Here is a 69,859-nt window from a genome sequence, read left to right as displayed (position 1 = left end):
GCCCAGACTACCTTCTCCTTCTTCAGAGGAATGTCCCTCCTTTAAGTCTTAGCTCAAATGCCCTTTAATTTGTTTTTATTTTAAAAATTATGGTAACATATACATAACACCAAATTTATCATTTTAACTACAGTTCAGCGGCACTAGTACATTCACAGTGCTGTGCTCCCGTCACCACCATCTACCTCCAAAACTTTTTCATCTTCCCAAATGCAAACTCTGCACCCATCATGCGATAACTCCCCAATTCCTCCCTCCCCCCAGCTCCCGGCATCCGCCTTTCTACTTTCTGTCTCTATGAATTTGACTGCTCTAGGTACTTCGTATAAGTAGAATCATACAGTATTCATCCCTTTGTGACTGGCTTATTTCACTTAGCACAACGTCCTTAAGGTTCAGCCATGTTGCAGCATGTGTCAGAATTTCCCTCATTTTAAAGGCTGAATAATATTCCATTATATGTCTGTACCACATTTCGTTCATCTGTTGATGGGTACTTGGGTGGCTTTCACATTTTGGCTATTATGAACAATGCTGCTACGCACATGGGATTTGAACAAATATCTGAGTTCCTTCTTTGAGTTCCTTTGTGAATTGCTGGATCATATGGTAATTCTATGTTTAATGTTTTGAGGAACGGCCTAACTGTTTTCCACAGTGGCTGTACCATTTTACATTCTGGCCAGTAATGCACAAAGCTTCCAATTTCTCTACATTCTCACCAATACTTGTTATTTTCTGTCTTTTTAAAAACTTTGAATTTTTTTTTCATCCAGACATAGATACACTGGATGTTTTTAATCACGGCAACCCTAGTGGGTGTGAAGCAGCATCTCTGTACATGTTTTGTTTGCACCTCCCCAGTTATTAGTGATGTTGAGCATCTTCATCTTTTTATGTGCTGATTGGTTTCTTTTTTAAAAATACTAATATTTATCTACCCCTCTCCCCATAATGCAGCATTAGCATTATCTGGAACTTGTTAGAAATGCAAATTCTCACCGCTTCTCGGCCTTTTGGCTAAGATCAAGTGTAGAAATGCAAATTCTCAGATCCTACTAAGGATCATCTGAATTGGAAACTGGGGCTGGGACCCAGGAATCTGGGTTTAACCAGCTGTCTGGGTGATCCTGACGCACAATCGACTTTGAGAACCACAGGTCCGGGCATTGTGCCAGGCCCATCGCAGCATTATTTCATTTATTACACTATTGTTATCCCTGTTTGGCGGATGAGAAGAATGGGCCCATGGAGGGTGGACTGTCTGATAGGCAGTGAGCTAGAGTCACTTGCCCAAAGTCACAGGGACTCTGAGCTCTGAGCTCCTGCCCGGCCTGCATGGTGCTTTCCTTGGGATATTATCAGGAGCCTGGATGGAGTCCCTGCATGGCCAGCAGGGGGAGCCCTTGACCCAGGACCCAGAGTCTAGGCTGGGCTTGCAGGGAATGTGGACGGCTCCGAAGCTGGGCAGGACTCTCAGGTCTCAGGGCTCAGGCCCCATCAATCCCGCACCACTTACCCTACCCTCATCTCTCTCACTTGGGCTCCCAGCCCCTGGCTGCAAAGAACCTGGGGCAGGGACTCAGGACAGCTTGACTGAAGTTTGCGAGGTCCCATTAACAAGTTGTGTGACCTTGGCGTGTTGCTGAACCACTCTGAGCCTCAATTCCCCCATCTCTAAAATGCCTTGAAGATCCACTGAGAGCTTGCTCTAGAAGGCCCTTCAAGTCAGGCATTTTGGCTTTCTGTAGGGTCGAGATGAATGATGCTCCATTTTGGGAAATGGAAAAGTAGACATTTACTGGCTGCTAAATGTGTGCAGGGCACTCCCAATGCCACATTTTATTTTATGCCAACATAGTGAGATAAGAAATATTATTCCCATTTTACAGATGAGGGAACCGAACTGCGTTTAGAGAAGAGGAGTTGCTCGAAGCTCACACAGTCAGAAAATGGGAGAGCTGAAGTTCAGACCCAGCTTCTCCCTCTCCTTCCAGGCAGCTATTCAAACAAAGAGTTAATGCCCCCAAGGGGGGACAGGGGAGCTGAGGAGGCAGAGGTGCCTGACTCCCTTCCTCCCTCCTTGGACTCTGAGGCCAGGCTGTCTGCCTCTGGCTCCACCACCTACTAGCTCTGCCTCTGCAGGCAGATCACTTACCTCCCTGAGGCTCAGTTTTTCTCATATGCACAATAGAGATAATGAACACTGGACTATTCAGGATTTTAAGAAAAGGAATTTTAAGAAAGCAAATGTCCTGGCTGACCATGTGGGAGATCCTGGGATGCAGCTGGTCTCAGGGATGGAAATGACGGGGGTAGCTCTCTCTATCAATTATTTACTCTGTTGGTCTCTGTGTTTCTCGGTTTCTCAGTCTGCCTCTTGATCTCTCTCAGCTCTGCTTCTCTCTGGGTGGTGGCCTCACTTTCTCTTACTGCAGATGGGCATCCTCGATGTGGTGGGTGAGGGCAGGAGGGCAAGGCCACAGGCAGCATTGGCCTTACATCTTTCCAGCTTAGCCACCCCAGGGAAGGAGAAAGATTCTTTACATTCAAATACAAATCCCAGGGAAAGAGTCTGATTGGCCAGGCTTGCTATTCCTGGGCCAATCACTGTGGCCAGTTGGAGATGAGACATTCCAATTGGCCAGGTCTAGGTTGCATGTCCACCCTGTGGTTGGGAGTGGGTTCTGTGATGGGCAACCTCATCAGAACCACCTGGAGTGGGGTCAGGTCACTCAATAATAGCTGACACATCACTTACCACATGCCAGTGCTCTTCGACTCTCCTTAAATGCACTTATTCATTGGATTCTCACAACCATAACCTCATTTTACAGGTGAGGGAACTGAGGCAGAGAGGCACACAGCTGGGGAGTGGTGGGGCTGGGATTTGAACCTAGTCTGGTTCCAGAGCTTGTGCTCTTTGTCCACTGAAAGGAAGGTTGTAGAGTTATTAGAGGCAGGAAAGAAGGGCTGTTTGGCAGACAAACACAAACCCTGGCCTCTATTATCCATGGGATTCTCTGACAACACAGGAGGCACCCATCCCTGGGCTTGGCACACAGTAGGCCTTGTGGGATGGACGTTCCTCTTCCCTTTCCTTGAAAAATCAGGGCAGACCAGTTTTATCCCTAAGGAACCAGCTTGGTTCTGCTCAGTTGTAAGGTCTTTGTGGATGTAGCCCCAGCCTGGGAAGCTCCAGGCAACCGCTGCTTGCCTAGGAATTGGAAGAGGCCATTCGGTCCATCATCCCCCACCACCCTGCACAGAGGGAGCCCCAGATGAGGGGCGTGGAGGCAGGGAGGAGGGTTGGAGTCTGTCCCTGTGCTCCTCCTGAGCACTGTGCTCCTTCTCTCTGTGTTATCCTGGGAGCTGGGCCTGGGGGCCTGTGGACTGTGAGCTTACCAGGGGCTGGGGTGGGCCTCTGCTGGGTACACAAACACCTATCCGCCATCCAGTGGCCAGTGAACAAGGTAAGCCCTCAGCAAAACTGGATATGTTTTCCAAAAACAAGACTGGCTCCTTGGAATGCTGCATTCCTCCTCCTGCTACAGCTGCTAATTTATGCTAATCAGATGCATGAAAACCCCAAGTCCCCAGTGGTCCCAGGGGACAGGGAGGATTTAGCTGTTTGAGTAGAAGGATGAAGTGAACCTGTGTTCCTGGTCCCTGCCCTTACCCAGGCCCCAGAGTGGCCCTAGCTTTCCTGGTCCCATGCCCTGCTAGGCCAGAGGGCCGGGGCCTTGTCCTTGGTACCAGGGACTCTGGGGAGGGTTAAGGGGTGGGGCTTTGGGGCCACTCTGCCACACACCAGGCAGGTTTCTGACAGGCATTAATGCACCGACCCCTCTCCCAAGCCTCTGCTGTAGGAGTCACTGTGGCCACGAGGAAACTGAGGCTTGGGATGATCAGGTGACTTGCTCAAGGTCGCTTGGACATGGAAACATTTGATGACAGGTCCGTTGTCGGGCAACCTGGGGCTGCGCTCCTGGATTGACCACTTCGTAGCTGTGTGACCTGGGCCAGTTGCTTCACCTCTGAGCCCCAGTCCCCTCATCTTAAAATGGGGAAGACACTAGTCTTCCTCATGGGATATTTGGGGCATTAAATGAGGTGCTGGCACCTGGTGGGGAGAGCTCAGCAGAGGTGACTATGACCGTCAGCCAGCTGTGGAGTGGAGCTGGGAGTCCAGCTTCATCTGCCCGAGTTCTTCCAACGGCCCCAGTCTTTTTCCTCCCTGATCCCAGACGTTTTGCCTCCGAACTCCTATCTCATGTTATATGACCCAGTGCAGAGCGGGGGTGGGGGAGTCCCTGGGGCTGCCTGGGCCCTCCCCAGGGCCCTCAGTGGGCAGCCTCAGGTCATGGAAAGGGCATGGGATGAAGGACCAGGGGCGTTTTGGCTCAAGCCCAGCTCTGCCTCTTTCCCACTGGGCGGCCTTTGTGTGGTGAGATGAGACTCTCGGGCCTACTGAGCATAGTGTAGCATCATCTTCCCCATGGCTTTCCCTTCGCCATGCTGTTCCTGCCACCAGAAGTGCCTTTCTTGCTCCCCGTTCCCAGGCACGCACGCATCTGCCAGGCCCACGCGCAGGGCCCCTGTGCTCTCAAGCCCCTTCTGCTGCTGCCGTCCCGCTGCCCCCTCCTTCCCTCGCGCCCTCCCTGCCTCCAGCTCTCTTCATCCATCACGCAGCTGCTCTCTTCAGTGTTAAGTAGCAGCCTCCCCCAGTTAGTTGTTACGTGGGATGGGGTGGCCTGGTGGTTGGGTATGCCGGCTGCCACCTGTCTGTGTCCTCACACAAGGAGGAGACGGCTGAGCCTCAGTCTCCCTAGATGTATGATGAGGGTGAGGCTGATGACAGTCTGGCCTCACAGAGGGGCTGTGGGAGGAGTTAAGTGAAAGCCGTGGCTAGCACATGGTCCAGTGCCCGCTGCCCGCAGGACTGAGCAGCCCCATGGCACTGGGCTGGGGGCTGGGCCCTTCCAGCATCGGGGTCCTGAGTCTGAGGATTTGGCACTGGATCATCCTCCGCTGGGCAGATAGTGACCTCAGGCTGCATGAGGGAGCCCAGAGATGGAGGTATGTCTCCCTTGGGCTTCTGGAACCATCTGAGCCACAGCGATCAGGTGATTCTGGGTGGGCCATCTGGGGGCCTGGACCTCGTAGCCGTGAAGAATTAATTTAAATTTTCCACGGAGGAATCTGCTCCCAGCCCTGGCCATGTGAGTTATTTTGGGATGCCCTGGCCGGTACTCTCTGCCCCTGTCTAAATAAATCAGCCTCAGTTAATGGGCCTGGAACCTCCCCCTTTCCTCGTTTATGGCCCTGTTGGGCTCCAAGGCTGGTCAGTGGCCGGAACCTGGCATGTGCTCTGGATTCCCCAACCCCAGGCTGGGTGGAGTGGGCACAGGATCGTAAAATGTCCCGAACTATTAATGGCAATGTGGTCTCTGGGCTAGGCTAGAGCATCCTGAACTGAGGAAAAATAAAAATAAAAATAAAATAAACATAAGCAATCCCAGTGCCGCCCGTCTGCGAAGCCTCCCCTGTGTGTGACAGAGCAGGCCATACAGTCTGAGACCAGGAGGAAAGCCATTTTCCTGTCAGCTGATCACAGGCACACGCAGCCCACGGGCCAGGGCAAAACAGCTCTGTAATTTTTCCACTGAGAAGTGCTTCGGCCCATACAAAGATGGCTATGGCTGAGTGTCCAGGGGTCCAAGGGTCCAGGGGTCCCTCCCTCTGTTTTTCCACTGCTTTGTCTCCCAACCAGAGGCTCATAGCCAGCTGTCAGCTCTCTCTGAGGTCTTCCTCAGAGACTGGTGTTCCTGGCTCACCTGGGAGGGCCAGAGAAGGTCCCACTGTCCCCTCAGAGCAGGCCTGGGTCCTTCTGAGTCTTCTGGTAAAGCATCCTCAGGACATGGCTTCTCAGGGCCGGGGGTGGCTGTCTGTCACATAGAACAGCTTTGGCGACTCACAGGACTAGAAGACCCATGTGCCTCCCCTCAGCCCCCACGGTGAAAAGGGGAAGCGACAAGGCTCAGAAAGGGGCAGACTTCCCTGCCTTTCTGTTAGGATGACAGCAGGGACAGCTGCTGCCATTTACTCAGTATCTACTATGTGCCAGGTGCAGTGCCAGGCTCTCTACACAATCTCACTGAAGGACCACACCAACCTTACTGGGTGGATTCTAGTCGGGGGTGTGCTGGTAAACAAGCTCTCTGACAAAAAAGAACCCAAAACACGACTATTGATTTGTTGTACTTGCTACACTCCATACTCCATTGAGGCCGACGAGGTCACCTGGTGCAGTCAGGAAGACACGTGTCTGGTCAACTCTCAAGGCTGTAGGAACCTGCTCCTGCAGCCTCTGGTTCTGTTCTTTCTCCTGTCTAGGGTGTGACTGGCAGTCTCAGGCTGCAAACTCAGGTGTGGGGGAAAGCAGCCTTCCTTCTGTGTCCTGAACTGACCTTATCTCTACTTTATGCCATCATCCTACTAAGTGATGGCGAGAGTGTCATGGTGTCATTCAGCGCCTGCCAGCCCTGCCCCTGGTGTCTAAGGTCTGGGGGTTTAAGTCACGCTGAAGCACTGGTGGGGAGAGGCACACTAGGCCCTGAGGGTTGTCATCTCTGGGCTTCCCAGGTATTGTCCCTGCTCTTGTCTGAGTCCTCCCTTGTTCCCGATCACAACGTCCCTTCAGATCCAGCAGCTCCCTGGGGCAATGTCGATGTGGTGTGCATCCCACTATGGGTACAGGGGAGGCATTTGCACCTGTCTGTCTGAGGTGAGTGCTCGCTGGCCCTTCTCAGGCACCTGGTCACCCACCAGGCAGCTCTTGCCCCTCGCTGGGTGGCTCTGGCTGCTGCGTCGGTCCCACAGGAAGGGCCAGTTCTGGGCCATACATGGTCTCTCCCCCTGTCTTGGGTCTCAGAGCTGTCTGGGAGAACTCTTACTTCCGGGGAGGTGGGGGCAGTGGATGTCAGGGACCCCAGCACCCCAGTACTCTCCCACATCTCCAGAATCTACTTGGACTCAAGGGTGGAGAAGATTTCTCTTGTTCATCACGTGAGCTTCCAAATTTTGTATGCTATGGCAGAGTCTGGATCTTGTCAACCTGACTGCTCTGTTATCTGTTATTCCACGTTATTCTTTATGACAGCAGCATGCCCAGCTGCCTGGATGTGGGGAATGGGGGCAGGCGGGTGGGGAGGGGAGGGAGAGCAAACAGGAAATTCTGGGGAAAGAGGCATTGGTGAATATTTCAACATATTATCCTGATAAAGAAAGCAAATGCACAGAGGTTAAGTGACCTGCCCCAGGTCATCCAGCTGGCCAGAGGCAAAGCCAGCTGAACCTAAGTCCCCCGACTCCCAGCCCCATAGAAAGCAACTAGCCAGAGCATCAGAGACCCAGTTCATTGTCCCCTTTGAACAGATGGGATGGAGGCCAAGAGAGAAGGGACTTATCTAAGTGGGTACAGCAAGTCAAGGCTGAGGAAGGACCAGCACTTAGGGCTTCCTTCCCGTCTAGTGCTGGCCCTGTGGGGCCAGTTGCTGTCCAGAATCCTGGGGACAGGGGAGCTGTTAGGGCCTGTGTGGCCTCAGGCAGGGCTTTGCCCTCTCTGGACGTGCTTTGAAAGGAGAAGGACATGAGGATGCAAGAAGAGCCTACTCCAAGGCAGCCTCCTTCTCCAAGCCTCTTGTTGGAGCATCTTGGTTCTGGCCTTAGATTCAAGAAGCCCCCCTCCCCTTTCTTATTTTTTCTTAACAATCTCAAACATACAGGAAAGTTGCAAGTACAGTAGGAACAACTATTTTTTCCCTGTCCATTTGAGAATAAGTTGCTGCCATAGTGCTTCATTTCCCTGAACACTAGTGCCTATTTCCCACCAACAAGGATGTTTCTGACACCAAAACAATGCAGTGTGGAAATCACAATGCCCAGCTGACACATCACTATGCCAATCAGTCCCCCTGTTGTCCAGGAATGTCCTTGCATGAGCTTCAGCCTGGAACTGTTCCTCATCACTTCTGAATTTTCATGTTATTTAAAAAAAAAAAAAATTAATTTTTTATTTTTGTCCACGAAAAAGTCTTAATACATTAAAAAAGACTAAGATCATAGAAAATTTGTTCTATGATCCCAATAGCAGAAAGAAATTTAGAAAATTTGCAAATGTGTAGAACTTAAACAACATTCTCCTAAATAAACAATGGCTAAAAAGAAGAATCACAGGGAAATGAGTACACTTTGAGATAAAAAATCAAAGCACAACCTATCAAAATGTATAGGATGCAGGGCTCATGCGGTGCTTAGAGGAAAATTTATACTTGTAAACACCTATATTAAAAATACAAAAAAATCCCAAATCAATAATGTAAACTTCTACCTTAAGAAAATAGAAAAAGTAGAGCAAACTAAACCGAAAACAAATATAATTAGGAATAACAAAGATTACAACAGAAATATATGAAATAGGGAATTAAAAAACAATAGAGAAAATCAACAAAACCAAAAGTTGATTCTTTAAAAAGATCAACAAAATTTGCAAACTTTTGTCTAGACTGACAAGAAGAGGGAAGACCAAAATTAATAAAATCAGGAATAAAGCAGGGACATTATCACATTGTCATTATGTTTTTTTTGTGGTGGTAAGATTTGGTTTCTTTTTCTTTCTCATTTGGGTTTTTGTTCTACCAGTGGGTTTTGTTCTTCCTTGTGTATTTGTGGTAGTGATTATCTTTATTTGGATTCCAGATGCAGGACTCCCTTGAGGATTTCTTGTAGGACTGGTCATGTGGTGATGAAATACCATAGTTTTTGTTTGTCTGGAAAATATACTATTTTTGCCTCATTTCTGAAGGATAGCCTTGCTGGATATAGTATTCTTGGCTGGCAGGTTTTTTCTTTTAGTATTTTGAATATATCATCCCATTTTCTTCTGGTCTGTAGAGTTTTTGTTGAGAAGTCTGCTGTTAGTCCGATAGGGGCTCCCTTATAGGTGACTTGACACTTTTCTCTGGCTTCTTTTAAGATTCTCTTTGTCTTTGAGCTTTGCCAGTTGGACTATAACATGTCTTGGAGAGGATCTTTTTGGGTTGAATCTGTTTGGGGATCTTTGAGCCTCCTGGATCTGAAGATCCATGTCTCTCCCTATACCTGGGAAGTTTTCCATTATTATTTCACTGAATAGGTTTTCCATGCCTTTTTCTTTCTCCTTCCCTTCTGGAACACCCATGATTTGAATGTTTGTGCACTTAAATTTGTCTGTTAGTTCTCTTATATTTTCTTCATTTTTTAGAATTATTTTTTCCTTTTTTTCAGTACGCCTGGGTTATTTTGAAAAGACTACCTTAAAGATCAGAAATTATTACTATTTTGCTTGTTCTAATCTGTGGCTTAAGCTATTGGTTGTGTTTTTTATTTCATTGAGTGAATCTTTCAGTTCCATGAATTCTGCTACATTCTTTTTTAAGGTATTAATCTCTTTGTAAATTTCCTTCTTCATATCCTGGATTTTTTTTCTCATTTCATTACGTCATCTAACTGAGTCTTCTGTATCTCAGTGAGTTTCCTTAAGATCATTGCTTGGAATTTCTCTTCAGTCATTTTAAAGATTTTCTGCTCTATAGAGTCTGGTATTGGAGAATTATTATATTCTTTTGGTGGTGTTATATTTTCTTGGGTTTTCGTATTTCTAGTATCTCTGCATTGATGTCTGGTCATCTGGTAGAGCAGTTGCTTCTTCTATTACTCTGGAGTGGACTTTGAGGAGAGCGATGTCCTCTTCTTTTTCCAGTCTCTGCTGGTGACTCTCCTTGTGTCAATATAGTCTAGTGCCTGGCGGGCCACCTGTATGGTAGCTATGGCTACTGCTGTACCATCCACTGCTTTTGTGGCAGCTGTGTCTGTGATGGTGGCTGTGGTTGGCCCCCTGCATGGAAGTAGTGTTTTCAGTGTTCTCTCTTGCTTGCTTCCAGGTGGAGGGGGCTGCCCTCAGCTCCTCTGAACTTTCATGTCCTTGACACTGTTGAAGATGACCAGTTGTTTTGCAGACTGTTTCTCCTGTGGGTTTGTTTCCTTTGGAGGTTCAGGCTGTGCATCTCCAGCTGGACAATTGCAGAGTGATGCTGGGCCTTCTCACTGCATCCCGACAGGTGGCACAGGATTTTGATTCATCCCATTATTGATGAAGTCCTCTTGGATCCCTTGATTGGGGTCTGGCCTGCAGGTTTCTCCGCTGATAAGTTGTTCTTTTCTTTTTGTAATGGCAGAGGATTTTGTGGGGAGGTACTTTGAGATAATGTAAATAGCCCATTCCCCACCAGACTTTAAAGTCATTTGTTCATTTATTCACCTCAGTATGGACTTATGGTTTCCTGTTTTATTCAATGGATGATACTGTGTTGCTATCATTGATTATGATGCTCAAAGGGGCTGGAGGGAGTCCATTCATGGTGGGTCCTTGTCCCCAGTGATGTCCCCAGTGATTCTTCGGGTACTTTCTTACTTTCTGGCACAAAAAGATGTTCTGGGCTTATCTTATTCTTTCCCTGGCCCAATCCCTGAATCAACAATTTCTCCATGGTAGGAGCTAATTTTAAGCTTTCCATCTGATTCCCAAGTGCGGTTGAATATGCCCTTATTGTATGGTGTGTGTATGTGTACACACACGTGTGCATGTATGCTTGCATGTTGGGTGTGTGTTAGAAGAGTCTATTTATGAAACACGATATTTAAAAAAGGACCTGAAGTTTTATAACTGTGGTTGGGCTGTTCTTATTTTAAAAAAATACTCTAGGAGATTTAAAGCAGGGTTTGGGGAAGGCATGGGAGGGTGTCCTGGGTCTCTCGTGGTTTCTGCCTCATCCCACACATCCCTGACCTGGCCTCTCCTGCCTTGGCCAGCAATGCTGAGGCCCAGAGGGGTGCAGGCGAGGCTGGGGGTCCTGCCAGAGCAAACACAGCTCCCGCTTGTGGCCAAAGGAAACAGCACTGGGTCAATATTAGCTCATGTGGAATAGGCCCAAGGAATGTGTGGTTTATCCCCTGTGGCCTCTTGGAGGGAGAGGTGGACTCAGGAGTTCACAGGAGCCCTCGTTGTTGTTGGTCCAGCCTCCTTCTGTGTGGATGGGGAAACTGAGGCCCAGTGGTGACTGGAACTTGCTTTGGGTTACTGTGCAACTGGGAGCCATCAGAAAAACACACTTTTGTACTCTCCATTCTTTTCCTTCAGGTGTTTCTTCTTCCCCTGCTGTGGATTCTGGGAGGAAGCAGAAATCAGGTCATTGAGCACTGGACTGGGAATCAGGAATTCTGAGTTCTAGTCCCATTTCAGTCTGCTTCTATGGTGGGACTCTGGCGTTGTTACTGCCTCATGCTGGGTCCCTTTATCTCAAAGATTCTCTCTCCCTACTACATATTCTGACCTTCAGTACCTCTGTCCCACTAACGCAGGTCCTCAAAATCAAAATTGTTTAGGTAGAGAAGGTAAATGTGTGATGTGACCAGCTGCGAGACAACAGGGAGAGGTAGGGACTGTGGAGAGCTGGAGAGTGTGTGCACTGCCTGTGGCATTCAAAAAGAAAGATAACAGCTTCCAGTCAAGATGGCAGAATAGACGGTCCCCAGCGTCACTCTCTCCCACAAATCACCAATTTACAAATACTAAAAAGCAATGACAGCCAAGCTGGGGCCACTAGAGCTCAGGGGAAGAGGAGAAGAAACCTATGGAGTTCATGATGGCAGGAGAAGCTATGATGAGAGAAAGAAAGGAGCGCTCCCACCATTTTGAGCCCTGGCCACTCCAAGTCTGGCCCTGGTGAGCACACAGAGCAAGAGCTGGCAAAAGTCATAGCGGTGCCCTTTATATGAATTTGCTTGGAGGCTCCCAGGCCAGCAAGACCACTAACAGGGTTCCTGTGGACCCACATAGGAATGAGGGGCCACAACAACTGAATAAGGAGCCACTCAGAGGCCAGTGAGTCATCGCAAGGGACTGGCACATAGCCCGTCCCATGGGAAGTGTTTGGAGTGTGGACGCTGGGGGAGACGGACCCACCTGGGGAACATTGGGGCACAGCATGGACAGCTGATCTGACCCCCAATCAGCACAGGACCACTCAGTGGAGACTGGTCAGGAATATAGAACTGCAGGAGGTACAGTTTGCTGAAAAGACTCAGGCCCAGACCAGAGTTTCTACACAACCCAGGTGCACTGGACCTCACAAGACCCAGAAGTGCTTATAAGGTCAACAGTTAAAACCTGAGCTGCACAAAAAGCCTTCCCCAGGGAATCAGCAGAAAAGCAGCAGTTTAGCTCAACTACGGGGCTCAAGTGCTGGTTCCCACAGGAAGTTCCCCCATTTTAGAAGTAAGCAAAGGACAACAAATTAGTTTCAGTGCAGTTTAAGTGGTGGGAACAGTGAATAATCCAATACAGAACTGAAAGGGAAAGTAAAATACCCACAGACCAGAGACAAAGTTCTGATATTAACCAGTAAAGGTCTCACATCACCAAAGAACACCTATAAAACCTAGGAGGATCAGAAGCCCCCTGGGCTCCCAAGCCAGGGAGGGGGGAACCCTGGGGGCTGCAGCCACGCCCCCTGACATCTGCAACCAGCCCAGTGATGACCACCGAGCCACTGCAGGAAGCACCCTGGGCTCCTGAGTCAGGGTGATGGGGAGCTGAGGGCTTTAGCGACACCCCTCTGACATCTGCATCCAGCCCAGCAATGACTGAACCACTGCTGGAAGTCACCTGGTCTCCCCTGCAGGAATGAGGGGGGTGCCACAGGCCTCAACCATGCACCCCCCTTCCTCCTTCTCCTGCCTTATTTCCTTCCCTCTCCTCCTCTCCCCCTCCCCCACAACTGCTCTGCAACACCTTAGAATGTAAAAAAATAATAATATTAATAAATAAATAAACTTATTATAAGACAACACCACCAAGATGAAAGCACAGTGTTGGTCCCAGGAAGCACTAAGCACCTGCAAGCCCTGCAGGTTGTTTTCATGTGTAGCTGGCATGAGGCAGGACAGGCCACCTGCTCTCTTTCCTTATCACACTGTCTCCCATGCTTGAGCCTGATAGAGAGGGAGGCCTGGCTGGGGCTGCAGCATCCAGGCCCAGGGAAGCATCCCGATGGGTACAGCAAGGCTGGGCTGTGAGTTATGGTCCCAAGAAGCTGGGAGTGGGTCCAGCGAGGCCTAGGAGCGATGTGGTCCCTGTTCTAGTCTTTGTGCTGGGCTATCTGAGATTTCATCTAAACTCCAGCTGCCGGGATGTGCACATCCTCTCCTACCCACCTCCTGCCTTATCTGTGGGTCCTTTCGCCTTGGCCTCCTATCTCCCAACTCCAGCTGCTTCCCCTACCCCTCCCTCTGACCACCAGGGAGAGTCACTGACTGCCAACTGCTGTCCACACCCAGCCCTCTTTAGCCCTCAAAGAAGCCAAGAACCAGCTTCTGCTTATTCCAGGCCAGCATTTGAGTCCCAGTCTGCCACTTACTGGATGTAGGACCCTGGGCCAATTACTCAACCGCTCAAAGCCTTGGTTTTCTTATTTGCAAAACAGGAGGAGGGAGGTAATCCATCTTGCTGGATCACTGCGTTGTTGTGAGGATTGAACCAGGTAAGGTAAGAGAGTGCACAGAGCAGCTGCTAGTACACATCCCTCTTCTCACCCTCAGCTCCCAGGATGGATCAGAGACTCAGGTGTCAGCACATCAGGGCCTGACTGGAGGGCTGCTTTCTCCTGGAAGCTTTCCCTGATTGCCAAAGTCCAGGCTGTTCTCCAGCCTCCAGACTTAAAGAATAAGTAGCTCCACAGAGGGAGAGAGATGGAGGAGCAGGAAGGGGCCCTAGTGAGGATCTAGTACAAGTTTCTCATTCTGAAGCTCATGAGGGGTAGACCAGGGCACAGAGCATAAGTCTGGACAAAGTAAGTGAAAAAGAACTGTCTTGCAGTACGGTGTTGTTCCAGCACAACACCTGGCCTGATGAGCCACACCTCTTCCCTCCCAGTGACCCAGAGCAGCAGGCTGTGTTACTTCAGGGGACAAACATTTATGGACACTCACTCTGTGCCCAGCCTTACCCCTGCCTGCTAGAGCCTCCACTCTGTACTAATACACTAGCAGGACGAAGAGACAGCATATCAGGGCCTGAAGAACGGTATAAACCAGGATACACCAGTAACTCAGAAGAGGAAAGAAATGATACAAAAACTGTGGCATAAAAGCATTAAGAAAAAACATGGAGGAATGTTTTTATAACCAGACACTTTAACAGATACTATAAATTAAAATATCAATAAATTCAAGTACCCTTTTAAAATGCTGAAAAAACCCATAAGCAAACCGAAAGATTCTTGCAAGTTATATTAAAAGCAAATGATGAATTTCCTTAATATATAAAGAATACCTTTCAATCAGTAAGAAATAGAACAACCACCATAAAAAAATGGGCAAAGGATATAGGAAATGTCTAGAAGATGAAATAAAAATGGTTCTTAACCTCACTTATAAAAAGAATTGAACTGTAATGAAACCGTTTTTTATCTGTCATATTGGCAAAGACCACATTGTCACCAGCACCTCACTGTGTTGGTGAGGATGTGGGGAACAGGCAGTCATTTACATTGCTGTTAGGAGTATAAATTGGTACACCTCTGTGAAGAACAATATGCCAATATTTATCAAAATTGGAATGCCTGCACCCTTTGACCTAGTAATTCCACTTTCAGGAATCTAACTTCCACATGTACTCAAACATGTGGAAATGATGCATATACAATATTTATTGCTGTAGTGTTTGTAATTGCAAAAGATCAGTTAAAGCCTATTTAATTATGAGCTAGCCAATCAGAGGAATACTATGCATCCATAATAAGGAATGGGCACACTTTATATAATTAAATGGATCAATCTCCAAACATATTAAGTGATGAACACATGGTTTAGAACATATATAAAATATGCTCCTGTTTGTGATAATGATATCTATAGAATGTGCTTATATATGCATAGAAATCTCTGGAAGGAAACACCAGTGTTTGCCCCCAGGTAGGATAACAGAATAGCTGTTAGGGACAGGATAGATACTTATTTTTCATTGTATATCCTTTTCTACCATGCACGTTTGGTACCTATTTAAAAATCAATTTTTAAAAGACAGCAGCAGGAGAAGGGCTAATGAGATGATCTCAGGCATCATCAAGGGGTGGTGGGAGAAGCAAGGAAGGTAGAAAAGGTCTACACCCCGTACATGTCATGAAGTTTTTTCAGTCCTGAGCAGCACTGAGGAGGTCATGGAGTATGGTGGGACCTATACAGAATTTCATGCCTGAATCCCAATTCTAAAGTACTCTCAGTAAACCAATTCACTGCTGCAATCCTCAGTTTCTTAATCTGTAAAATGGGAGCAAAACAGCTCTCATTCACAGGGTTACAATGAGATGATGCACGGGAAAGGCCAGCTCCCCATAGGTGCTCTGCGATGCTGCCCTTCAGTTTCCCTGGACATCGTTGCTACCCTCTGGTATCCCTGGGGACCTCCTCTGGGACAAGCTTCAGTCCCCACCCCTCCCCAGGCAAGAGCACACAGCCGCATTGCTTAGCAAAGCAGCTGAGGGGTGGGTGGAAAATGTTAACATCAGATAGCCCGATAGGAAATGGCGTGCTTCTCCAACCACAAACATCTCCACATTTCCCTCCAGAATAAGGGAGTTTGGGGGAGTGGGGTGGTGCTGAGGCTGGTGACACCAGTGATACCTTCACACCTTGTACCCCCAAGCCCTCTTGGCCAAGGCATCCTTGGGGGGTGCAGTGTGCTCCTGCAGGGGGCCCTGGGCCTCATGACTGCCCCACTCTGTGGGATCTGGAAGAGATACTGGGTCTGGGCTCTGCCTCAGAGAATGTCTTGGCTTCACTGGGAAGCCACAGACAGAGTGGCAGCACCTGATTAGTGGAAGTGATTCAGGACATAGCGAGCCACTGAAAGTTCTTGAGCCAGGCAGGGCTTGTTCAGAATAAGCCTTTAGGAGGTACGGTTGGCAGAGGGAAAGGTGACAAGTTGGAGGAGGGGTGATGCTTCAGAGGCCACCTGTCTGGTCCAACTTCCTCATCATTGTTTCAATTTTCACAATTATCTTGCAAGAAGGGCTGACCTATCACGACCTCCATTTTACAGATGAGAAAACCAGGGCTGCAAAGAGGTGGTGAGACTGGCCCTAGGTCACACAGCTTGCCAGGAGCAAAGCTGGGATGTGACCTCAGGTTCGTCCTCCTCCAGGGTCTGCGGACTTCCCCTACATGTGATACCTCTCTAACAGGGGGACCTGCTATTTTTAGAGCACTGGTGTCATCTCGACTCTGCCTTTTACTAAGAGGTGGTATTGTTATCCATCCCTGTGATGCTCTTACTACTGTTGTGACTATTACTGGCCTCCGTCTTCCCCAGCTGCGTTTTGGCTGGAGTCATTGGGGCGGCTCCAGCCTCATGGCAGCTCTGACTGGGCAGGGAGTGTGGTCGGAGGCCCCGCACCTCACTTCTATGAGGGGGCTGAGGTCTGGTGGGTACCGTGCTCCGATGGCAGCCCCCACAGGCGGGGCCTTGTCTTGATCATTGCCCTACCCCAGGTCCTGGCACAGAGAAGGCACTCAACAGGTAGTTGATATTAAATTAGCAAATGAATGATGTGGGCACCTGCCAGATTAGCATATCCATACCGTCCCTCTGGAGGAAGACATTGGAACAGACCCAAGTTCCCTTGACAGTAAGGCCAGTGTGTGAGGGGCTGCAGGGTCTCCACATATGCGTCACCATAGGGGCATCCACATGGTAGACTTCAGGCACCTTGGCAGAGTTGGTGTTGGGGGAGTGTGGCCTTTTAGTCAGACACATGTTCGAGTTTGTGTCCTCATTTGGCAAAAGGTTTTAATTGTTTAACGGATGGCCAAGATCACCCACTCTTTAGACACTAGTAGGAGACAGAGCCCTGAGCCTGGGTCTGAGTGGATCCCAGCCCTCCAAAGCTGCTGGGCCAGCGCCTCCCCTGCTTGGAGGAGCAGTACGGGCTAGCCCAGGAGTGGCCCTGGAGCCTGCTCAGTCCAGGGCCTCCTCCTCCTGCCCTCAGCTTGCTCCACAGCTAAGTCCAGGGGCAGGTGGTGGAGGTTGGACCCTGGTGGTAGGGCTGGAGAAGGCAGAAAGATTTGGGAGGTGAGAGGGGAGCAGAATCCACAGGGCTTGGCGACTGGAGGAAGTGGTGGTGAGGGTGAAGAGAGTGGGGAGGCTGGAGGTGTCCATGCCCAGAGGGGTCAGTCCAAGGTACGTAGCTAGAGTACAGGATGGATCCAGCAGTGTGTGTGAGTGTGTGTGCAAGTCATGCAGGGGGCTGAGGCTCAGTGGCTGACCTAGGCAGGGAACTAGCAGCAGCTAGGGTACCCAGACCAGGAATGTAGCCTTAGGACAGCCCCAACGGTGGCCCCCTCATGGCCTGGCCTCTCAACCTGCCCAGAGGCTGTACCCCGCACTGGCAGGGAGAGGCCTTGGTCACAATTGGGCTCTTCAGTCTGCAGACGGCTGGGGATAGATCTTTCAGCAGCTGCTTGGGATTTATTGATGGTCCTGAAAGGGCTGCAGTCAGGAGGTCTGGGCTGGCTGGCCAGGGCCTCCCAGCTGTGTACCCAGTGCTGAGGAATTTGAGGGCAGTTACAGCTCAGTCTGGCTGGAGGGGGTCCAGCTGCTGGCCACAGCTGCTCAGAGTGACCTGCCTGGTCCTGGGGCCTCCCTGATTGGGGGCCAGGCCGCAGAGAGTGTGGCTTTGGACCCCTCTCTGATGTTACAGACAGGAAAACAGAAGTTAGAGTGGGAAAGTGACTGTCCCAAAGTCCCACAGCAAATCTGCTTCAGTGAAGACCAGAAGCCAGGCTGGGGAAGCAGCGGGACAAAGTGATTGAGAATTCGCAGTCGCCGAAACGGTCTTGTTCACGTGTGTCCTTGTTTACTGTTGCCCCACTAGAACGTGTGACCCATGAGAGCAGGGACCTTGTCTATCTTGTCACTGCTATGTCCTGAGCACCTAAAACGAGCCTTTTGTTGAATGGCTGCAGTCGGAAGACCTGCTGGCGTTTCTTTTTCTCACATTACCAGATGTCCAGAGGAAGGAGGTTCGGGACTGGTTCAGAGGCTTTCTGAGGCCATCAGAGACCTGGGCTCTTTCTCTGTCCCCTCTAGTAGCTTTAGGGTATGATTTTCATCTTAGTGCTCCCCAAATGGCTGCTGTTCCTCTGGGCATTGCATCTGCATTTCTGGCAGGAAGAAGGGAGTCAGAACATGGGTAGAAGGCATGTGCTTATGGAGTCTGTCCCTTTTAAATCAGAAAAACCATAGGTTTCCTAGAAGTGCCTTAAGGGCACATTGGCCAGACCACAAACAATAGTTCTCTGCCTTATTTTTTTGGTTTTTTTTTTTTTTGACTTCTCTTAGGGCCTGGCCCCAGTCTTGGCCCTCAGCAGGGCTTAGCACTTTTGTTGTTTGGTGGTGGTTGTTGTATTTATGTGATTAAATAAAAATCCCCTATCTGAGGGAAATGCCCTCATGAGGTAATTCTTACTGTGGTGTTAATGGCAGGGGTGCTACTATAACCACTGACTTCTTAGGGGGTCTGGATCTGTGAGATTCTTTCCTGAGGGTGCGGTTAACAGGTGGGGGACAGGGTACGGGGAGAACCCCCCAGAGTCAGTCTCACAGCTCCGGGTCTAGTGCTCTGCCCCCCACAGACAGCATTGGCCACACCCATGCTCCAGAATGCTGGACTCTGAGAGTGCCCAGAGTTGGTATTCAGCCAGAGGACACTGGCATGGCTATTCAGACTGTTTATGGCCAGTACCCCTCTGACTGTGGTGCCATCTGCCTGCTGGATCCTCCTGCCTGCAGAGCCCATGGCAGCACCAACAGTCTAGTACATGGTATGACGGTGCCCCTCGGTGCAGCCTGTGACCTGTGGACTGCCTGGCTGAGGGGCAGCTTCCTTGATGGAGAGTCTGAGAGCCTCAGGTCAGGGTCCTCTGCCCACCTGTAGGGCTGACTGACTGGTCATTGGAGGGCCTAGCTCTCCCCAGGCCTCAGCGCTGTGGACCATCCTTGCTAGGCTGACCCTCTGAGGTCAAGACCTGGATGCTTTTCACAGGACAGGAGAGTAAGGGAGGTACCCCAACGGCCCTGGGCTCAGCCCCTGCAACTGTGGCTGCCTGTGCAGGCCCCAGTCCCTGGTGAGCATGCTGGATTGCAGAGCAGGAGAAGGGGAGGAGTGTTGTATGTCACCTTAAATAACAAACAGAGAGAGGCTCTCTAAAAGAAATGATAGTTACTTGGGGATGGGCGTCACAATAGGAATTCCTGTGCCATAGCAAACTGTGTGCATCCTTTGGGAGGTAAAGGAGGACAAAGGGTTTTAAATGAAAAATGATGAGGATTACATAATTGTTTTGAGATACTTAACCTCGACTGTAAGGAACAATAACAAGGGTGACCCTAGCCTGAGGTTGGACAGGCGGTTGCTGGTCAGATGTTTTTTGTGTGTAATGTTGCGATGGCCTTTGTGCAAGGTTGTGGTTTTTGCAGAGTCTTTTGTGATAGTTCTTGCTATCAGACATTTGTGCGTGAGAACCCTCCCCTCATGGTCTTGCCTGGCTCCATTTGTCAGGGTTTTTTTTTTACCCCAAGTGACTCCACTTTGACAACTTTCACAGTGGGGTTTCTTATATTTCCCAGGCCTTTGGCCTTGGCCCTGCAGGTCCCAGCCCCAAACTCCAAAGGCAGGAGTGAGGCGGTGAGGGCAAACAGGAACCCCTCGGGGGAAGAGATCTTTGGAGGCACCCTTGACTGCCACCACTCACATGCCTCCCAAGCAGCTGTCCCCAAGGAGGGCCTGTGTTCTGGTTCTGCTGCAGACCAGCAGTGTGTCCCACCCCAGGTCACTGCCCTGTCAGGTCTGCTGGGGGCAGATAACACCTCTCCGCTGCCTTCTTCTCCCAGCTGGGGCCTAACTAGCCACAGAAATAACCACAGAAGTAATCATCATCAAAATAGCTCCCATTGTGGAGAGCTTCCTGTGAAGCTGGATCCTACTAAGTGCTTTGTCTGGGTTAATTGAAAGGACACAAGACTCCCAAGCTCTGTTTAAATACGAAACCTGGCAGAGTTGTGGGTTTTATTTTTACCTCCAGGCATGTGGGCGAAGAGGGGAGTTCCAGTGATGTTCTTCTGACTTAACAAATAAAGCTTGCAAGTAATTCAGCCTTTGAGGAAACAGAGACATCTGTTTAAATATTAACATACCAAGGCAGCAAATTATTGAGCGGGACAACCAGCCAGTATTACTTTTTCAGGATTAGTGACGACTTTCTAGGAGATGGGAATCATCCCTGAAGTCAGGAAATCTTGCAAGACTCCATTGTCAGGAATAACATTTACAAGGACAGTTTTACAGGCAGCTTTGTATCTGCCCCGTAGTGGCTGCGGAAACATGGAACATTTCCTCCTCCTTATCTTGATGAGGTTGGGGGTCTGAAGTTTTCAAGGGTTCCACCAGTCAGCAAAGAGGGTGTGAAAGTGGTCTGGAAAAGCTCAAAACTTATTTGTTCTGGAAAAGGTCAGAATATGAGCAAGGGGCCTATATGATGGTGCTACCTGCGTGGGCGTTTTCTTATTTAATCCTCACACAGAGTGAGACGGGTATTTTCATTATCACTACTTCGTGCAGGAGGAAATTGAAGCTCAGAGAAGTCCACGACTTGCCCAGCGTCATACAGTGAGGAAGGCAAGGGCTGCACTTGTGTGGATGGGGACTGGGGTCTGGAGTGTACTTGGGCTCCTGCATCAGGCAGCCTAGGCCGAGTAGCTGTATTAATTTCACATTGCTGCTGTAACAGATTACCATCAATTAAGTGGCTTAAAACAACACAAATTTATTATCTGGCAGTTCTGGAGGCCAGAAGTCCAAAATGGGTCTTGCTGGCCTCAAATCAAGCCTCCATTAGAAAATTCATCCCCTTGCCTCTTCCAGCTTATAGAAGCTGCCTGCATTCCTTGGCTTGCAGCCACTTCCTTTGTCTTCAGAGCCAGCAGTGTAGCATCTCCCAATCTCTCTGACTCTGAAATTCCCGACTCCTTCTGTCACTTATGGTGATTCTTTTTACGGCCTTGGGCCCACCCAGATAATCCAGGATAATCTCCCCAACCCAAGGTCATTAATTTAATCACACTTGCAAAGTCCCTTTGCCATAAGGTATGAATGCACACGTTCCAGGGATTAGAACATGTGTATTTTTGGGGGGGTGTTTGTTATGCCTACCATGGTGGCCTTCGCCAAAGGGCCCGACCTTTGGGATAGCAGCCACCCCCTCCTCAGGAGGTTTGGTGGGGATGAAAATAAAGAGGCTCAGGCTTCCATTCCATGGGGAGTGATTGAGGCCCCGCACAGGGACCAACGTGTGCTGGAGGCTGGAGAGCCAGCAAGGAACAAATGACTCCATCAGACTCCCATGCTTCTGGGAGGGAGTGATGCCACTTGCCACTCATGATCAGCCCAGGACTCAGAATCAGAAAGATCAGTGTTCAAATCCCAGCTCATCCTTCTCCCAGCAGCCTGGGTGTGGTTGAGGTGGGGGAGCAGGGAGGGGCTAGAAAGGAGGAAACAAACAGATGTGTTCATGTGATCTTATCTTCACTGCAGTCCTGTGGGCAAACTTCTGACCCCTCTTTTGCAGATGTAGAAACAACAGCTCAGAGAGATCAAGCACCTTGTCTGAGATCACACAGCTACTAAGCGGGGAGCTGGGATTTTCCACACCCCACAATTCCCAAACCAACGATACCCACTCCTGTGGCTGTCTGTCACACTTCTATGCCTCATAGGCTGTGGATTCCTTAATATTTTCTTTAAACTGACTTACAGCTTTTTTATTTAAATGCATTTTATTTAAAATGAGACTGTATGACACCCCTAAATGGAATATCACAGAATTCATGGGCTAGTTATGTATATTTTTATAATGCACATTAAAATGAATTTATTACGTTAAAAACGAAGAACGTTCATCTGTAGACCATGTAAAATGATCTCATCAGTGCATTTTGTCCCTCTCTTTGGGATTTGGCTCCACACTGCTCTGGTTCACCAAATCCTAATGTTATTAATGGCCAGCATGTATTCTGGATGAAATCTCCAAATGGCTTCCCAGAACAATCAAATCCAGACTCTCCAGCATGGCCTCAAGACCCTCCTGGTCCCCGCTTTCCTGATCTCCAGTCTCTCTGGCCTGGCTGCTCTTGACAAAGCACGACTTCTTTTTTTTGCTTTGGCTACCCAGCCAGAAGGTGCTGGGATTCGAACGTAGACCATGAGCCTATGGAGTCTGAGTTCTTAACCTTTGCCCTTTCTAGGACGTCAGGCCTCAGTGAGGCCTGTGAAAGAAAAGACACGGGCTGGGTCTCCCAGGAGCCAAGCCTGCAGAATCTTCTTGGTCTCCTTGGCAAGAGTTTGGTCAAGTCTACCAGCCAAGTTTTGTGGGTCCAATGGAACAACCCCTGCCAAGGGGGAGGAGCTTAGAGACTTTTTATAACCTCTCCTGGGACAGAAAGGATGGGCTGCAGTAGTGTCCAATCCTAACTCCTTGATGCCGGGGGAGGGCGGGGCTTCACTGCAGGTCCTGCTGTGCTGTCTAGGAGAAGCCTTACCCTGCAAGTGAGCTCAGCTTCAGCCGAGGCTGCTGCAGGAGTTCTGCACCTGCTTCCCATTCCCTTCCTTGATTGCAACGTGGTTAATTTTTCACCTGAGAAGGAAGCAGAGACCCCAGGGTAGCTTGTTTAGTACTTATGGTTTATTAATTCCAAGTTTTCCTAAGAATGAGGGGAAAAAATTCCCTGATTTTGTGTATCAAGGGGCTTTGAGGCCCACAAAGGGGTTTGACTGAGGGTCTCCCAGGTTGCCATGAGGAGTTAATGACTCAGCTGGAAGAAGAGCCTAGCCCAGGGCCTGGCACACGGTTGATGACTTTGCTTAGTAATTATGCTCTGTCCTGCTTTGGAGCCCTGCATGCCTAGGCCAGGGCTGGGGGTGTGGGAGGGAGGTGAAAAACCCCAGCTCCAAGGAGGCTATAGAACAAGCTAGACTTGGTTCAAATCCCCACTCCTCTACAGGCTAGCTGTGTGACCTTGGACAAATCACTTCCCCTCTCTGGACCTCAGTTTCCTCATCTGTAAAATGGAGATAATAATAGCACCTCCCTGAAAGGGTTGAGCTCAAGATTAAAGGAGTTAATCCAGGAGCATGCTTGGAACACGTGGGAAATGCTTACTAGACATTTAGCTATTTTTGCAGCGAGATAGATCTGGGTTGGAATCCTGCCACCAGCCCTAACTACTGTGATTTTGGGTGAGTGTCTTGACCTCTCTGGATCTCTCTTTCTTCATCTGGAAATGGGTTGGTGACAGCCCTGGTTTCCAAGGGTGGTGGTGGGCACCAGTAAACAGGGCACGTGAAACTGCTAGCACGGGTGCAGGGTGGGCCCTGACAGTGTGAGGGGAGCCCCTCCTGGGCGTGGCAGAGGCTCTGGGGCTCTCTGAAGCAGGCTTCGGCCCTTTCCTGCTCCCTCTTCCTGGCTGCCCCGCCCCAGTTGTGACGACCTTACCCCTGCCTGTCTAAGGGGCAGGAAGGAAGTGAGGAGGACAGCCAGCAGCTTCCCCTTTTCTGCCCTGCTTCAGGCACTGGGCTCCTTCCCCCTCAGTGCCTCAGAGGAGGGGACAGCAGCACCATGGCCCCCCATGCGACTGCTATCCGCCAAACCTGCTGCTGCTTCAATGTCCGCATTGCCACCACAGCCCTGGCCATCTACCACTTGGTGAGTGTGGGCAGGCTGGTGGGACGGGACGACTGCTGCTTACCACCTTCCTATGGAACCCTGGACAAATGCCTTTCTCTCTCTCGGCCTCAGTTTCCCTCTGTGTCATATTGGAGTCGGGGGGAGGGACCCTGCTGCTGCCCACAGAGTAGGAGTCCTCCTTCGAGCAAATGTAACTTAAATTCGCTCTGAGGCTCAGTCTCTGCCTCTGTCTGTAAAGTGGGGCAAAGCAGCCATACCAGGTTATCTGTGTGCAGACAGACAGCAGATGAGGAAGTGTGCTGGGAGCCAGGAATCTTGGGAGAAACGTGGGTGGGACTGTTGCCAGGATGTGAGGTCGGCCACAGCATGGCTCTGATTGTTCCCAGGGGGCCTGCATGGGGCCTGGGCTGCTGGAGGGGATGAGAAGTGGGACCGTTCCCCTTGTACTTCCAGTCGTGGGGGTGGGTGGGCCGAGTCCTCTTAATGTCCAGCTCAGTCAAACCGCTGCCTTCTCTCCATCAAGGAAAACTTGAGATCCTGTGCTAATAATGAGTAGGCTGACTTGCCCAGCACAAGGTCCTGTGTGGCAATTGAGGTAACGGACCCCAGTGGTTCCTCTTTGGAGGCTGGTGTGTACAGCCCTGTAGGGAAGCCTTTGTCCCCTGTTAATTCACAGTGTGGCTCTGGGTGGGTCACACCCTCTGAGGCCAAGTCTCCCTCTCTGTCTGGGGTGGCTGAAGGTTGGGGTCCTCTCATCCAGACCCACCCTGCAACCCCCAACTCCTGGCCACACCCAGCCTCTCCAGACCTAGGCGCCTTCCTCCTGGTGTGACCAAGAAGAGCCTGTGGTTAATAGTTCTCTCAAGAGCCTAGAAGGGCTTCCTCAAAATTAGCCTAAATTCAGCCTGCTGCAGTGGGCCGCTATAAACTTCTTAGGCCTGGCTACATCTGCTTCCTGTTGCAGGCAGGGCGAACAGGGCTGTGGCAAGAGACCAGCCTTCAGAGGGGACAGTGCCTCTCAGTGGTTAGCACATAACCTCTGCATCCAGACTCCTGCATGCAAATCCTGGGTTTCCCACCTCCTAGCTGTGCAGCCTGGGGCAACTTACTTAAACTCTCTGAGCCTCAGTTTCCTCACCTAAAAAATGGGCATAAGAATAATCATTGTTGTGAGGATCAGGGAATCAGTGTCTGCAGAGCACACAGAACAGTGACTGACACAGCTGAGTGCTTTATCCTTAGTCGTGCTTCAGACACCACCTGCTGCCAGCCCACTTTGAGTCAAGCTGTCAGACCCCAGATGCTGGTTTTGGGAGGGGCTCAGAGGTTGTTCTGCCCAGCTCCTGCCAACCCAAGAGCTGAGAGAAGCAAATGACATCTTGGCTCTCCCCACACCAAGTTCTTAGGGCCTCTTCAAGCTCAGAGACTGTGCAGCATTCTCGGAGGGAGAGTGTGGTATGCAGAGGAGTCCCTGGGGAAGCAGCTCCCTGGGTCTTTAGCCTAGCTCTGCCACTAACTGGCTGTGTGGCCTCAAACAAGCCTCTCTCTGGGCCTCAGTTTCCCCTTTATAAAGTTGGGGGTGAAGAGGTGTGGACTGGCTCAGGGATCTCAAACTCTGATGCTTCCATGGTCCAGAGAGGTCATGTAAGTGACTGCAGTGGGACAGTGATCTAGGGGGGCCCTTGCTGGGTCTATCCTATAGCTGCTCTCTGTTTCTGCTGATTGTTGCCACGGTGGCTGCTCTTCTGACATTTAGAGATACAGGAAACAGGCTTTTATGTCACATCTTCTGATGTTTCAATGTTGGTGATTGATGTAAGTAAAAAAGGAAATCCTTGTGCAGGCCAAGTTGAATCCATTTGCAGGCTGCCAGGGCCTGGAGGCTGCCCTGCAAACCCTGTACTATGTGCCTCCTGAGGTTTCTTCTTCATCATGCTGCCTGAGGTCCTCACCTGCAAATGGTTAAGTGATATACACATGGCCCACAGAGCTGGAAAATGTTTGGGCCCAAGTGATCAGGGAGGACTTCTTGGAGGTGGTGCCATTGACAGGTGGTGCACAGTTTGGTTGTGGGCAGTATGGATAGGGACAAGAAGCAGGTGTGCAAAGGTGTGTGTGTGTGTGTGTGTGTGTGTGTGTGTGTGTGTGGCTTGTGCAGGGGGCACTACAGAGACCAACCTGGAGGTTGACGGGAGGATGAGAAGAATTCGGACCTTACCTATAGTGCGCTGGAGATGTTTTGGACTGGGCAATTCTTTGTCGTGAGGGACTGAACTGGCCATTGTAGGATGTTCAGCAGCATCCTAGCCTCTATCCACTAGATGCTAGTGGCACTGACCCTCTGCCCCAGCAGTTGTCTCTGGACAGAAATTGTCTCCAGATGTGGGGCACGATCACTCTCAATTGAGAACCACTGCCTATAATGTTAGTCTTGGGGAGCCATGGGATGTTCTAGAGCAGGAGAAACCACAGGAACAGAATAGCCTGGAAGCTGCACAACCAGCCCAGGCAGTCATCTTTGAGCTGAGATTCTCAGCTCATTCCAGGGGGGGATTATCTTCCTGCACTCTCGGAGGAGGCCTCTCTCCTTCCCAGAAAGGGCAGGGGCTGGGGGCTTTCCTGTGGCCCAGCAGTCGGGTGGCAGGTGTGCTGATGGGTCCTTGAACATCTGGATGGAAAAAGAGAAGCTGCTGTTCAGGTGCGTCAGTTGCCTACGTTGGTTGTCATCTGGAGCCAGCCATGGGTGACGAGTCTGTACGTTGTGAGTTATTTGTGGACTTGGCCCCTCTGGGGAGAGTTAAATCAGGCCCTTGACGTCCTGAGACAGCGCCACGCTTTACTGAGTCATGGGGGTGTTGTTATGGGAGGATGCTTTCGTGTCCAATGGCAGAAACCAGGTCCTTGGCTTTTGGCTGAGGGGGCCTTTTCTGGGATTTTGCCGGGTCAGCGTAGAGGATTTTCTGGGCCACCCAAACTTGCACACGTAGGAAAGTCAGAGAACTTTCTTAAATTGGCCTCTTGGGTCCTGGCTGATTGTCAACCCAAAGCACAACCTAAGTCAATGGCAGGAAGTGGGCACCCCCAGATGAACCTCTTGCTCGGAAATATCTCCCTCCATGACCTGTCCTCCCCGAGGTGCCTGGAATCCCATCATTAGACATACATTGTTCAGATAAAAAACCTACACCTGCTAATGTTTTCAACTGTGTAGAAACAGGATACATCAAAACAAGACGAGGAGGGAATGAGGCTGACGCTAATGGTGGTTGTCTCTGGGTTATAGGATTGCGAAGGTCCTATTTTTTTTTAACTTTTCTATATTTTCCATATTTGTTACAATGAGCATATACTTAGAACAGTTTTACATTTGCAGAAAAATAGGGAGCATAGTACAGAGGTTCCTGTGTACCCCGCAAATAATTAATGAATCCACATTGATATGCTATTATTAACTAAGTCCATACGTTATTCGTATTTCCTCAGCTTTGCCCTGATATCCTCTCTGTGCTCCAGGAGCCCCTCTAGGATCCCATGTAACATTAGTCTATATGCCTTGTTAGGTTCCTCTTGGCTGTGACTGTCTCTCAGATTGTCCTTGTTTTTGGTGACCTTGATGGTTTTGAGGCGTACTGCTCAGGTACTCATTGTATATTGGTCAGCTGGGATCTGTCTGATGGTTTTCTCATGGTTAGACTGGGATATTTTGGGAGGAAGACCACAGAGGCAATGTGCCATTCTCAGCAGATTGTGTCGTGGGAACGTCCCACCAACATGACCTATCTCTGCTGGTGGTGACCTTGATCACCTGGCTGAGATGGTATTTGTTGGGTTTCTCCATGGTAAAGTTACCCTTTGTTTTTTCTCCCTTTCCATACTGTACTCTTTGGAAAAAAGTTGTTCTGTGCAGCTCACACTTTGGAGGGTGTCCTGCCCAGCTCCTGCCAATGCAAGAGCTCAGAGAAGCAAATGACATCTTGGCTGTCCCCAAACCATGTCCTTAGGGCCTGCTCAAGCTCAGAGACTACTGTGCAGCAGCCTTGGAGGGGCAGTTAGGCTCTACCTCCTTGAGGGCAGATCAGCTACGTAAATTATTTGGAATTCCTCACGGGAGACTTGTCTGTTCTCCCCACTTATTATAAAAATAAATGATTTGCTTATATATATTGGTGGGGACTCATGGATATTTATTTTATACTTCGGGTTATAATCCAATGCTACTTTATTTCGTTGTTCAAGCGTACTACTCGTAAATTGGAAAAAAAAAAAATGTAAAAAAGCTTCTGTTATTTAAAGGAGTCTCTATTGTCCTGACTTAAATGCAGATAAGTTCTCAAACATGTCTTCGTGTGCCCAGCCCCAGGCCAGGTACGAGCCTGACTCATTCACGGCCTCTGCCCTCAATGGTTTCCAGTCTGCCAAGGAAAAACTGTGTCAGTGACGAGGGATGACATTGCTGGCAGTTATGGGGGCGCAGATGAGAGGCTGTAGCCCAGACCTGGGGTGGGGCTGTGGATTCAGGAAAGGCCTCTTGGAGGAGGCCTGTGTCCTAGGGATGAGTAGGACTTCGCTTGGGCATGTGGGGAAGAGGACACGCCAGGCGGCCGGAGCAGCGCGAGCAAAGGCCTGGAGGTGGGAAGGACCTCGTGGTGCTTCGGAGATGCTGGGAGGTTCATAAAGCTGGGTCAGGAGGGATGGCCACAAGGTGTGGGGTTGGGGGGAGGAAGGTGGAGAGACCAGCAGGCGTGAGATTGGCCCAAGTCCCTCGCTGTTTTCAGGTTTCAGAGCTAAAAGAGGAATCTCTGGCCCATCTGCCCATTTTACAGATGAGAAAACAGAGGTCCAGCAGGGGCCCTGACTTGCTCCAGACCACATGGGGACGTGGGGCAGGGGCTTGCTTCTGGCCTCAGTTGCCTGCACACAGGTGTGTGGAACAAGCAGGGAGTTGACAGGTGAATTCCTTACCTGGCCCATGGCTGGGATGGTCCCTTCTCCTCACCCAGCCTCCCACGATTCATTGATCTTTATTGTCTGTCTCACGGGAAGCTTCCTCCTCCACGAAGCCCTCTTGATTTGTCCTCCTCAGGACTCCTGGGGCTCCTTTCTCTCCTCCACTTTAGGGTCAGTGATTTGTGATTGAAAAGAACATGGCTCGTCGCTGTCACTCACTGGCGATGTGACTTTGATCACGTAGGTGCCTTTGCTGTCTGGGTCTGTTTCCTCATCTGTGAAATGGGCCAGTGGCCCCTGTTTCAAGGGTGATGATTTCAAGGTGTTGAGCTGATGTGGCCCTAGTGGAGCAGGGGGCTGGCAGGCAAGTGCCCAGAGTGGGCTGTGGGAGCAGACAAGAGGCCACTCCTACTTTAAAAACTCATCTGTGTGGGGCCTAAAAATGGGCCTCAACTGCCAGTGGGGAAGAGACTCTGTGAGAACTGCCAGGGTGTGAGACTCTGTTAGAACTGTCACCTTTGCCTTGTTCTTGCCACTGTAGCTCTGTGCCCTTCCTGGAGGGGTGGGGAGGCCAGTGGGGGTAGGGCTGGGGAGTGGTGGCAGGGTCTTCTGGGGGCGAGGTAAAGGTGGTCACTTCCCTGTGTGATCCAAGCTAAGACAGGCCAGACCCCAGGCTGGGCTTCATCCCCGCCTCACTATTTGCTTCTCAGGCTCAAGGTTAGAGGGAAGGGGCTTCTAGGAATGGGAGGTGGGTGGTGGTCCCAGCTGTTGGGGTTCATCTTAGTTGGAGGGACCCACTGCTGTCAAAGGTGCATAGCTGGGGGAGGCACTAGCCTAGGGTGGGGGTCCTCCCTGGTGGAGGGGCTGGGGCCCCACTTAGACCGGAACCTGTGGCTGGAGGGCAGAGCCTGGCCTGGGCCCAGGCTTCTCCATCACTCCCTGGTCCCAAGCCCCCAGGAAGTGAGGCTTTTACTTTGAGCCTAGGGCAGTGGCTCAGAAGCAGGACTTCACCGTGAGCTCACTGCGAGGCCTGCATTGGTCTCCCGGGGACTCCACCCTGCTGGAGGAAGATGGGCACCGAGCCCCTAACGAGGCAGGGAGCAGAGCAAGGAGCTGCACAGTCTCACCCCTGCTGGGGGCTGCTCAGGACAAGGCGCCCCTCCCAGCCTCAGTTTCCTCCCCTCCAAATGGGGGTCAGTAACTCCCATTTGCCAGGGCCTGAAAAAGGCCGCTGCCGCCAGAGCTTCCATTTAACAGAAGAGGAAACTGAGGCTCAGGGAGGCTCAGTGACTTGGCAGCCCATGGTAGATAAAGGACAAGAGCACAGTGGTCCTGCTGCAGACAGAGGCAGGCGAGGGCAGGCTTCTAGGCAGCCACGGGGTGGGGTCAACTGTAACATCCAGGGAGCTTTGTTCTTAGAAGCACAGAGCCCACTGCTAAGGATTTTATTTCAATTTCACCTGCTAACTAGGGATAAAGTGGGAAAAACAGTAGAACCTGCCTCCCAAGGCTGAGATGAGGATGACATGAGCTAGTGTATGTACGTGTTCAGAAGGGGACCTGAAGTCAAACACGTGTTCAACAGTAATGGTAGTAATACCTGCTGCCGTTATTGTGGGGCTTTGCTCTGAAGATAAATAGGGAAGTGATGGTTTTGGGGAACAGTTTAGGAAGTGGAAAGTGCTTCCCCAGATATTCGGGAAGTGGAAGATGACAGGGGCCTTGGGCCAAGCTCTGAGCCCCCAGATGGCTGCCCACAAAGGGAGATTTGATGAACCACTCCCGGCTGGAGTGTCTCGGCCACTGGGCTTCACTGGGCCAGGAATTTTACTCTTGGTGCCCTGTTCCCTTGGGTGACGGCCTGTGTCCCTGTCTCTGTCCTGGGGAGCAGGGCTGGAAGGGCAGCGGGCGGTCGGGGGGTGAGGGGGAGGGAACTCAGAGGGTGCCGCACTGGCTCTCGCAGATGCCCCGGGCTAGAGCCAGCTGCTAGTGCTCCAGTCACAGCCCCTCCGTGCTGCAGATGATAGACCGTCACTCCGCCATGCTCCCTGGGCCTTTGCGGGAGCAGCCTCTTCTCCTGGAGTTCTCTTCCCCCTTGTCTGCCAGCCCCAGAGTCCCCAGCACTGTAAAACTGTGGGTCCATGTGTTCTCCCTAAGTCCCATCACCCCCCACCACACAACTGCTGCCATTGACTGGGGGCCGGCTGTGGGCTGGACACACGGATGGCCCCAAGTCACAGTTCACTGACAGGCACGTCCTGCAGTTATCTGAATGAGTCTCGCACACACTTACCTTTGCTCATAACACTCCCTCTGCCTGGAACACCTTTCCCGTCACCGATTGGGAGACTTACCTCCTTTGAGAAGGCTTCCTTGAGACCCCCACTCTTGGCCCCCGAGCTCCCAGTATCTGCCCTGAACCCTGTGAGCTGGGTCTCTCCTGTGTGTCAAGTGCTCTGGCCCAGGAGCTGGTCTAGGGCTTGGCCTTGCCTGTTTCATCTTCATAATCCCTGGGGGCTGCCCAGAGGAGGTACCAGCCAATCTATTTTATTTCCTTTCAGTGAACCTTTTATTAATGTATAATTTACCTATAGAAATGTGTAGATATTGTAAGTGCACACCCTGATGAACTTTTACAAAATGAACACCACCTTGGGCTGGCCAGTTAGCTCAGTTGGTTAGAGTGCGGTGCGATAACACCAAGGTCCAGGGTTCGATCCCTGTACCGGCCAGCTGCCAAAAAAATACAAAAATAAAAACCAAAAGCAAGGTGAACACACTGTGGAACCTCCACGCAGACTGGGATGTCGGACAGGACCAGCAACTGCCCTGCTCACACTGACTTCTACCAACACATGTAGCTCTAGAACTGCATAGAAATGAAATTCTACACATGTTGTCTTCTGCGTGTGGCTCTTTCTCTCAACGTGATGTTCGCAAGCTTCACCCACCTTGTGTGTTGCCAGCTCATTTACCCATTGCTGTGCAGTATTTCGTTGTGGGAATCTACCACAATGGACTTGCCTGTTTTCCTGCGGGAAGATGTTTGGGTTGTTTGCAGTCTGGGGCAGTGACAAATAGAGTGGCCCTGGCCACTGGGACCTGTGTTTGGTGTCCACACACTGGGCTCTGCTGCTCAGTCTTTCTGAATCACTATCTGCAGTGTTAGACGCATGTCACCTTGTTTGCTCCTCACAACCATGCTGCGAGGCGGGTGGGTTCTTCTCTCTCTTCTAAAGATGAGGAAACTGAGGCACAGAGAAGTTAAATGGCCAGACCAGGATCGCACAGGGGATCAGTGGCTTTTCTGACCATGTTCTGTGAGTCCCAGAGCCCAGTGGAGAGAGGAGGGGACAGTTAATCCTACGAGGGGTGGCAGAGGTTGAGTGGTGCAGCAGAGGGAGGCAGAGAGATGTGGCGTGGGGAGGGGAAGCAGCCAGCCTGGGGCTGAGTGTGTGCACCGCTGGGTGGAGGCGTCGCCCCCGATAAGACTGTGACAGGAAGCATGGGCGGTGGGAGCTTCCTCTTGCCGCAGACACATCTGACTCTCTTCTGCCATCCTCCTCCCAGACAGCTCCCCGGGGGGCCCCCAGGGAAAACAGGGTGGGCAGGGGAGGTTGAGAGGACTGAGATTCAGGGAGGGGTGATAATAATAATGATGGCCTACATGTGCAGGAGCCCTTGAGGCCCTGGGCCACCAGAGCCGGAGGACACAGGGTGAGGTTGGGGCAGCTCTGGGAGGAGAGCAGAGCAGGAGAGGGTGTGGCGCTTGGGACCCACTTTGCAAACTGCAGTGTCTGTTGGGGAAAGGTTGAAGATAAGCCTGGGCCTAACTCCTGTGCAACCGCTGCCAAGTCACCTCCAAGACCCGCTGTCCTCGTGTGCCAAGTGGGAGCCTCTGAGCCCGTGTGTGTATTAGGAGTGAGTGTGGTGAGTGCCCACGCACTGACGGGCACGTAGTGTGTGCTCACCGACTGCTGTGTCCTTGCTCTGTAAATCTCATCCCCTGAAACTCTCAGAGGTGGGGTTTCTGCCTGCCTCTTCTAAGACTGGGTCCTGAGCACCAAGGAGGGTGGAGAGAGTGGGCCCACTTTCCTCAGAAGGAGCTGGCCTTTGCACCCCACAATTGGGGGATCTGGTGTTGCCATAGTCATCTACATGGACTTCATTACCACTATCCTATCATGATGTCACCACTGTCATCATCCCCATCAATGTCACCTTCAGCAGCAGCAGCATCTTCACCATTGGACCACTGTGGTGCTACCTCTATCACATCCACTGTCCTCCATCATCATCACCCCTCATACCACATGGTCATCGCTGTCACTACCATGCCCTCTCCAGGGACATCATGATAGCCACTCTCCTCTCAGTGTGGTCACCATTGCCAGCTCCACCTGACCGGCGTCTCCTCCGCCACATTCAGCCTTGGCTTCAACCCCTCTGGCACCACTGCCATTATTACTATGACCGTATTCAATAGTGCCCCCATTATCCCACCCTCCCCAGTTTCCCCCTTCTACGGCCTCCGCCTCCTTTCTTTTAGCTCAAGCTGTTGGTTGCTCCTTGGAACCATCAGGAAAAAATCGAAATTCTCCTGTCTCTTGGCCACTTTCCTCACTGCTCAGTTTAGGGAAGTTGTGTTTGGTGTTAGGGGGAATGAGAACTGAAACCAAGGAGCAGTGGAGGGAAGGGGTGAGAAGGGGGAAGGCAGAGCAGGATGGGAAGGTGTGGGCTGCGTAGGGCTGGACCGCGGTCTGAGTCCTGGCATGCAGTCAGGAGAACTGAGCGGATTCTGACTCCGAGACAGTCTTGCTACATGACCTTGGGCTGGTCACTGTCTCGCTCTGGGCCTCGCTTCCCCACTGGTAACATCCCTCTTCTTGGGGATGAGACATCCCCATACCCCCTGAGTTTCCCTGGAGGGACCCACACACATCTGCACTGCCAGGCCTCAGGGCCTTTGCACATGATGTTCCTGCTTCCTGGAATACTTTCTTCTCTTCTCTGCTGGAAAACTCCTACTTCTCCTTCAAACCCATGCTCAAGGTTTTCCTGTTGGGGAAACTCTCCCTGAGTCTTCCAGATAGCAGCAATCTCTCCCTCATCAAGGGTTTGATCCCTATCTGGCCAGTTGCCAAGTCCCCTTCCCCATGTGTGTCCCCTGTCATGGCTCTGAGCACACTGTTCACCTGGTGGGTTCTCCTGGGGACTGACACCTGAGGGCCAGGGGCAGTGGCTGATCTAGACAGAGTCTGGAGGCAGCAGGTGCTCAGAGAGCATTTACTGGTAGTGACAAATGCTCACACACACTGATGGCCGCTGCCCAAGAGTGCTGGCTCTGTGTGCAGCACGCCACCTGACCTCACACCCCCCTAGGAGGCAGGTCCTGATTACTCCCCTTCCCCAGATGAGGAGCCTGAGGCCCAGAGAGGTTAGCAGCTTGTTCAAGGGCACAGAGCTTAGGTTGGGCCCAGGGCCATCTGACGCCAGCACCCCAGCTCTTCCCCACATGATCTCCCCAGCGTAGAATTAAGAAGCAGTGGATGGGAAGATGCTGAAATGGAGGAACAGGTGTGTGAATGCTGTCTGCCTGGGCATTGTGGGAGGACAGAAGCCCTGTTCCTGTCACAGCAGGGCATGGGTCTCGAAGTCAGCACCCAGCTGGGCTGTTTGAGTTCAGGGAGAGGGCAGTGCTGCTGTGTCCAGGTGGAAACTCGGTGAGGGCCAGGAGCCTGGAAATCTAGATTCCTGGGGATTCAGGGCCTTTCCCAGCGTATGCTGTAGGCAAGTCAGATACTTCCAGGAACTGCAAATGGCTCTTGGTTAGGAACTTGGTGGAGCAGTGAGGGCCTTCTGGTGAGTATCTTGCAGGCTCCAAGGTGGCGGGTGGGTGGGGACTCTGGGCAGCCTAGTGTGACATCCTACAGTTTGTAGGAGTTCCTCTCCCTGACCCTCCTGTATTCAGTCATCCCAATGGCCCCAGGTGCAAATGGGGGTGACTCTCCTCATTGACTGGAGAGGGAAACTGAGGCCAGGGGGGAGACAGGGCCTGGTCAGGGTCACACAGCAGTGAGGCAGTAGACGAGGCCTCCTGTGCCCCAGCTGTTGTCTCCTCAGCTCTGAGTGTCCAGGACGTGGCTTGGCTGCCAGGGGAGGGTGGGCAGATGCTGGCAGGATTAGGAGCAGGGCCCCGGAACAACCAGCCCAGACATGAGTGGAGCCCCAGCCCCCAGGAGCAGAAGCAAGAGGATTTGCATCCCAGCTGGGCCACGTGAGTTCTCTGTCAGTCTCCGTTTCCTCATCTGTAACATGGGGAAATGTTGCCTTTCTTGCAGGATTTTGGGAGATTGCTGTGCAAGCCTGTGTATACAGGTCTGAGCACACAGGAGGTGCCCAATAAATGTCAGATCCTCTTCATCCCATCTCCTAGGGAGCCACTCGGGTGCCAGGGTTTGAGCCTGCTCCCTTTCTCCTGCGTCAGGGACTGGTATCTTCTATTGAAGGTTGGGGGCCTGGCAGAGGGTCTTAGTCAGGCTCTGAGGTTGCCCTGCTCTGTGACCTTGGGCTGTTCTTTGTGAACCTCAAGGTTCTCATCTGGTAAATGGGGACAGAATCATTCCCCACCCCTGCCTGGTTTTAAGCACAGGCAGTTTTTCCAAAAGTAGAAACACTTCTGGTGCCTGCTCCTGTTTCTTGCTCAAGCTGTGGGGAGACAGAGGAGACTGCAGAAGGAGGAGGAGATGGGGGTGCCATGGGAGTGGGGAAGGGGCAGGTGTCAGGTGGAGCTAGGAGGCCAGGAGATGCTGGGCTGGCAGTGGAGGGGTGTAGAGAACTGGAAGGGACCATCGGCCTGGTTTTGAATCCTGGCCCTACTGATGACCAGTAGGGAGGCCTCGGACAAGTTACTGAACCTCTCTGAGCCTCGCTTTCCTCATGTGTAAAATGGGGCCGGGAGTAGTCAGAATAGTCCCTTTGCTGGGTTGTGGGGAGGATCACCTGATGTCTTAATCCATTTTCTGTTGTTTATAACAGAATACCCGAAGCTGGGTAATTTACAAGAAAGCAAAATTTATTTCTTACAGTTTTGGAGGCTGGAAAGTCTATGGTCCAGGGGTGCATCTGGTGAGAGTCTTCTTCCTGATGTTGACTCTGTACAGCAATGCAGGGTGTCAGATGGCAAGAATGGAAAGAGCTCTTTCACACACTCTCCTTAAAAAGCCACCAGTCCATGCTCAGGACAACGATGAACCATTACTCCATGAACGGTTCAATCCATTCACAAGGGCACCATCCTCGAGATCCAATCACCTCTTAAAAACCCCACCATCCACCACCACAATGGGGGTTAAGTTCCCACGTGAGCTTGGGGATGACATTCAAACCATAGCACCTGGCATGGAGTTGGCTGCACAAAGGTCCCTTCCTTCCCCTTCCTGGGGTCACTGGCCTTTCGGCAGGGGTTTTTGTAGAGGTGTTGTTGGGATGCTAATGGCAGGATTGCACATGGTGGCAGGGCAGTGAGAGATGCTTAGGACCAGAAGGTCCAAAGTGACCTCAAGATGAGAATATTATAATTTCTAATTTTTTCAATCATATCTTTAATTCATTTCTGGTAATTTCTTGGTGTTTTATGATGTTCATGATAATCCAGGACAGTAGCCTATAATTTAGAAATAAAGAAATGTAGAGGAGTGTGTGCAAAATGTTTTAGTGACATAGGTGCATGATTAAAATATCTGAGCCCTCTGGGGTTTGGGCTAACAGGGGCTCTGAGTTGTTTTGGGGGGCAGGGGGGTGCAAAGTCACCAGGACAGTACTGTGAGACTTGGACTTTTACTTCTACTCTGCCGCACACTCGCTGTGTGTCCTTGGGCAAACCACTTAACCTCTCTGAGTTTTTAAAACAAGCAGAAGGAGCTTATAAAACAAGTGGTCAGAGGCCCTTTCCAGCAACTGGAGCTTGGGATGGTCTGATTCTGAGCTTTGTTCTACGTCTCAGATAATCCTGGATTCTTGGGCTTTAAAAGTCTTCTCATGCCACACCTGGTAGATGCTCGTGTGTCCTTTCTAAGTCCAGCTGCAACTCATCTGTGCTCTGCTCACATGTCCCCAGGGACAGGGAGCTCACCACCTTGTAGGGCACCCTGTTCTGTTCTGGTTGGGGTTGCCATCTGCTTCCCTGTCTCTTTCCCTCATTAAGGGTGAAAGTGGGAGGAGAGGTGCTGGGGCTCTGGACTTTAGGGGCTGAGGAAGTAGCTTTTCTCTCTTGGGGCTGTTTCCTGTGAGTGCCAACCACAGCCTGTGCCACACCTGCCTTCTGCTCAAACATCCTAATGAAGCAAGGTCTTTTTGGTTCACTTTGCACCAGGTAGAGGGGGCAGCTAGAGCAAGCTTGCTGTGAGCCCACAGCACCCTACTCCTGGTACTGCTTAATTACTTCATGTAAGCTTATACCAGTCAAAAGCAGATTCTATTTGATGAGTACCCACTCCCAGGTCCTGAGCTCAGTGCTCTGCAAATACAACACAATTTAATCCTCACCAAATCCAGTGATTGCCATTTTCCAGATGAGAAAACTCAGAGAGGTGAAGTGTCCTGGATTCAAATCTATCTCTGTCTGACTCTGGGGCGCAGTTCTTCAGCACTTTTCTGTGCTGTGTCTTTCCGCCCCCCAAACAGGATGTAATATGGCAGGAAGACAAGTTGAGAAATGTCTCTGAGCTAAAAAGAAAACCCACACAGTGAGCAAGGGGGAAACAGATGGTGGGTGTCTAGTTTCCTGTCAGCTGAGCATGAGTTACCAGTGTGGGGCTGCCTAGAAAGCCGATGTAAGTTTAGGCCATATTAATAGAGGTAGGACACCCACTACTAGGGAGGGGATAGTCTTGTTCTCAGTAAGGGCAAATGTTGTCTGGAGAATAGCATGTGTGTGGTGGGGGAAGGGTGGAGGCCTCCAAGGACAGGGTCATACAGAAGATCGTGAGTTCCCTGTGGCTGGAAGCATTTAAATGAGGCCATATGGCATAGGATTCCTGCTTTGGATGGTGGGGGACATGGACAAGGTGATCCCCAAGGTCATTTCAAACTGCAGTTTTGTGGCTAGTGGGGAGAAAGCATTGGGATTTATAATCAGTGAGAGAAGCCCCAACACTCAGGCCTTTTGGATTTGCCCCTTCTCCATCATTCTTAGCAAGGGTCCTTGAGGGAGTGGGGTTCATTCACTCATTCATTTACTCATTCATTCATTCATTCATTCGTCAAACATAACAGCTAGAGCAGTGAACAAGAGAGACATAGGCTTTTCTTGCCTGGAATCTACAGCTCAGTCGGGATAACAGTAATAATAGTAGCTAACATAGATTGAGTGCTTACTATCTGCCAGGTACTTTAAGTGAATTATCCTACCTGGCCCCACTACAACCCTACGAGGCAGATATTATTATTATCTTCATTTTGTAGGTGGGGAAATTGAGGGGCTATGGGGTGGCTGGGTTGATAAGGCATCTGGTGGAGACTTAGGGGTCAGATGCTCGACAGAGCTCTCTCGGGCATGTGTTGATGATTCCAAGAACTTGAAGCTGTATTATGCTCAGATGTTGTGATTAAGGTCCCATAATGCCCCTTATAAAAGGGGGTGGAGAGGAGTAGCTCTAAACAACACCCCCCACCCCTCACCCCCACCCCCATTTCAAGCCTGACCTTCAACTGTAACAGTTACTGAGAACTGGGCGTGGTTCTAAGTGCTCCCCTGGGACAGTCTCATTTACTTCTCACTGTAGCCTCCTAAGGTAGCTACTAGTGTCCCCATTTTGCAGATGGGGAAATTGAGGCCCAGAGGAGTCAAGTAACTTGTTGAAGTTTACACAGCTAGAAAGAGGAAGAATCAGGATTACAAGCTTGAGCTCTCTGTAAAGACCACACTTTTATCCAGGATAAAAGCTCTACTGACCTGGCATTCCATCTGGCCCAGGACCCCTACCTACAGGCCCCCAACTGCACCCCACCGGGGTGTGGGGGGCTGGTGGTGGACTGTGGGCATGGCGGACCGATGCTCTGTTCTGTCCCCAGATCATGAGCTTCTTGCTGTTCATCGAGCATACGGTAGAGGTGGCCCAGGGCAAGGCCTCCTGCAAGTTCTCGAAGACAGGCTACCTCAGGATTGGTAGGTTCAGGGGACACTGATGGATTGGGATGGCATGGGTGGGGAGGGGAGGGCCCTGGCTAGGGGTGGACAGGCTGTGGTTTGAGGCCCTGCCGTTCCCTGCTGGATGACCTCTGGCAAGTCCTTTCCCTTCCTGGAGCCTCAGATGTTTCATCTGCAAAAGGGGATATTCAACCTGTCTCCACCCAAGTCTCCAGGTGGTGAGAGCAGATGGATGGTGCTTTGCAAACCCAACCAGCTCATAGAGGTGATAGTTCCACTATCCGCTTAAACTTGACAGTGGCTGCCTGTCATGCTAAAATAAAATCGAAGCTCTTTGCTGTGGAATCCTCCTCTGCTGACCTCTCTGATTGCATCTCCTGGTGGGCTCCCCCTCCCAAACCACACTGCAGACACACTGACCACACCAAGCCTATCCCTGTCTCGGGGACAGCAGTTCCCAAAGTGTGGTCCTTGGAGCCCAGCTGGGTGTCCCGTGGGGCACCCCTCACCACTCTCCCTCTCTTGCCTTGCAGCTGACCTGATCTCCAGCTTCCTGCTCATTGCCACGCTCTTTCTCATCAGCCTGAGCCTGCTGATCGGCGTGGTCAAGGTGAGGGCCTGGGTCTGGGGAACAGGAAGGGGAGCCAAGGAGCCCCAGCTGTCCTCCTGCCCCCCTCCGATTCATACCTGCTAGGTGGGCAGTGCTGGCTGCCAAAGAGTGGGAGGTGGGTATTTTAGGAGACCCCACCTGCACCCTAGAGATCTTCACACTTACCTTTTGGGGACCCTTGTTTCCCCATGGGACTCCTGGGCTGGAGGCCTTGGTTGCCTGTGAAAATACGGCCTCCACGGGGCCATGCATGGTGGGCTGCACTGGTTGCTGACACTGGTAAGAACTACCTGGTGACCCACATCCTTTTAAACTGCAGATGAAGGCAGGGAGTTTTGCTAGAGAAAAGAGGAAGTGTTTGGAGGCAGGGGGGAGGAGAGAAAGCACTGGGTTTTGTAATCAGTGAGTGGGGCCAAAGCAGAGGAGAGAGGGTAGGTGCCTTTAGCAAGTATGTACATGTACCCAGAGTGGGACCCATGCTCTGGAATGTCCTTAGGTAGCTCCCAGCCTGGCTGGGGATGACAGACCCTCCGAGAGACAGGAACAGTCCAGTGTGACAACCAAGGAGCTCCTTGGCCTAAGGCAAAGCTAATGGGAGAGTCGAGACAGGCTGTGGCTCAATGTCCTGCAAAAGAGGAACCTCTGTCTCTTGACTCCCAGAGAGGCATGCCACAGAGCCATGCATGGGAGCAGGATGCAGAAAGAGGGTTCTTCCTGTGCAGACAGGTGGCACTTGCAGGGCCAGCAGAGTGGGGCAGTGATTTGTGATGTCTCTTGCTGAAATGACACCATTCACTTCACTCTCCAGCACCCACTCTCTCTTGGAACCCCTGCTCCCTGGGAAGCAGCTCACATTGTGCGGGGTGGGTCCAGATGCTTCTGCAGAAGTCAAATGGCCCAGGCTAGAAAAATGGAGCAGGTTGTCCCTGAAAACTGAGATTCAGTCTGGCTTGTTTCTGTTGCCTCCTGCATAACCACATGAGACACCAGGAAACCACCCTTTCTGTGATTTTGTCTCCAATTGGGTGCATATGCATGAATACTGGTCACAGTGGTCACTTGCTTTCAATTGAAGGAGAGGGACTTCAGCCCCAGCCTCCAGGGCCTCTTAGCATGACTTCCCACCCTGGGGTTTGGCCTGCACAGAGGAAGGTCTAGGTGTTTGCCCAGTGCAGGAGCTTTCCCACCTCTGGGCCTTCTGCCTCGATACCTCACCTTTCCCTGCTGCTTGCTCCTGATTGCCTTTTCAGATCTGGCCCTGACACCTTCTCTGTAAAATGGACACAAAGCCCTTCCTTTGTGGGTTCCTGTGAGCAAATTGAGTCAGGCCGTGATCCTCAAGGCCCTATACGTGGGGATGGTTCTTTTAGTCTTGTAGTCACCAAGACTCCTCATGCTCAGGGCCTGGGTCTTAGCCTCTCCCTATTCCCAGACTGTCACTCAGAGGAAGACACATGGATCCATGTGGGGTGAGCTCAGCTGAGCCGGGTGGGGATGATTTGGGAGAAGGCTGTAGGGAGGAAGGAAATGCTTGGGGACACTGGCTGCATGGGGGAGCAGTGGCTTGTGCCAGGGATGCCCTGATGGTGATGGGCCTGCCTTGCAGCACCGGGAGAAGTACCTGCTGCCCTTCCTGTCCCTGCAAATCATGGACTTCCTCCTGTGCCTGCTCACCCTGCTGGGCTCCTACATCGAGCTGCCCGCTTACCTCAAGTTCGCCGCCCGGAGCCGCACTGTGAGTGCCCAGCCCCACCCCTGCTGAGCCCAGCCCGACCCGGGGAGTTGAGGCGACATGGGCTCAGGGCTCAGGCTGGAGATAGTAGGAGCCCTCTTCCTAGTTGGTGTCCTTGAGCAAGCCCCTGAGCCCCTCCAAATGGCCCCAGGTTTCTTCCTCTGTGAAACGTATCTGTAACTATGTCTCATCCATTTGCCTTCCGAGGATTAAAGGATGAAAATGCATATAAGAGGGCTCGGCCCACAGTAATCACATAGTAAATGCTGCTACATGTGAATTTACACCACAGGAATGGGCATGTTCCCTTTTCGGTCCCCAGCCGCAGTTTCATCCCTCCTTTGGAACCAAGTTGAGGAAAGAAAGAAAGACAGATGATTAAAGCCAGTGAATGATAAGCACCCGCAGTGGGAACGCTGTGATGGTTGTTGCTGATCAATGACACCGTCCCCCAGAAGTTGCTTTTTACACTTCCCCTGACTATTGTTCTTGAAGAGACTGAGGTACTCTATTGTGGAAGGGCCCTGTTCTAGGAGTCAGGAGACCATGGTTCTAGTCCTGGCTCTGCCACCAGCCCTTGGTGTGGACATCTGGACACCCATTCTCTCTGCACAGGAGACTAGACAGTTCCTGAAGTCTCTAGCTGGGACAGTCTCTTGAGTGAGGGCCTACTACGTGCCCCTCAGTAACTGGGCCTCTAATTGCTGGTGTTTATTCTTCTTTCTCATCTTTGTCCTCCAAAGGGCCCCTCCAAGGTCCCACTGATGACCCTGCAGCTGCTGGACTTCTGCCTGAGCATCCTGACCCTCTGCAGCTCCTACATGGAAGTGCCCACCTATCTCAACTTCAAGTCCATGAACCACATGGTGAGTCTGGGGCAGGGGTCTACACCCACTCACTGGCTGTGTGGCCTTGAGTGAATTCCTTCACCTCTCTGTGCCTCAGTATGTATGGTTGGGTTCCTTAGAGGTGGAGCCTGGGAGGAGATTCTTGTGCAAGTGCTTTATTGAGGGAACGCTCTCAGGAACGAGTGAGGGAAGCAGTTTTGAGAAAGGGGGAAATCCAGGCACCACTGCAGCTTTAGGAGCAGACCTGCCTGAGCCCAGAGGGAGCCCTGGAGTATGAATTGCACCACAGAAATAATACTCATTTTTATTGCTGCCTAACAAATTATCTCCAAACATTGTGGCTTAAAACAATGAATATTTATTATTTCACACAGTTTCTGAGGGTCAGGCATTGGGAAGTGGCTTAGCTGGGTTGTTCTGACTCAGGGTCTCTTGTTCGGTGGCACCCAAGATGTCAACTGGGACTGTGGACATCTGAGGGTTCACTCGAGTGGCTGTAGGCTCTTTGCTGCAATCGTTCACCATGTGGACCTGTAACAGCCCTGCTCGAGGGTCCTCAGGACATGGCTGCTGGCTTCCCCTGAGTGAGTGATCCGAGAGACAGAAAGCAAGGATGAAACAGCAACGTCTTGGGCCGGCCTGTGGCTCACTCGGGAGAGTGCGGTGTTGATAACACCAAGGCCACGGGTTCGGATCCTATACAGGGATGGCCGGTTTGCTCAGTGGCTGAGCGTGGTGCTGACAACACCAAGCCAAGGGCTAAAATCCCCTTGCCGGTCATCTTTTAAAAAAAAAAAGAAACAGCAACGTCTTTTGTGACCTCGTCTTGGATGTCACAAACTCACTTCTGTGACATTCTATTAGTTAGAAGTGAGTCACTAGGTCCAGCCACACTCAAGGGGAGAGGAACAAAGATCCGCGTTCTGAAGGAGGAGTCTCAAAGGATGTGCAGGCGTGTTTGCGAATTGCCACAGAACATGTCGCGCCTGCCTCAGTCATTGGTTTTGGCTGCCCCTGGGAAGGGGGCATCCAGGTATTATAGATTTAGGTGGCTCCCATCAGTCAGGACAAGTCCCTCGAGAAGGACACATGTGTGGCCATGGGCAACTGATACCCACCGGCTGGAGATGGATGTGCCAGCCTGGGTAGGGCATGGAGGGGCACCAGCCACATTGCTTTCCTCGGTTTCCCAGCTGTCACATGGGGCCAGTGGTGGCACCTGCTTCCTCAGGCTGTGGTGGCAATTGACCAAGGCAATGGGGGTGCCTCTGTGCTCCTGCATGTGTGGAGAGTGGGCTCATATACTCCTGGATGTATGGGCACTGTTAGAATTCCTTATGGCCAGAGGCGTTGAGACGGCCCCCAAATCTGTTGCAGAATTACCTCCCCAGCCAGGAGGGTGTGACGCATACCCAGTTCATCAGGCTGATGATCATCTTCTCCATCGCCTTCATCACCGTCCTCATCCTAAAGGTGGGTAACTCCTGCCCTGTGGCTCTGGGAGGGGCAGCTGAGGCAATGCTGTGGGTCCAGGCCCACCCATGCCAGGCTGTTAGAAGGCAGGGATGTGTGTCCTCTGCCACCTTCTTCCCTGCTTTTAGATCCTTTCTCTAGCCCTGCCACACCAGCTCCTCTGACTCCACGTGGATCCTTGGGAAAAGCCCATTTAAAGGAAGTGATCTGTGAAGACCTCCTGCGTTCAGGTGTCAGGGACTTAATGCATAACCCAGAGAGGCCCTGATCCAGGGGTGGGAAAAAGCTGCTCTGTCCAGGATTAGATTCAGACAGATCTGGGTTTGAATCCCAGCTCCTCCCTCACTAGCTGTGTGGTTGGTCATCAGCAAGTCACTTCTCTCGGCGTCAGGTCTCCTCTGTAAAAGGGGTCTTGCTTTGACCTTGTTGCAGTTTTATGTGACCCAGGCACCAACATGCCTGAGTCATACTAATACAGGTTTGATGATGAAAAGGAGGGAGGGGAATGCTGTCATTCTTCTCTGGGGTGGTCAGGCCCAGAGGATAGAGTCCATCTTCATGTCCCAAGTTTGACAGATGGTGACACATGGGAGTGTGTTCATAGCAGTACAAGCAGCAAAGTGAAGAGGCAAGAAAAGTCTGCCACCCTCGGAAGTCAAGGAGAGTAGGGCTATTCATCTTGGAGAAGAGGTGACCCAAGGAGGACATGATCACTGTTTCCAACACCTGAAGAACTGTTGTGGGGAATTCTGTGGGACCTTAGAGGACACAGCCTGGCCTATGGCCTGAAGCCACAGGGAGGCTGATGTTAACTCAACAGCAGAAAGGGCTTTTAAAAAGTGTTCTTTTCTGATTACAAAAGTAAGGTGATCATTTTAGAAATTTAAAAACTACAGATGAGCAGAAAGAAGACAGTTCACCACCCACACCCACTCAGAGACCATCACTGCTGACAGCTGGGTTATTTCCTTCCAGTTTTTCTATACCAGGGGGTGACCCCACATGTCAGCTCCCAAGGCCATCTCAGGAGGTAGTGAGCTCCCAGTCACTAGGGTAGTCACACAGAGACTGCAGGACAGTTGCTATGGAGGTGGGAGGGTGGGCCGGCAGCCCTGAAAAGCCCCTTTCTGTACAGTGTCAGTGGGAAAATGCAAAGGGCAGTAGCTGGAATATGCTGACTGGACGATGGGGAACCCCCCAACAAGGTCAGGGTGTGTGAGCAGCAGCAGCTGGACACCACCCTCTGGCGCCAGCTGTGGCTCCCACCTGGCACGTGTCCCTGGACTGCTGGGCAGTGAGAAGGAGGGTGAGCAAAGCACGGGCTGACCTGGGCCTTCTTCCAGGTCTACATGTTCAAGTGCGTGTGGAGATGCTACAGATTCATAAAGTCCACGAACCTGGTTGAGGACAAGAGCAGCTCCAGGATGCTCCAGAAGGTGAGCTTGATGGAGTCAAAGCTCAGCTCTGCCACTCACTCTTGGTGCCATTTAGGGCAAGTCCCTTTCCCTCTCTGGACCTTGCCAGTTTCTTTACTCATTCAGGTGAGGGTTGGATCAGAAGAAATGTGATCTCTTTCTGCTCTGATAGTCTAAGGTTTTATTCATTAGTTCATTCATTCATTCATCCATTCATCCATTCAGCATTTACTGCCTCTCACTCTTTGGAGCCAATCCTGGGAGTGCAGAGGAAACTAAGATGCAATCCCTGCCCTAAAGGAGGGTATACTCCAGAGTGAGTCCAGACGCAGAGATCCGGTCACAGCTTGGTGTGAAGCACAGGGACAGTGAGCACAAAGGAGACACCTGACCTCATCTGGGGTGTCAAAAAAGGCTTCCTGGAGGTGGGGACACTTGGCTTAGTCTTGAATGACCAATGGGTACAAGTTAGCTGGGACAGGGGAAGGGGACTTGCCAGGCAGAAAGGATAGAGAGCGCTTAGAAGCAGCTGATTGGAGAAGTGATAGGACAAGTGTAGCTGGTTTAAATTATTGGTGGCTCACTTTCCTCAGCTGTAAAATGGGGATTATATGAGTCAAAACATTTGTGATTGCAAGTGGCAGAAACCCAACTCAATCTGGCTTAAGTAAAAAAGGGTTTATTAGCTCACAGAACTTAAAAATCCAATGTAGGTCTGGTTGAGTCCTGACATCAGGCTGTGATCTCATCCTCTCCATTTCTTGACTCTACTTTCTTCAGTGTTGGCTCCATTTTCAGGCAACGCTTCCCTCATGGTGGCAAAATGGATGCCAAAACCCTTAGGCTGACATCCCACCCTCTCAGTAACCTCAACAGGAAAAGAAAGTCTCAGAAATATGTCAGATTGGACCAGCTTGGGTCACATGCCCATCTCTAATGCAACAACTACAGCCAGGGGGATGGAATTCTACTTTGAGTTGCCGAGCCTGGTCACATGTCCACCCCCTGGATCTGAGGGATGGGACCAGTTCTTCTGAAAGCACATGGACTGAGAATCTTTTCCCAAGGAAAATGGTGTGTTATTATCAAAACAAGGGGAACTTGATGCCGACCAGGCAAAGGCAAATACATCTACTGCAGGAACATAAACTGCCCCTGTCTCATGCAGGCAATGTCTAGCACATAGCAAGTACCCAATGTACACTAGTAATTATTATTATCACTGTTTTGTCAGAGGTGGGGGTTCAAGTTCCTTGAACTCAGGTTGGAATCGCGGATTCTTCTTGACAACACTCAACATTCATCTCTCTGTCTCTCCCAGGTCATCCTGCCATCCTACGAGGAAGCCCTGTCTCTGCCATCCAAAGCTCCAGAGGGGGGCCCAGCACCACCCCCATACTCAGAGGTGTGACCCTTGCCAGTCCCCAGCCCTATAGCTGGGAGGGGCAGAGCTGCCTTGTAATCTGCTTCTTTGCTTTGGTGGCCCTTTGGCCTGGGTGGACCTCCCCAGCTGACTTCAGGACAATCGGCTTGTGTCCCCCTCACTGGTCTGCTCCTCTTGTAGGGCCTGTGAGATGCTCACAATTGGGTCAAACCTTTAGGCTGAATGACTTCTTGGGTCTCTCGAAAATTCAGTCCAACAATGCTCAAATCATTCTGATCAGCTCCAACACTTGTTTAGATGATTGGTCATTCTAAATTTGGTGAGATGGATCAAACAACTATTGATATGATCAGTTTCACCAAGCAACTGACAGACCAGAAACATGCTTGTCAGTTCAGTAAAATAATTTTGTTAAACAACAGTGTATATTGCATTAATTTGTAAGTAGTTGTCAGTTCACACAGCAATTTAATCAAATAATCATCAAGTGTGTATATATATATATATATACACACACACACACACACAAATATAAATAATCAACTTCATCAGGTAGTTTGCTTAAACAATGATCAATTCAGCCAACCATCAGTCATTTAGAATAGTGATAAACAGAATAAATATAATAGTGATAAAATTCAATAAGAAAAAATCAAGTTAATCCCCAAACCATGCAATTCGAACTAACTTAACAACGAGCTGCCCACTCCAGTCGATTTAGTAACTGAGTGACTGGGAAATTGTTAATTCATATAAAATTCAGTCAAACAGTGGCCAAACTATCCATCCAACAGCTGGTGCCAGGACATAACAGTTATTTCGATCATAAAACAGCCACTTCAGGCACACAATTGTTTTGCTAAAGAGCTGTCCTCATCCGCCACCAAGCACCTGCCTATTCCATCGCCCTGTGGTCTGTGTGAACACACAGCAGCGGGTCCGTCCACTCTGCAGGCCAGGCTATTGATCGCAGTTCAGTTGGAGGCCAGTCAGTTCTGTCCAAGGCTTGTGGTCAAGTAGAAATTCAGCCCTGAAATCAGGCACATCTGTTTGTTGGACTAAATCCACAGGTTAGTTCAGTCAAAACAGGCCAACTCTTCGTGGGGCTGGTGTTTGGTGGTGACAAGGAAGGCTTTGGCCTGATCCCCCTCTTTTGCTTGCTTCCCCATGGGCCAGGGTTCCTGAGGGTGCTGACCCACAGACACAGGTTCTCTGGGGTCTGACAAGGGGGGGGACTACAGAGGGAGAGGGCTGTGCAAGAGGCTCCCTGCCCACACCCCCCTGTGTAATTGCTTTGTGTGGGATGGGGAAGAAGTTTCAATAAATCTTCTCTCTGGCTGACGTGGTTCCTGAAATATGGTGTAGGGAGGCTGGGGACCTGCCTGCTACCTCCATCACCCCCAACACACACACAGATACACACACACACACACACACAGACACACACACACAGAAACACACACACACACACATCTGTTTGTTCAGTCCAGAAACTCCTGTGGGCCATGCAGCTAGTGAGTGTCATGACCTGGCACTGTTCAGATCACGAATCACAGGCCATGATTAAGCACCCTGATGTCTCCCAAATTAGGCGTGAACTCCACTCACCTGGAGAGCACCCACCTGGTGCCAGATCCTGCTCTGGGCACTGGAGTGGACCTCAATGGGTAAGACTTGCTTCCAATTACCCACCGTCTAGGGTAGAGGGACAGATTCATAAACAATTGTAATAGCCCATGGCCAACATGGAGATAGGGAAAGTCTGAAGGACCTCCCACTTGGCTTGAGGGATGGAGAAGGCTTTTTGGAGGAGGTTTCACCAAGTTGGATCTGAAGGACTAGTAGACATCAGTAAGCCAAGTGGGAAGGATATTCCAGGTGAAGCAGCAGGATAAGTAAGGGCTTCATGGCAGTGGGGGAGAGGAGCTGGGGAAGTAGATCAGTGTGGCTGCAGGTGGGGAGGGAGGGAGAGGAGGCTGGCCAGGTGTTGGGGCCTGGCTCAGGAAGAGCCTTTGCAGACAGTCGAATTCTTTGGCTGCAAGCTCACCCCGGTTAACTTTAGCCAAGAAGGCATTTACAGGAAGGAGACGGTTGCAGGTAACAGAAACCTTAGTAAATCAAGTTTATTACACACACACAAAAAGGTGATCATTATGATTCTTGGCTCTCACAGAAATGAACAGTCCAAGGATTTTTGGCCTCACGCATGGCTGAATCCAGGAGTCAAATTCTTCAATAATGTCTCTTTCTCCATCTCTTGCCCTTTTCCTCCCGGGGTGGCTGAGCTGCTGAGGACCTGCCCAAGAGAGCCCAGGGCAGTCTGAGTTAGGATCTGTCACAAATACCAGAGGAGACCTAAGAGAGCCTTGGATGCTGTGCCAAGGAACATGGACTAATCTTGAGAGAGGGGAGTCTTTGAAGGGTTTTAAGCAGGGGAATTACAGGGTCAGGTTCAAGTTTTAGGAAGGAAGCGACCAAATGCAGGGACTTATAAGAAGGCTGGTGCAGCCGTCTGTGGGGAAGCAGGGAAGGGGAGGTGGGCTTGAGAGGTTTTGGCTATCTTCTGCGGTTGGCAGCTTTTCCTTGGGATGGCAGATTTCTTCATGGATTTTATCTGCACTTTATCAGATCTCCAAGCAATTGATAAAGTGTCACACTAACAGACATGTAAAGCGAGCTCCTGTTTACACACCAGGGAATTGAGGCCTAGAGTCATCAAGTGACTATCCTGAGGCCACACAGTGGTCAGGGATTAGACCAAGTGCCTTTTTCTCCCCTAGCAAGTGGAGGCTGTTGAGAGGGGCTGGCCCCAGTCTGTGTGGGCTGTTGCTTATCGTGAAGATTCATGTGAAGAGGGCCTGCTAAGAATCCTCCATCAAATAAGCATTGGGAGCAGTGGTCACAAGAGAAGGGGGATTGGTCTTGTCCCAGCCTTGCATCCTATCAAGAGGTGACCAGGGAGCCATGACTGTGTGTCCTGAGGACCAGGAGACCCTGAATTTTCTGATGTGACTCTCCTGTCCTTTCCCCCTTCCCCCGCCCCCACCCCTGGCCAGGAGCCGAGGAACAGGCTGAGATGTATAGTGGGATTGTGCCCTGTGGCCCGGCAGCTGGGAGGGGGCTGACTGAGGAACAGGAAATAGCTGGGTTTGGGGAAGTCCGTGTGGCTAGCCAAGCCAGGCGGGCCCGTGATGGCCTGGGCAGCCCTTGCCGAGGCCCTATCAATGCCCTGTTTGAGGCTCATACAGGGGTCCTTTGACAGGGCCGAGATGGTTTGGAGCCACTGAGAGAGTCTGTTTGAGCTAGATGCCTGGAAAGGAGCCGGCTCTGGGAAAGAGGGGGCTCTCGCAGGGCTGGGCAGGTGAGAGCAGCCTGGACTGGCTGTCTCTTAGAGGGAAGGGGGTTGCCACATGGGAAACCTCGGAGTTCTTGGGGGCTGTGATGGTAGCAGGAACAGTCCCCATATTGAGTGGCCCTACAGTGGGCCATCTCCACAAATCCCCCACTGGCCTCATGTGGCAGGTGCTGTGCAGTCACTATTCCTGAGGTTCAGGGAGGGGAAGGAATTTGCCCAATGCCATGCACTGGGCAAGGGGCAGAACTGGGACTTGCTCCAATCAGCCTGGCTGGACCTGAGCCTGTCCCTCTGGTCCTTTCTGGTTCACCTCACTCTTCCTCTCGGGATTCTCCATCTCCCAGGCCCTCATTTAACTCCAATCTCAGGCTTTGAGCCCTCTTGGGAGGGCCCTGGTATATCAGGGGAGGTCTCAGGGGCAGCAGGAAGTTTTGGGTGTCATAGGCCACTAGAGTTGGTCACAGAGCCCTAGGATCTTGGCCCAGAAGGGACTTCAGAGGCTGCTGGTTTCACCTATTCTAGGTACAGACTCCTGCCTGAGCTCCTCTCCAGTACCTGCAATGATGTAGAACTTCTTCCTTTCAAGTCTGTCCCTTCTGTTCTGGGATAGCTGCAACAATCAGCAAGTACTTCCTCCAGCTGAGCTGAGGTCTTTTTGAAACATGGGTTCTTGCCCTCTGTTCTTAATTTCTGGCTTCAAGCACTCCAAAGGGCACATCTTCCTGTGCCCCATACTGTCCTCCTGAGCTCAGGTGACTCCTGAGCTGAGGTGGGATTTAGCCAGGCAAAGAAAAGGGGAGGGGAATATGGTGGGAGACATCCCCTGCAGAGGAGCAAAGGCCTGAAAGCTTGGGGTGGAATAGAATGGGATAGTGGTAGTTCAGAGAGGGACTCTGGAGCTGGACTGTCTGAGTTTGAACCCAAGCTCCACCAGTTGTGGGTCATATGACATGAATCTCAATATTCTCATCTATAAAATGGGGCTAATAATAACCTCCCCTTCACAGGATTGTTGAGAAGCAAATGAGTTAAGCATGTGAAAATGCTAAGAACAGTGTGTTCAGTCAGGAGTGTGTTTGGCTATAAGAAACAGAAAATCCAACCTTGGTGGCTTGGACAATTGCGGGTATGGTATATTTCTCATATATAAAATGAGAAATCCAGGTATAGGCATTTGCTGGCACTGTTTCAGCAGCTTGACAAACTTAGGGCTGAAGTCTCTTAATTTCTCTTTATCTTTCCCTCATGCTCATAAGATGGCTGTTGCTACTCCTGCCAACACATCAGTCTCCAAGGCAGGAAGACAAAAGTCTTCCTAGAAACAGTGCCTTTTATGCAGGAGAAGTTCCTTCACATCTCATTGGTCAGAACTGGTCACATGGTGCCCCTAGCTGCAAGGGAGTCTAGAAAAAGTGAGTATTTTGAAAGAGAATCTAGAACAACCTACTCAGTAATGCTTCCCACAAACCTTGAACAGCACTTGGTAAATGCTCATATAAAGGCAACTGGGGTTAGATCCATGGGGCTGGAGCTAAGGATGCATTTAAGGCAGATGGAAGAGGTGAGCCCAGGAGCAGATCCCATGAGTGGGAAGTTTAGACATGGACCTGAAAGCTGTGGGGACTGAAAAATGGTGAGCAGAGTAATGATATGATTTAGAACCTTGAGGAGCCCCTTGAGGATAAAGATGGAGGCCTATCACCATTGTGTCCCTGGTACTGAGGACAGGATGGCTCACTAAGCACATGTAGGCCTGTGGCTGCCTTGTGATGGAGGATCGGGGTCCATTGTGGGTGCTGGGGCCCAGACAGAGGCTTATGGGGGAGGTGGTCCAGGTGAGATATGATGGGGTATGAACTGAGGCAGGGAAGCAGGACCCACAGGGCTTGGATGTAGAAGTGAGAAAGAGGAAGGGTCAGGGCTGGTGCCTGGGTTTGGAGAGCATTGGGGGTGGTGGTGCTCAGCTCTGAGCTGAGGACACAAGGCGAGGCATGAAAGAGGACGTGTTGAGTTTTGGTGGTGTTGGACTTGAGCTAGCTTGGGGGACACGTAATGGATGTAGTCAGGAGGCAGGTGTGTCTATAGGTCTGGAGTTCAGGAGAGCAAGGACAGAGGGAGGTTGAGATGTGAGTGTCATCTGTGGACATGTGGGTGGGATGTCAGGTGGATGGGCATTGTGCAGGTTCGTGGAGGTCTTAACCCATCAGCAGGACATGATGCTGACCCTCCGATGAAAGCACACACCTCCTTGCCCTGTCTAGCCTCTGGCTTCCAGCTTGCCTGACTACTCGCAGGGCTGTGACATGGGAGGTGTTATGAAGCACATGGGACACCTCATACCACAGAGGCTGTGGTGTAAATGTGGGCGTGGACAGGATGAGTGGCAGCTGCTTTGCAGATGGGGAACCTCGCCCTCTGATTGTGGTCGAGCCACTCCACTGCTGTGCATCTCTGCCTGACTTTTGGGCAGACCAGAGATTCATGTTCAATCAAGCCCCCTGGTAATGTCTCCAATTTGTGATGAGATCATTTTAAATGTCAAGAAAAGCAGTTTCTAGGCTAAAGGAAGTCAGGGGAGGACCCACCCTTGGGCTCCCCTTCAGCCTTTGGGTGACAGACCTCTGGTGTGGGTGTCAGAGGTGGCTACTGTGTCTCTGCAGCCGCAGGCCCCTGACCACTGCCACCCAGGTGGGCTCTCTGGGAACCAGCACTCACGTTCCACTCTCTCTCCTGGGACTCCACGAGGAAGCCTCCCTAACTAGCCACCAAGAGCGTTCCAATGGGCAGTAGGCTTGGCAGAGAGCAGCCAGCACAGGGAGCTGCAGCTCTAAATAAATAAACAGAGTCCATCCAGAAACCATTTTACTGCCACCATAGTGGCCCGGATGGTCCCACAGGCCACTCACCTGTAGCTTCCTCTGCTTCGTGTGCTCAGGGGTGGGGTGGGGGCATTCCAGGCAGGGACACAGCCTGGGCAAAGGCCTGGAGATGGGACCCCAAGTCAGAGTTGACTCCAGTCTGGGAGCTCCACTATTTCTCCTCTGATGACTCACGACCCAGAACACCACAAACACATTCAGCCTGCACTTGGATGGAGAGAATTGCTGAAATTGTATAGGTCGGTGGAGCTGACTTCCTGCTAGGTGGCTTTGGGAGGAGCCCAGGTGTTCTGAAGTGCCTCAGGTGGGGCAATGGGAGGGACAGGGGAAGTGTGGGGAAGGCACCGTGAGGGTTCCCAGCCCCGTGCCCTGGGAAGACCATGTAGGCACTTTGGGAGAACTTGGGAAGGAAAGATTTAAACTTTTCTGGGGTCGGACAGTTTTATGAAGGCCGAGGGGAACAACTTTGACGTTACAACATTCCTCAGTTGCCCACACTCACTTGTTGAGTCGGAACAGTCCAGAGGGGGCTCTCCCTACTGGCCTGCAGCACTGACGAGGGCACCCCTCAGGGAAGAGCCTGCATTGTGAACTTCTCCCAATGCTGTGGGAGATAAGGCAGGAGCCACCACTGGCTGTGGAGTTGGTATCCTTCCCAGAGTGACCTATGAAACAACTTTCCCAGACTGAAAAATGCTGTATTTCCTTGTTGGTCCCCTGCCCTCCCTCCCTTTGTCCCTCATTCTTCACCCACATGTACCACCTGAGGCAGGCGAAATTCTAAGATGGCCTCTAGCGACCTGCTCCCTTGTAAAATTCCCTCCTTTGAGTGTGGATGGAGCCTATGAATCTGCTGGGATAGTCACTTCTGTGATTAGGTTATGTTACCTGGCACAGTTGACTTTAAGAAATGGAGATTATCCCAGGTGAGCCTGGCCTAAGCAGGTGATTCCTTCAAAGGGACTGGGCTGAAGGAGGTGATTCCACATGAGAGAGCTTTGAAGCATGAGAGGGTCTTGGAGGGGGATACCAGGCAAGGAACTGCAGGTGGCCGCTAGGAACTGGGAGTGGCCCCTAGTTAACAGCTGGCAAGAAAAGGGGAAGAGGGGGCTCAGTCCTATAACCACAAGGAACTGAATTCTGCCAAGGACCACACGAGCTTGAAAGAGGACTCTGAACTCCAGAAAGAAACTTGTCCCAGCAACATCTTGACTTCAGCTTTGTGAGGCACCGAGCAGAGAGCCCAGTTCAGTTACACCCAGACTTCTGACCTACAGACCCTTTCCCAATTTGGAGGAAGTTTTATCTTTCCCTCCTTAAACTTCCAGGTGGCAGCAACAACAGTCCCAAATGTCTGAAGTGTGGTCAGTGCAGATGCAGAGTTTTGAAACTGGAGCATGAAACAGGAGGGCTAACCACTGTTTGCACATCTTCATGTGCTCTTTTTGGGTCTCCAGAGGCTGTTTTGAGGCTGAGGGGAGAACAGTAGGGATTTCAGGCAGCCTGAGTAGAGGTCAGGTACCTTGGAACATGGGGGAGAAAATATGTTCTGTTCTGCTAGTTGGAGGATTATATTAAATTCAGAGCTCAAATCTTTAAGAGGGAAAGAAATGAATTGAAATGCCATTGGGAACAGGCGGCAGGGTGTTAAGAGGCTGAAATCCATGTGTCATAAAGGATGGTGGTAGGAAATGGAGATGTTCTCATCAGGGAAGAATCGACTCACTGGGGGAGTGGCCATGATCTTCAGGTCACTGAACATGGTATACCAGGGCATGTGCTCACTTTTAGAGCTGGATGGAATTCTTTGATGGGTGGAAAGCTCCAGTGCAAGGGGTGTTCTCCCACAGGCTGGATGACAGCTTTCCAGAGAGGGAGAATTTATTCTTTGAGTGGGAGGCTGGATGAAGACTGGGGATTTAGTCACAACTCCAGGTTTAGAACGCCTTGGAGAGCTTAGAAATATAGATTCACTGGGTCTGGAATGGAGCCTGGGAATCTGTACATTTTTTGAAAAACCTTATCCAAACTTTATCAACAGTTTGGGGACAACAAAGGAAGAATAAACGGAGAATATCTTGCAAATGCATCTAGATGAGGATTCCATTCAGAGCCCCGCAGTTCCCAGCTAGCCTCAGGGTCCTGTATAGGTACACCCCTTCCTTCCCCTCACCTGCCCCATCAGCTGGGGGCCTGTTCCCTTCTCCTCCAGAGGGCCCCAAACATGTCTTGTCTTGGGCTCCCCCAGTTGAGAAAGCCTTGTGTTCCCCAAAGCTGCCCTGAGACAAGGACTTGGGTGCAGCTAGTTTACTTGGGAAGTGATCCCAGCAAATACAGTGAGAAGGAAGTGAGGCAGGGGTGGGACAAAAGCCAATAAAAGTGCATTAATAAGCAGGTCACCTCTGTGAGCAACTGGGGCTCACTCCTGCTGGGGGACTTTTGAGGAACTGTGAAGAGAGTATGTCAGAATTGTGCAGTGGGGGATGCAGAAGCTGGGGTCTTTCATCACAGCTCCTATCCCTGTTGGTTGAGGGGTGCCCCTGGGATGGTAAGTCCCTTGCTCACTGCAGTGTCCATGGGAACTGCCTGCTGCTGCTGCAGGTGAGCTGAACCCATGGTGGGGACAGGGCCGAGGGGTGGGGCATCTGCTGGTCAGCTATAGTTCTCAGTGCTCAACCTAAGCCCTACCCGCCAAGAGCTCATTTCCTCTTCCAGCGTGATTAGCGGCAGGAGCTGTTCCCTATGGAAAGTTCTGACAGCTGCCCCTAGGCCAACCCTGGCCCCAAGAAGTCATGCAAAGTGGATGGAATCAGTATTTTTGACAACCTCCACAGGTGAGTAGGACGGGTGGCCAGACTTGGATACGCAGGTCTAGATGACCCCTGCATTTCCTTCAGCCTGAGATTTAAGGTTTTGCATTGCCCCTTAAATAAGACGAGTTGCCATTTATTGAGCATGAACTCTGATAATCAACTAGTGCAAAGGGTGGAGTCTGCCTTCGAGGCTCTCATGGTGTTGTGGGGCGAGAGGTGCTAAATCCAATAAGTAAGATCTGATATGGGACCTGCTGCAATTAGGGAAAACAAATGTGCTACTAGAAGACTGAGGAGGGAGTGACATTCTGTGGCACAGAAGAGAGGAGGAGAGAGGAAGGGAGTGAGGGAAAAGGACAGGGAGAGAAGGCCTGGCAATGACCTGGAAAAGGTGGAAGAAACAGGTTGTGAAGAGCCTTAAAAGCCCCCCTAAGTCTAAAGTTTGATCTAGAGGGGATACAGAGCCAACAGAAGCTTTTCTCACTTGGGAAGGGAGACAGAGACTGTCCCTGCTCACTAAATACCCATGTCCCACCCCTAGGACTCTAGGTGGAGTCAAGGTGACGTGTACTCCTTGTCTGGGGCAGGTAAGAGAGATGCTTTCTGTCTCTCTCTCGTCCATGTGGCAAGAGGCAAAAGACTTGGAAATGGCAGAATAGAGAGATGAAGGAAGCTTTGGAGAGGGCCTGTGCAGGGAGGCACCTGCCTGGCACTGGGCTGGGCCATGAGAGAGAAACAAACCCTGTGTTAAGCTGTTGTGATCTGGGGGCTTGTTTGTTACTGCCACATAGCCTGTGCTATCCTGACTAACACAAGAGGGCGCTGTAAAAGCGATAGACGGTCATGTGGCATTCACTGCATCTTATTCTCACAACCATCCTGTGACATCGACATTAGGGTTCTAGCTTCACAGACATGATACAGAAGAGCAGAAAAGGCAGAGACTTACCTGAAGTCACCACAGAACAGGGAATCAAACCCAGCTCTACCTGACTCTAAAGTTTACTTACTTCACAGGAGTCCTCAGAGTCTGGCATGTGTGCCACCGGCAGAATGCACGATAACTTTTGGTGATATGTGGATAAAAAAATTAAATTTAATTGGTTTTGAATTTATTGGAATAAATATATAAATTGAACATCAAACCAGTGATTTCACGGCTATGATTTCTTAGGAGGAGGAGACATTTTTCAAAAGTGAGTTGGTTTAGAGTGAGAGAGGTTAAATAAATAAGAGTAGAGCTCCATGTGGATACAGCGAAACCGTGATGATGGTGGGCAGAGGACGGAGGGGGCATGCTGCCCCAGATGGGGGGAGCATCTCATCAAAGGAGTGCGAAGTAACTCGGTTTGCTCTTTAGGAAAAGAACGGAGCCTGGGAGCACTGAAGTGGGAGTCCTGTGTGCTTTCCACTGAACCACGTGGCCCGGGGGCCTCTCAGTTGATCACAAACGCTCTCTCTTGCACAAAACACTAAAGGCTTTAAGTTTCTGGAAACCCGAGGTGTGTGGAAGCAGGGAGAGGGAACAGCGGGAGCCCTTCATGGCTGCCTGTTGACTTGTGAGCAGCCTTGCAGAAGGCCCCTCAATGCATTTTTTTCCTCTGGCCAATACCGGACACACTGTTCCCACTTTTGAGCCCTGGGGAAAAATGTTTCACGTTTTACCAACACAAATATTTTCTTTCTTTCCTCAATGTATAGGCTGAACTTCCAAGTCTCCCTGCCACCCTCTGCCCTTGCCCCGACTATGGAATGTTAAAGCTGATGTTTTCTTCGCAACGCATCTCTGTTTCTGAAAACTTACCTGCAGCATATTTTTGTGGCTCTGCTAATGAGAGGAGAAGTGACACAGAGAAGGCGCCTGTGTTCCTTCAAGGAGCCCATAGACCTGCCATTCAGAGATGGAGTTGAAAGAGCTATTTCATGGCCCAGATGCTGCTGGCCAACAGAGCTTTGTACCCTGAGCTCCGGACACAGCCCTGTCCATCAGGGAGGGGGGCAGCTGGCAAGGAGGCCCCAGCTCACGTTCTCCTTGGGCAAGGCCACGGGGAGAGCTCTGTGCCTCTCTCACCATTGGTCACTGTTGCTGACCCTTGTGTGACCCTCGATGGTTTACAGGGAAACAACCAGTGGGTAGTTAGTTCCTGCTTTTAATTCATTTCTTCATCTGCTCACCAGATACCCCGGGCCAGGCAGCATGCTGGGTCCCAGGGATTCTGCAGTGGCTGAGACAGGCAAGACCCCAGCTGGGAGCGAGCTGATGTCCTCTGGGGGAGGCGGGTGACACATGTCTAACAGAATTTTGGGAAGGGCTATGCACCGTAATCACCACACGCTGCAGCATCTCTGGAGAAGAGAGTTAGACTTCAAAGTTGTAGAGGGGAAACGGATCAACAGCCTCGACTAGATTTTGGAACAGGGAAGGGCTGTGAATTATGCACAAAGGAAACCTGAGTGGGGAGTCAGAGGGAAATGCTTGTGACTTCTCTAAAACTTCTGCAGAGGAGAATGAGGCCTGAGTTTCCAGGCTTGGCTCTGCCCCTACACAGTCTGGGTGGCTTCAGGCAAGTCAATAAACCTCTCTGGGCCTCAGTTTCCCCATCTGACAAATGGGCTAATATACTCAGATCTGCTGACCTCATAGTTTCTTTGGGAAAACAAAGGAGATGCGGTTAAGAGTGAGCGACTTTGCCATGTCAAGTGTGGGAGGGATTTTTGTCACACTTATTGCTGAAGATCATGAGAACTGCTGGTTAATTCTGCTGTGCCCAGCAATCACTTTTTAAAGTCTGTGCATTCCTTTTATGGAGGTGTAATTTACACAGAGTGATGTGCACAGGTTCTAAGTGTCATGATTCTGCCCCCTGGAATGATGACAATCCTTTGACCCCATGTCTACTTCTGTCCTCTCATTGCCTCCTCACATGATCCCAGTGAGGCAGGCAGGCCAAGAGCTACCATTCTCACTGCATGATGACAAGCGGAGGCTCAGAGAGGTTAAGTAACTAGGTCCAGGTCACATGGCCGGTCAGCAGCAGAAGTGGCTTTGAACATGGTGTCTCAGGTGGCCAAACCCATGCTCTTTCCACTCTATCCTATCAACTACTGTGCCCAGATGCAACAAGAGGGACCATTCCTGGTTATGACCCTTTATTTACAAGCCATTATCTTTGTCTTCTCTGCACTGGCCCTGGATGCCGGGATGAGTCCATCAGATGCTTACCGGCACACAGAGGAGACAGACAATGCAGGGAGACACAGGCAGGGGGCTTGTGGGGAGGCGGGCTTGGAGAAGACACTTCCACCAAGCTACACCTGAGCGAGTAGCATGGCTGAGAGCATGCGCCTGGGGCCCTATAGTTGCTAAATGACACTTCTTAGCTGTGTGATTTTAGGCAAGTTACTTAACCTCTCTGTTCTTCAGTTCCTCATCTGGGGAATGGGGTTAATAATAGTAGCTGCTTCTGAGGGTTGTCATGAGGGCTGACTGAGACGGTTCATATAACTTCGCTGCTTCTCCAATCAACCCCGGAAAGTAGGCACTTTTCGTATCCCTAGTTTCCAGATGAGGAAGCTGAGGCACAGAGAGGTGACATAACTTGCCCCTGGTCACACAGGTAGTGTACAGCAAACCCAGGTAAGTCTGGGCTCTTAACCACCTTCCCTATTGTCTTGCATATTGAGGGCGAATGTACCTGTTAGCTGCAATTATGATCTTGAAAGATTCTGCTAGGCAGAGTCAGCAGGAGGAAAGGGCATTCTGGACAGATGACTCTCCCCATGCAAAGGCTGGGTGGACTTTGATAAGAACCCAGTGGTAGCTGGAGAGCAGGGCATATGTGGAGAGGTAGGAACAGCAAGGCTGGAGAAGGGGAAGTATGTTTAATAAGGAAATTGGGGTTAGAATTTCAGGTGGGGGAAGGATTTGGGTGTGGGATGAAGGTGCAGGGCAGGGCTGGGGCAACGAGGCCATTGGACTCAGGTATCACTGCCTGGAGTGGCGGCTTTAAGTCGGTGTGGGCTCCAGCCCCTGAGGAGCCACCACCCACCCACCTGAGATTTCCTGAATTCCAGCTGTCGCTCTGGTTGCTTCTGCAGGCAAAGGAGCCCTTGTGGTCGGAGGGGCCTCTCACGCCTGGGCCAGCACACACACCTCCCTCTCCCAGCACACACACCTCCATTCAGCCCAGGCCCCGCCCCCTGGGGGGGCTGGGGGACAGGGTTGGCTGCCCCCACATTAGTGGGGGCTGCCTGGCGAGGCAGAGAGGTTGATAAGACCAGGACCCCACCAGCCCCCACAACTGTGCTGGTTGCTGCTTGCACTGCCAGAGCCATGGGGGTCGTCGCTGGTGCCAGCCTCGTGCTCTGCGGCCTGCTGCAGCTGCTTCTGGCCCCACACAGCCTTGGCCGCATCCCTGAGTCCAGAGGTGAGGGGGCTCGCATGAGATGGGGGCACTGGGCGAGTGGCCCCTAACCAACAGCCTCGGGGGCTGGGAACTGAGACAAGCAGAGACGAAATGGGATCCAGGATGGGATGGGGGAGGGGCAGGGAGGCAGGGTGGCCAGCAGGCTGGCATGGGAAAAGGGCAGAGATAGTGATGCTGATAAGGGTCAGGGCAAGGATGACCCTCAGCTCTCAGGGACCACACATGCTGCAGGGACTGCAGGTCTCTGGGGGCAGAAGCTACTCAGAGAGCCGGCTGATGTCTGGAGCTGCTCCATGCCCAGGGCTGAACTCATGGCTCTTTGAAGAGTGTGGGTCTGGGGGGCCAAAAGCCCATTTCCCCTTTGCCAGCCCTTCCAAAATTGGGCTCTCTAGGGTCTACACCACCCCTAGAGATCCAGTACTGAATCCTAGAATGCCCAGCTCTTCCTGTACAGATAGGGAAACTGAGGGTAGAGATGGTAGGACCTGTCTAAGACCACACAGTGAGACAGCCCCAGAGCCTTCAGGTTCCTGGTATATGATGTGGCCGATTCCCTCTCTCTGGGCCTCAGTTTACCCATTTGTAGCCTCAGCTAGTAGAGACCGGGGAACCAGCTACAAGGTGATTTCTAAGGTCTCTCAAGGAACTTTGATGCCCAGGGTCCCAGTCTAGGGCACTGTGACTTGGGGATTGGGACAGCCCCACACATCTTCCCTTTCCTGATACTCCGCATCCTTATTTGGGATCGTCCGCTGAGACTCAGCATGAAATGGGGTGGGGAAGGGCCTTTGTACTGAGGCCCTCTTGGCACAGGCCCAGGCCAGTGCCAGCATCATGCAGTAAGTCTTACTCTCCCCACTGAACAGAGGAGAAGACTGAGGCTCAGAGAGGTGGAAAGACCTGCCCAGAGTGGCTGAGCCAGGATTTGAACCCAGGCCCGCCTCATTCTAACCTGTGCACTTCCCAGCATGTGGTGCTGCCTCCCTGGGTGTCTGGAGGGATGTCGCTCCTGGGGGGTGTGTCTTGGGGCCTACCTGCTCAGGCTGCCAACGTGGCCACCAGGAATTCCTTCTCCTTTTCCTTGCCCTGGAAACAAGCCAGTGGCTCTGCTGGGCTCAGGGAAACTGGTTCCACTTTGATGATTTGCTTTGATGCTCAGATGAAAGAGACCATGTTGATGGGCCCAGCCCTGGAGGGCCCACCCTCAGTGCTCTCCTGCCCAGCTAGGAGAAATAGCTGTCCTTTGCTGCTGGCAGCAAGTCTGGGCTGAAGCCTGAAAAGTGTGTTTCAAATGCTGTTGTGTCCTTTGCTGCCCTGCCGAACACTCACCGTGTCCCCAGCCCTATGCTGGGACCCTGCACACATCCTTGCTCATCCCCAAAGGATCCGGGAAGGAAGGGGCTGTCAGCCCATTGTATAGATGAGGTAACTGAGGCTCGGAGAGGTGAAGTGAGCTGCCCAAGGCCAGGATTTGCCCCTCTGTCTTTCCCCTGGGCTGAGCTGTGGGGCCTTTGGCAAGCTGCTTGCCTAAGTGTCCACACACTGGCCCAGGTGGCCCAGCGAGCCCAGCTAAGCCCCCATCCAGTCTGCCTGAGGCCACATATCTAGATCAAAGTAGCCCCTGATGTGCTGCTCCTTTGCCTCTGAGTAACTTCAGGTCCAGCCTCCTGACCTTTGTCCCCTGCTCTTTGTCTTCTCCCTCCTGCCCCCTCCCAGGGCACCTCTGCAGGACGCGGCCCACGGACCTGGTGTTTGTCGTCGACAGCTCTCGCAGCGTGCGGCCTGTGGAATTTGAGAAGGTGAAGGTGTTCCTGTCTCAGGTCATCGAGTCGCTGGACGTGGGACCCAATGCCACCCGGGTGGGTTTGGTCAACTATGCCAGTGCCGTGAAGCAGGAATTCCCGCTGCGGGCCCACAGCTCCAAGGCTGCGCTGCTGCAGGCCGTGCGCCGCATCCAGCCGCTGTCCACCGGCACCATGACTGGTCTGGCCATCCAGTTCACCATCAGCAAGGCCTTCAGCGACGCCGAGGGCGGTCGCACCAGGTCTCCCGACATCAGCAAGGTATGTGCACCTGCCCTGCTGGGAGGCCGCTGTTTGTAGCTCTGCGCTGAGAACTTTGTCTTCATCATCTGCTTTTCATTCTCACAACGCCCTTATGAGGTGGTCATTTTACAGTTGGGGAAACTGAGGGTCAGAGATGTTAGACAGGGGGCTCCAGCTGTAAGTGGTGGTGCTGGGATTTGAACCCACCTTTACCCAGCCTTCTGACCCAGGGACTCACAATTTGGTGAGCACTGGACCTTTGTGGTTTAAATGACATTGACTCCCCAGCCAGCCTGTGCTCTTTGAAGACAGAGCGAGAGAGGTCAGATGTGCATGTGATGGGTAAGGGTATGGGCTCTGCTGTACCACCCTGAGTAAGTTACTTCATCTCACTGTGCCTCAGTTTCCTCCCCTCTAAAATGGGAGTAATGATAACATTTTCTCAAAGGGCTGCTCCGAGGACTGAGTTCATATGCACACGGTGCTCACAACAGTGCTTGGCACCTAAGAAGCCCCATGTCACCATTAGCTGCTTTTTAATTCAATAACCCTTTGAGAGCAGGGGCTCAGAAAAGTGACAGGCTGTGTCCCAGCTCCCCAGTCACTGAGGGCTCCAGACAGAGTGTCGGGCGTTTCACAGGCCTTGTACCCACATTATTGTCTTTTCAGAGCTCAGCACAGGGCTTGCAAGTCCAGGCCAGGTGGCTTCTCCATGGGTGGTCCCCCCACAGGCTCCTGCACTTCCCCACCGCAGCCCTTGTTGATGTCTGAGGAGCCACCATTTCCCTGCGCAGGGCCCCAGCCCCAGGGAGGTGCCCTTTCTCATCCCCCTCCGTACCCCACTCTCTTACACACTGCAGACAAATGAACACAATCCTGCTTGGAGCTGCTATCCCCATTTTACAGATGAGGAAACTGAGGCACGGGGAGCTCGAACAACTTGCCTGGCTAAAAAGCAGTAGAAGTGGTCATACAGACAACAGCATATAATCCCAGCCGTCACCACTGCTCAGAGAATGATGCATCAGGCCTGTTGGTCCTACTCTGTGGGGCACTGACAAGTTCCAACATGAAGTGTTATAGATGGGCTTTATGGTCATGGTGGTTGAGACGATGTGGTAGCCCCAGGCCATCCTAATGGCCTGAGTTGGTGAAGATGACAGTGGTGACTCCCATAGCAGGCACATCTCCAGAGCTAACCAGTTCAATTCAGATTAGACTAGTGGCCGGGGTGGGAGCAAGTGAGGAGAAAGCTCCTCCGGCAGGTGACACAGAGGGGCTGGGGGAGTTGGCACCAGACATTAGGTGTTCAGCCTGGAATTCGCCTGTGGGTGGGTCCAACTAGGTGGATGGAAAGTCTCAAAACTGGTTGCAGGGGACAGTAGGAGACAGTGGGCCACAGGGAAACGTTGCATCCTGTGGCAGTGAATAGTCACAGCTATGTTTTCAGTGCCAGGAGCCCAGGCCAGGGCGTCCAGGGTAACGATACTAAAAATAGGAGTCGCTCCTGCCTGGCTGCTTACCACGAATCATCTCACTCCACCTCACCACAGCTCCCTTGCAGATGAAGAAACTGAGGCTCAGGAAGGTGATTTGTGCCTTATGGAGCTGCCTTCACAACCCAGGCTTGTCTTAACCACTAGACTGAAGGTCACCAGAGCAGGGGCTCAGGCCCCGAGGCTACTGGTGGGGACCCAGGAATCAGAAGCAAACCAGGTCAGAAGAGGAGCAGCAAAGGGGTCTGGAGGCCTCACCCAGACTGGGCAGAGCTGGGAGGACCCTCCAGGCCTCAGCAGACAGGGCAGGGCGGGGAGGACCATGGCTTCAGGGCAGGTGCAGGCAGTGGGTGATGAAGCTCAGCGAAGGGGTCCCCTCTCTCTTCCTCTTCCCAGGGTACAGAACAGGAGTCTTGTGGGAGGGGAGCACACAGATTCTTTTCCTCTCAGGGAGGGGGTACGTGTCATCCTGGGAAGTGGAGGAAGAAAAGGGTGGCGTCTTCCTTCCATTGGTTCCTTGGGCATCTCTGCTGAACGGAACATACAGGGGGAAGAATGGCCAACCGGAGGCCCAGCAGCCATTTGTTAGCCTCGGTCGCCCTCTGGTGGCTAAAGTCAAAACTGCACAGTGTTGGCGCAGGTGTTCGGCCTCAGCACGGAGTACCTGGGCCTTGCATGGGGATTCTCCACCCTCACCGAGCCCCGCCCAAGCCTCATCGAGAGCTCGAGGGGGCACAGTCCAGGCCGCATTCACTCAGGCACGGCTCCCAGTAGCCTCGGTCCTCAGGAAACCCAGTCTGAGGGGGAGACGTGGCCCTACCCTCTGGAGATCACAGAGGCAGGAGACACCAGAGGCCAGAGTCAGACGGGGGAACACACCCCAGTGGTGTCTCCGTCAGAGGAAACCTGTCTCCTCTTTGGCTGGCCAGGTTCTCTTCCCTGGGGAGAAACCCCAGCGGGGAACAGATCCACCTGCACCCGACTGGCGGTATCACCCCAGGCAAGTCACTTCCTCTCCGGGCTTCAGCCTCCTCTTTGCCAGCAGCCCCGTGGGGCTTCCTGGAGTGTCCAGAGAGGCTAGGGAGGGCCCGGTCCTCACACACGCCCCCGCCTGTCGCAGGTGGCCATCGTGGTGACCGACGGGAGGCCCCAGGACAGCGTGCGGGACGTGTCTGCGCGGGCCAGGGCCAGCGGCATCGAGCTCTTCGCCATCGGCGTGGGCCGCGTAGACAAGGCCACGCTGCAGCAGATCGCCAGCGAGCCGCAGGAAGAGCACGTCGACTACGTGGAGAGCTACAGCGTCATCGAGAAGCTGTCCAGGAAGTTCCAGGAGGCCTTCTGCGGTGCGCCGGGCGGCCGGGCGGCCGGGGCTGGGGGGCGGAGCCAGGGCTGTGGGGCGGGGCCGGGGCTGCGGGCGTGGCCGGGGCTGTGGGGCGGGGCCGGGGCCGGGGCGGAGAGAGAAAGAGGCAGCGTCGGGGCGGGGCCTGGGCTGTGGGGCGGGGCCGGGGCTGCGGGCGTGGCCGGGGCTGTGGGGCGGGGCCAGGGCCGGGGCGGAGAGAGAAAGAGGCGGTGTCGGGGCGGGGCCGGGGCTGCGGGCGTGGCGGGGGTTGTGGGGCGGGGCCGGGGCGGAGAGAGAAAGAGGCAGCATCGGGGCGGGGCGGGGGCAGGGGCGGAGCTGAAAGAGACAGCGTCGGGGCGAGGCCGGGACTGGGGGCGTGGCCAGGGCCAGGGCGGAGCTGAAAGAGGCAGCATGGGGCGGGGGCGGGGCCGGGGTTGGGGTCGGTGCCAGGGCAGGGGCGGAGAGAGAAAGAGGCCGCTTCGGGGCAGGGTCGGAGCTGGGGGCGTGGCCGGGGGAAGAGGCCAGAGGCGGAGGCAGAAAGTCAGCATTGGGGGCGGGGTCAGGTCAGAGGGAGGGGCCTGGCAGTGGCAGCGGCCTTTATAGGGCGGGACCGAACTCGTCAACATCAGGGGCGGGGCCAGAGCTGGGGGCGGAGCCTAAGTGGGGTAGGGTGGAACCCAGATCAGACTGAAGTAGGGCCAGCACCAGGGTGGGACCATAGCTAGGGCGGAGCCTGATTCGGGGGCGGATCCCCGGCCCCGGGTTAAAGGAGTTGGGGAGAGGTGTTGTCAGGAGCCGTTTTATGTGGCAGAGTCCCGGCAGGGACCAAGGTGGGGCCGGAACCCAGTAGGAGGAGCGCCTAAAAAAGCCTATACGTGTTTCTATGTCGGGGGTTTGGGGCGTCAAAATTTTCCGTGATGCGGGAGTGTCTGAGCGGCTTGGGCACTGGCAGGAGAAACTTCAGAGTCCTTCTCAGAGGGGAGGTGGGCTTATGTGGGGGAGGGGTCTTTGGGATGTGACCAGCCGGAGGGCCATGTTCTTGAGTAGGACAGGGTGGGGCCAGGGCAGGGACTTTTTCCCATTTGTAATATGGGTCTAAGAAAAGCATGTATGTACCTTATTGTGAAGATTTATCGAGATAATGCAAGGTATAACGCTCAATGCATGGTATTTAACAAATATTTATTTAGCGTCTTCTGTGTGTTGTGCTCTTTCCTGCGTGCGCTGTTCTAGACATTTGGGATACAGCAGTGAACAAAATAGCTTAAAGGCCCTGACCCTATGGCCTTTACTTTTTAGTGGGACTTTTTATTTTTATCACCTTCTTCAGGGGTCGAGGTCCAGGTGCGGTGATTCCGGCCCTGGGCTGAGAGTTAGGCTTCTCTGTTTCCCTGAATGTGTGAGGGGGCCTGGTCTCCATGGTCACTGAGGGGCATCCTGGTTGAGAAATCCAAAACCCCATATTTGTGAGATCTGAGCCTTCCCTTGTCCCCCAGTGGTGTCAGACCTGTGTGCCACAGGAGACCACGACTGTGAGCAGGTGTGCATCAGCTCCCCGGGCTCCTACACCTGTGCCTGCCGTGAGGGCTTCACCCTGAACAGTGATGGCAAGACCTGCAATGGTCAGTGGGAGGGATACAAGCAAACCCTGGGGAGGGTGGGGAGGAGGCGATGGGGCCTTGGCCAGTCCCTGGGAAACCCATCCCTGTATTTTGCCTCTGAACCAATCTTCAAGATAGATAGATGCCTTCTAGAATTTGGTGTCTGCAGAAAGTTTTCTCCTGACTTCTGTCCCTCTTTTTATCACAATGGGTGGTGGAAGGAGTCACATAGTCTTGAACTCAAATCTTGGTGCTACCACTCCTGAGCTGTGTGATTTAACAGCTGTTGGAACTTCAGTTTCCAATGCTGTAAAATGGGGCTAGTAACCTTGGCTTTGTAGAGCGAGTTCTGAGGACAAAATAGGGTGATGCCCAGCACAGAGCTTGGTGTGTGGTGGGTGCCCAGCCAGTGGTTGGGATGGATGATTATGTCCTTAAGCTTCATCCCCTCACATTCCCACCCTCCCCAGTCTGCAGCGGTGGTGGTGGCAGCTCGGCCACTGACCTGGTCTTCCTTATTGATGGATCCAAAAGTGTGCGGCCAGAGAACTTTGAGCTGGTGAAGAAGTTCATCAACCAGATTGTGGACACACTGGATGTGTCAGACAGGCTGGCCCAAGTGGGGCTGGTGCAGTACTCCAGCTCTGTGCGCCAGGAGTTCCCACTGGGTCGCTTCCACACCAAGAAGGACATCAAGGCAGCTGTGAGGAATATGTCCTACATGGAGAAGGGCACCATGACTGGGGCTGCCCTCAAGTACCTCATCGACAATTCCTTCACTGTGTCCAGCGGGGCTAGGCCTGGTGCCCAGAAGGTTGGCATCGTCTTCACTGATGGCCGGAGCCAGGACTACATTAATGATGCTGCCAAGAAGGCCAAGGACCTTGGTAGGTGCTGCTTTCCTGGATCCTGGACACCACTGATGGCCAGGGCAACACATGGGTACAACCACACTGTGGTTTATCTTGGTGTCTTCTGATTAGTGCCCTCGACCCAGGTGAATTTGAATGAGAATTGGTTAGTACAGCTCTCTATTATACTGACGACAAAACTGAGGCCCCAGAAAAGTGAGTGGCTTGTTTTGATGGCCCTTTTGTAGGTGAGGCCTGGAACTTTTCCAGCTGGATGTTTGTTCACAAGAACACACCAACTATTGGAAGGCAACCCTGCTTTGGGACAAGCCTGAGCCTCAGTTTTATCACCTATTAAATGAGGAAAATAATAAGCACCAGATGGATGGTTATGAGGGTTAAATGGAGCTCCCAGTACAGGGAGTCAGTACAGGGTCTGACACATAGTAGAAACTAAATAATTGATTTCCTCATTGTCCTTTTCCCAGGCATTGTGCCTGCAATTCCAGTAGTGGCCACCAGGAGGTGTCTCATGTTGGTTGCCCAGGTATTCCCCAGGAGGCTCAGCCATATGGCTGCCTGTCCCATGGCCCGCCTTACTCATCTTGTTCCTCCTGGCAGGCTTTAAGATGTTTGCTGTGGGTGTGGGCAATGCCGTGGAGGACGAGCTGAGGGAAATCGCCTCAGAGCCCGTGGCAGAGCACTACTTCTACACGGCTGACTTCAAGACCATCAACCAGATCGGCAAGAAGTTGCAGAAGAAGATCTGTGTCGGTGAGTGAGGCCAGGGTTGGCACTGATGGAAGGGGCAGGCGGGACTCTGGGGAATGGGCCCATCCTGGAACTGGGCGTGAGTGGGGAGAAGCAGGGCCTGGGGTGGCACCAAGAGTTGGCAGAACCAGGAGGTGGGCTGGCCAGCACAACTCCCACTACCAGCAAATGTATATTGATTGCTCATTATGTGAATGGCACTGTTCTCAGTGCTCTCTGAATATTAAGTCATTCAACCCTATTTAGTAGGAATATCATTATCTCTCTTTTACAGATGGGAAAACCAAGGCTGGAGGGGTGAAACAACTGTTAAAAAGTAGGGAAGCCAGGATTTGAGCCCTGTTACCTTCCCTGATCCTCCCTGGTGACTTTGCCATTTGGCTTCTAGTGTCTAAAGCCAGATGTGCCTGGGTTTGCATCTTGGCTCAGATGCTGTTGGTCATAGGGAAGTTGTTTCAATTCTTGGATTCTTCATTTGTAAAATGGGGTTAATGACTTCAAACCCCAAGGGCTGGGGTGAGGAGTCACTGAGGTGACAGAGAGACCCCCAACAGTGTCCTGTACATAGGAGGTGCTCAGCACAGGGATACTATCATTGTAGTTCATTGTCGGGGCTCTGAGGGAGTGGGGGTCACCCCTCCATCACTCCTAAGAGTGCTGTTTCAAGGACTGTGTATGTCTCTCTGCTTTCTCAGATCTCCCAGACCTCTCCCTCCCCCAAGACTCCCTAATCCTCATTCTGGGCAGTGACTATTTCCCTTCCCCCTGGACAATCACTCAACAGTTCTTTTCTCTGTCCTTACTTCTTGTCCACTACAGAGGAAGACCCATGTGCCTGCGAATCCCTTGTGAAATTCCAGGCCAAAGTGGAGGGGCTGGTGCAGGCCCTGACCAGGAAACATATCCTTTCCCAGAGGCCTCTGCGGGGCAGGAGAGGAGTGGGGGGCAGGGCACTGTGGGGAGAGGAGGGGGGCAGGGCCCTTCTTGTGGTCAGGTTGTGGCAGGCTCCTTCTCACCTACCTCCTACTGAAGAAGAGCTGGATTCTGGCCAGATAGGCTGGTGCCAGCATTGGTGTAGACGCTGTCAAAAGCAGAGGCTTCTAGAGGGTAAACAGAGAAAGTGAGGCGGAAGCCAAGATCTAGGGACTGGACACGTATACACACAGAGTCCTGGACATGCTCAGGAAAACATAGTGCCCCGTGAACTCCCCATTTTGCATCACGGGGACATGACTAACAACAGCCCCCACTCGCAGATGGGGCTGTACCTCATACAGCCCCCTGCCTCAGTCAGGACTTGGTGGGGGACCCAGCAGGGCTAAATGTGCAACTGAGCAGGGCTGGGCACTCAGGGCTCACAGCAACTTGCTGTGCTTTTTTTGGAAAGCACCATTCTGAGGACAGCAGTTGGATAAGTTTTGACAGAGGGGAGGACACATAGGCACCATGTGGGTGGGTGAGAGAAAGCCCTGGAGGAGGGGCCCTCTGGAGCAACCAGGAAGTGGGGTCATGCTTGTCACTGCTTGGGACAGCCTGCACCTCTCCTTGACTCCGAGTCCACTGGAAGCTGTGAGTAAGAGGCTGGCCATCCTGGAGAACAGAATTGTGTAAGGCTGCCTGTCCCCACCACGGCCTGTCTGTCTTCCACCCAGAGCACAGTTCAGAGAGTCCTGTGTGCATCCTCTGTAGCCCTGAGTTTAGTCTAGCTTTGCCATTTTAGTGAGGGGCATTTGGGAGGGACTGGGCACTGGGATGGTACCAGCCCCCCCAGCCCCTGCCTTCCTGCCAGCCTAGGAGTGGGAGGAGTGTGTCTGAGCATGTCTGTTGG

The 69,859-nt window shown here is 51.9% G+C and overlaps 2 protein-coding genes across 2 annotated transcripts in view; both read left to right on the top strand.

The window, feature by feature from the left end:
• The first annotated feature begins 23,807 nt into the window (after positions 1–23,807).
• On the top strand, positions 23,808–46,711 carry LAPTM5 (lysosomal protein transmembrane 5). Its single transcript, XM_063106817.1, has 8 exons — positions 23,808–23,913; positions 38,917–39,010; positions 39,526–39,602; positions 41,209–41,337; positions 42,078–42,200; positions 43,560–43,655; positions 44,999–45,091; positions 46,392–46,711. The coding sequence occupies exons 1-8, from the start codon at positions 23,827–23,829 to the stop codon at positions 46,479–46,481; spliced, it is 789 nt and encodes a 262-aa protein (XP_062962887.1). The 5' UTR covers positions 23,808–23,826; the 3' UTR covers positions 46,482–46,711.
• A 13,123-nt stretch (positions 46,712–59,834) lies between these two features.
• Positions 59,835–69,859, top strand: part of MATN1 (matrilin 1) — a 10,257-nt gene continuing 232 nt past the window's right edge. Inside the window, exons 1-8 of the mRNA XM_063105731.1 lie at positions 59,835–59,928; positions 61,645–61,991; positions 64,590–64,812; positions 66,305–66,430; positions 66,880–67,296; positions 67,882–68,034; positions 68,851–68,931; positions 69,593–69,859. The exon at positions 69,593–69,859 is cut by the window's right edge and continues 232 nt beyond it. Of these exons, the coding sequence (XP_062961801.1) occupies positions 59,835–59,928; positions 61,645–61,991; positions 64,590–64,812; positions 66,305–66,430; positions 66,880–67,296; positions 67,882–68,034; positions 68,851–68,931; positions 69,593–69,642 (1,491 nt within the window). The 3' untranslated portion in view covers positions 69,643–69,859. The remainder of the gene's footprint in view (positions 59,929–61,644; positions 61,992–64,589; positions 64,813–66,304; positions 66,431–66,879; positions 67,297–67,881; positions 68,035–68,850; positions 68,932–69,592) is intronic.

Source organism: Cynocephalus volans, chromosome 8, assembly GCF_027409185.1.
Source record: "Cynocephalus volans isolate mCynVol1 chromosome 8, mCynVol1.pri, whole genome shotgun sequence".
Lineage (NCBI taxonomy): Eukaryota > Metazoa > Chordata > Mammalia > Dermoptera > Cynocephalidae > Cynocephalus > Cynocephalus volans.
Note: the sequence above shows the minus strand (reverse complement) of the source record. Positions and strands in the feature narration are given on the sequence as shown.

What these genes read in the sequence shown, in the direction of transcription:
- LAPTM5 (XM_063106817.1), top strand. Translation starts at nt 23,827, where the DNA reads ATGGCCCCCCATGCGACTGCTATCCGCCAAACCTGCTGCTGCTTCAAT. An exon ending in TCGCCGCCCGGAGCCGCACT is followed by an intron (nt 41,338 to 42,077) that starts GTGAGTGCCCAG and finishes TGTCCTCCAAAG; the next exon opens with GGCCCCTCCAAGGTCCCACT. An exon ending in TCAAGTCCATGAACCACATG is followed by an intron (nt 42,201 to 43,559) that starts GTGAGTCTGGGG and finishes AATCTGTTGCAG; the next exon opens with AATTACCTCCCCAGCCAGGA.